Source organism: Aquarana catesbeiana, linkage group LG09 (genome assembly GCF_042186555.1).
Source record: "Aquarana catesbeiana isolate 2022-GZ linkage group LG09, ASM4218655v1, whole genome shotgun sequence".
NCBI lineage: Eukaryota > Metazoa > Chordata > Amphibia > Anura > Ranidae > Aquarana > Aquarana catesbeiana.
This window is the reverse complement of record NC_133332.1, coordinates 83,247,809-83,319,897: the sequence shown is the minus strand read 5'-3', so window position 1 is coordinate 83,319,897 and position 72,089 is coordinate 83,247,809. Positions and strand designations below refer to the sequence as shown.

At 42.0% G+C, this 72,089-nt stretch overlaps 1 long non-coding RNA gene across 1 annotated transcript; it reads right to left on the bottom strand.

Annotated features, from left to right (window-relative positions):
- Positions 1-47,097: 47,097 nt before the first annotated feature.
- Positions 47,098-61,219, bottom strand: LOC141107859 (uncharacterized). The gene is made up of 3 exons (XR_012235977.1): positions 60,725-61,219; positions 48,566-48,640; positions 47,098-47,226 (listed from the first exon to the last, which is right to left on the bottom strand). It is a non-coding gene; the product is annotated as an uncharacterized lncRNA (long non-coding RNA).
- Between the last annotated feature and the right edge of the window lie 10,870 nt (positions 61,220-72,089).

The window sequence follows — 72,089 nt, the reverse complement described above, 5'->3', positions numbered from 1 at the left end:
AGCCATGCAGGCAAAGGCCTCTTCAGGACTGGGGAAGGCTCTGAGGGACGCAGAAGCCTCCTGGATCAGCCTGTACGCTGAATCCTGAACAGGACTGGGAGTCATCTTCCTGGCTCGTTTATGTGGCAGGCGGAGGGGAGGAACCTGAGACTCAGTCAGGCTGCGACTGGTCCTAGGCTTCTCTTGGCTGACACTTAGCCCCGCCTCCTCCTGGCTGCCACATTCCACAACCTCCTCCTGGCTGAGGTCTTCCTGTGTATGAAAAAGGGACATGGTTTTAGTATTTTTTCAATCAATCACACACAATTTTCACCTCCTGACTGCTGCAAATTGAATGTTAACAAATATAACAGACTATCCTTCTGAGCCCAGCATTTTTCATTCTTGTCCCAATTTTGGGTGCCCACTACTGTCTATTGATATGTAAAACACTTTTTTTAATCAGCAATTAGTGATCAATAATAACATCTAATAAACATCATTTATTTATTGACCAGAAATCAGTAGAATAATGCTATACCTGACTCCAGCTGGGCTCCTCCACTTCTTCCTGGCTAGAAGGCCCAGGTTAGACATCGGAAGCCTCAGCTGGGGTGGAGGGAAGAGTGGAAGGAAGAGTGGAGAGGGATTCCCTGACTTCAGTGTGGTCTGACAGAAATCGCAGTCTCTCGTAGTACCACAGCCTGGGGACATAAATGTCATCTGCTGCAGCTCCGGATGTCTGGGAATCTGTGACCTTCTTGCGCTCCCTAAGATAAGTGCTCTTCAGGCCACCAATTTTGGCTTTTAAATAAGGGATGGTTGCCGTGGGGACCACCGGCGTCACCAACTCCAGCAGTTTCTCCAGCGCTGCCTGCCTCTTCTGTTTGTGATTATAGTGGGGGTGTCTCACTGGCCACAGACAGGGCAGCTCCCTGTACTTGTCTATGAACAGGGGCAGGAAATTGTGGTCGTTGAAGCCATCCATTTTCTCTGCAATACACAAGACAAACCCTAATGTCAGGCCAAACTCCCCTAATCTTGTTACAATATAGGCTTCCATTTCGAAGCAGTATAGGCCCAAGTTTAGATCCTACCTTCGTTAGCACGATCGGCGTCTCCGATGCTCCTTCCTCCGCTCACAGATCGTACATAAGACAAATGTGTGTTACGCTTTATACACACTGCGCATGCGTAAAACTCCGCCCGCCCCTGACGTTCTTTCTAGTCTATTCCCCGCCCCTTTTCGTTCGGCGCAGTGGGGGAAGAGCACATGGCGGATAGACAGCAGGTGCGTGCTAATTGTAGCAACGACGAGGAGGAGGAGGAGGAAAGGCCGGAGCCTGAAACGTCCCGATCCAGAAGGAGATTGAAGGACTCAAATATGTCCTTTGGGGAGATGTTGGAGATGGTGGACATCCTGAAGAAGGCCGACTATGATGGAAAGTATGGGCCTTACCCCAACCCCAATGTCCGAAAGGCCAAGATCATGGCGAAAGTGGTCAGGAGTCTGCACGGGAAATTCGGGGTACGAAGATCTAAAGATCAGCTCAGGAAATGGTGGTCGGACCTGAAATTACGAGAACATGAGCAGTACAGAAAGATCCGGAGAGTGCTGCAAAAAAGTAAGTAGTTGTGCTGTGTTCCTATTCTTTATGTTTATTACATTGGTGCTGCTCCATGTGCTTTTAGGAACTGTTGTACAGTTAAAAATGGCAACTTTCATGTTCATGGGCACATTATTCGTTCGGATCACACATTTTTCTTTCGGACTATAAAATAACATTGTTTAGCCCATATGCATTTGGCCAGCATTTTGAGGCCCTATACTTGTTTTCAAAGAATTGGGTTGTGCAGATGGCTTTGTTACTAGAATGAAATGCAAACTAGATTGTGTGTAAGGAGAGGACACTCAGCAGCTGTTTTCACACCTGGACACTGGAGCACTAGTGTGGGACCCCAGAACACCATTTTTATTAGGGGGGCACACAGGTGCTCCAGTGTATACTATAGGGGGGTCTCCATCTGTGAAGCTTGTACCAAACAGGTAAAGTATTGCAGCTTGACAAAGGGCATTTAAAAAATTACATCTTGGAACTCTGCTAAAATAGATAATTTTACCCCACTTCCAAGCAATGTTTCCTATTTATAGTTCTGCCATCAAATATCTGTGTGCTAATTATACCATTTTTGTTTTACATAGGGGAGAAAAGACTCGGAGGACACCCCTCATCCGAGGAGACCAGAGCCCCCCCACCTCTGGAAGAAGGGGAAATCCCCCCAACACAAGCTGAGCAGGAGGAAGAAGACGTGGTGGAACTAGTCACCACAACAGGTGAGTGTCTGCGACCACAGGCTCAGATAAGAGATGGATAGCGGCATTTTTTGGAAACAAAAATTATTTTGGGGTTCCTCTCTTTTTAGGTGATCGTGAGGTTGTGGATGAAGATCCTTTCACATCCGAAAGTGCCCAGATCCTGATCGGGGAGATCATGGGGTGTAATTTACAATTGGAAATCATCAAGCAAAACATCAATGATGTTATTCCAAAATATAAAAACATCATTGATGTTTTGGGGCGAGTTTAAAGCCCCCCCAAATCACTTTCTTCTTTTGTGTGCTACAATGTGCTAAATGTTTTTGTGATTTTTCCCAAAGCCAAATTTGGAGGATGCACACAGTATGTCAACATGTGCTATCTGCCATCACGAGAGATCAATGGACGCGTTTTGGGGGTGCAACCCCTTCCTCAATAATAAAGTAGCGGTGAGGAAGGGGTTTCTCCCCCAAAACACATCCCTTGATCCCCCGTGATGGCAGGTAGCACATGTTGACATTCGTAAATTGGTGTGCATCTTCCAAATTAGGCTTTTCCAGGGGTGATTTCCCCCCATCTGAACGCTATATCAAACACAGTTCATAAATACTCATGTCTGATATATGGTTTGTAGCAAGAGATATACAAATAAACCGCCCCTGAATCTCTCTTACTCTACTGCGCCAAAGAAAAGTGCAAAGCTATATAAAAGATGTGTAAATGAATACAAAATATGTGTACATCCACAGTGTACAGTGAAAAAAAGCTGCCACTTAAATAAATACATAGACTGATCAAAATCCCAAAACTATACATCTCACACGTGTACAGATAGAGATAGCGGCGCTAATATAAATTGTGTAAAATAATGGGTCAGAGCAGTATAATGCCTACGACCCTCTACTTATGCATAAAAATAATAATAATAGTGTCATGAAAAATATTAATTTTATCATGAAAAGAAATTTCCTTAACACCCAGTGAAAAGTGTCACTATAAATAATAAATTACAAGAAATGAATGATCAAGTTCAACAGTTGTTTTTCAATCTTCTTGTGAAAAATCTTCTACTCTTCCACCACACCACCGTGATAGTGACACCACTCCCCCTGAAGAGCGCACTCACCAGATTGTATAGCCTCCCACTCTCGTGTTTGGCAAAACAGCAATTGAACCACACCTGGGTTGCATGTGATGAACCGTGACTCCAATCAAGCCAGCTCCATATGTGAAAAAATGAATAAAGTGCTCCACATAGCGTGATACCATTTTGACAGATTTATTAAAATCACTTCAAACACACTTCAATGGTTACACTCACTTTTAAACTGAAACATAAAGGCCTTTAAAAAGAAATCCACAGCAAGCAACAGGATCAGTGATCCAACGGTGCACCGCGGTCACAGCGGACCTGAAGTGTAAACTGGTGTATCTCTCACCCAACCTTCTAAGGCCCAGCCATCCGATCGGTGTAGTCCTCCTCAGACAGCGGCATCTAATGTCAGTGCGATGGAATGCCGTGTAACCATGCCCAAGACATGTTTCGTCGAATAGACTTTTTCAAATGGGATTGGCTACACGGATGGTTCATCAATCCTTATATACTATCTATAATTAGTCATGTGATCACCATCAGTCATGTGATCACCATCAGTCATGTGACCTCCTGCTCTGCACATGCTCACACTTCATGTCCCCCTGACCGTGAAGCACAGGTACAAAGACTGAATGCATTAGTGGATCCCAAACATTTTTACGGTGTGTAGTTAGAATGCTGCGTCCAGCATTACCATATATGACATATGACATATCCTAACTTATAATCCACCACTGAGGTGATAAGGGCGCTCTGGTGGAGGTGGGTAGCTGGTCAGAGGGATGATAGTGATGAGATGGCACTTCTGGCAGCACTTTGGTTAGAGGAGAAGCAACTCTGAAGATATAAAAAAGGAAAAGAAAGGCGCCTCTAAGTGCAGTATGTAAAATTTAATAGAGTGCACAAAGGGTTAAAAGCACTTACAAGATTGTTGAGTGTTAAAAGACATGATAAAATCAGGAGTCCTCATCTGTGGCATGTGTCCATCCTCAGCACGGTGGTAGAGAGCAGTGTAGAGCCGTCCAGCAGCTGTAAAGCGTTCTCATGCGTGTTGAAAAGAGGAGGCAGCAGGGAAGCCTGTATTCACTGCGGGACACACAAGGCTGATGGTGTCAGTGGAGAGAAGGGGGTGGTAACGCGTTTCGGAGCATGTGCGGCTCCTTCGTCAGACCTACGCCCACACTCCTCAAGCTGGCTTATAAATGGTGAGGGGGAGGAGCAAGGGGAGGAGTGTGGGCAGATACTAAATACACAATGATAAGGGAAGTGACAGATGTATTATGAGGACGGCCAAGACGACCGTGCACTCGCAAAATGGATTATTAACGTCAGTGCTATATACAATGAAGTCCTGAAGGAATTTGAAACAGGGGTACAGGGCACAGATGTCAGTGATTAAATTAACAATAATAAATAAATGAATATACAAACATAAGGTTGACATTGAATTAATATACAGGTGTGTTACATGGTCGGCCGGGTGTCTTTATGAATGTGTTATAAAGGCGGCCGGGCATTTGTACACATGCAAATAAGGTCGTAAGTCTAATGTTGAGTTGACAATGAATAAATCTACAGCCGTGTTACAAGGGCGGCCAGGCGTATATACACATGTGTTACCGGGGCAGCCAGGCATCTATGTGCACGTGTTACAAAGGCAGCCGGGCGTTTGTACACATGCAAATAAGGTCGTAAGTCTAATGTTGAATTAACAATGAATAAATAATAAATAAATATGTAGCCATGTTACAAGGGCAGCTGGGGAGCTATACACCTGTGTTACAGGGGCGGCCAGGTATCTGTTGTAAGGGGATAAAAAAAAAAACAAAAAAAAAAAAACTACAGAAGGATAATAGGAGGTGGTGGATACTTATACAAATAGTGCAGATTATGCCTATAGCAATACTCTGACGATAATAGATAATAATAGATAATAATAGACTGTAAATAAATATGCGAGTGTGTTACAGGGGCGGCCGGGCATTTACACACCCGCAAATAAGGTCACAAATCTACTATAAGGAATTAACTTATAGGAATAGGTAATAAGATGTAATGAATGCTCTACAAATAGTATTTGATTGTGACAGATGGCAGATATGTACATGTATAACAGGCAAACACCATGACGTATGGATATGATAATAAGCAGGGTTGAATGATAAATGAACCATAATATTATTTTCCTTTTTTATAATCCACCACTAGTTACAGTGCTAATGTGGAAAAGTAACCAATAAAAATTAATAATTATAAATTAAAATGAACATTTCAACAGGAGATAATTAATTTGTCTGGTTTAAAATACAAGCTATATAAATTAGTCATAATACTATCATACAGCTGCATAGGACAAACAATGACTGAAACACAATCTGATCCTATTAATAAAAAATCTGGATGACTGCAGACGAGTCTAAAAAAAGGAGAATAAAATGATATATCATCAGTGGTCACTGAATAAAACCACCTCAAACATGAAAACATCCCACCAAGTTTTAACTTGTTTACAATTAATGGCATCTAAGGCTGCAGGTGGTAAATAAATAGACAATGGTTTGTAGCAAGAGATATACAAATAAACCGCCCCTGAATCTCTCTTACTCCACTGCGCCAAAGAAAAGTGCAAAGCTATATAAAAGATGTGTAAATGAATACAAAATATGTGTACATCCACAGTGTACAGTGAAAAAAAGCTGCCACTTAAATAAATACATAGACTGATCAAAATTTATATAGCTTGTATTTTAAACCAGACAAATTCATTATCTCCTGTTGAAATGTTCATTTTAATTTATTAATATTCATTTTTATTGGTTACTTTTCCACATTAGCACTGTAACTAGTGGTGGATTATAAGTTAGGATATGTCATATGTCATATATGGTAATGCTGGACGCAGCATTCTAACTACACACCGTAAAAATGTTTGGGATCCACTAATGCATTCAGTCTTTGTACCTGTGCTTCACGGTCAGGGGGACATGAAGTGTGAGCATGTGCAGAGCAGGAGGTCACATGACTGATGGTGATCACATGACTGATGGTGATCACATGACTAATCATAGATAGTATATAAGGATTGATGAACCATCCGTGTAGCCAATCGCATTTGAAAAAGTCTATTCAACGAAACATGTCTTGGGCATGGTTACACGGCATTCCATCGCATTGACATTAGATGCCGCTGTCTGAGGAGGACTACACAGATCGGATGGCTGGGCCTTAGAAGGTTGGGTGAGAGATACACCAGTTTACACTTCAGGTCCGCTGTGACCGCGGTGCACCGTTGGATCACTGATCCTGTTGCTTGCTGTGCTTGCTGTGGATTTCTTTTTAAAGGCCTTTATGTTTCAGTTTAAAAGTGAGTGTAACCATTGAAGTGTGTTTGAAGTGATTTTAATAAATCTGTCAAAATGGTATCACGCTATGTGGAGCACTTTATTCATTTTTTCACATATGGAGCTGGCTTGATTGGAGTCACGGTTCATCACATGCAACCCAGGTGTGGTTCAATTGCTGTTTTGCCAAACACGAGAGTGGGAGGCTATACAATCTGGTGAGTGCGCTCTTCAGAGGGAGTGGTGTCACTATCACGGTGGTGTGGTGGAAGAGTAGAAGATTTTTCACAAGAAGATTGAAAAACAACTGTTGAACTTGATCATTCATTTCTTGTAATTTATTATTTATAGTGACACTTTTCACTGGGTGTTAAGGAAATTTCTTTTCATGATAAAATTAATATTTTTCATGACACTATTATTATTTTTATGCATAGGTAGAGGGTCGTAGGCATTATACTGCTCTGACCCATTATTTTACACAATTTATATTAGCGCCGCTATTTCTATCTGTACACGTGTGAGAGGTATAGTTTTGGCATTTTGATCATGTCTGATATAGCCTTCAGGTTTTACCTAATGTGAACTTTGTAACATCAAGATTTGTGTCTTTCTTGTTGGTTTTACACAGGCCTGTTTTCTATAAAATGCACATTTTGATTTTGTATAATGCCACCACAAAAATTGGTATACAACAAACATGTTGGTTTGTCAGAAAAACCTTGGGTAAATGGACATGTGATTGTGCTGGTATTAAAAAGATTGTTCATCAAGAATGTGTGGATTATTGTCTCAACGCTACAACGTTTTTGGGGTGATGTAATTGTTGTTTTATGAGAAAATGGGGGTTATTTCCTAAGGGCAAATCCACTTTGCACTACAAGTGCAGTTTAAGTGCAGTTGCAAGTGCACTTGTAGTGAAAAGTGTCTTTGCATTTAGTAAATAACAGCCAACAGTGCTTTGTATAAGGTTACACAATCACGCCATTTTCTGAACTCCACACATTTCTGTCAGGGTCAGCTAAAACAAACACAAGCAGTAAATGTCCACCAAGAATTTTTTTTTTTATTATTATAAAAAGGCTTCACAGATTGTCTGGCATATTGATAGCCCCCCTACCCGCAAAGAACTCCAGGTAGCGTAACCGGACATCACGGGCACTCAGGGAGGGCAAGCCAGGACGGCCACTTTCAAGCGCCGTCAGTGTGGTTTGATGCATCATTCCGGCCTCATGCCCAACTGAGCCAGCATAGTTGGCAGAATGTTTTCTTAAAAAATTATGGAGAACACAGCACGCCAGTATAATATGTTTCAGTTTATACTCCGCCATAAGGATGGGTGTCAGAAATAGTCGGAACCGGCTGGCCAGGATTCCAAATGTGTTCTCCACAACTCTTCGGGCTCTGGCCAGCCGGTAATTAAAAACCCTCTGTTCCGGGGTTAGGGTCCTCATCGGGAATGGCCGCATCAGGTGGTCCCCGCTTCATCAGCAACGAACACAAATGGGAGACCTTCCACATTGTCCTGTGGAGCTGGCAAGTCCAAGCTGCCATTCTGGAGACGCCTGTAGAACTCTGTCTGGGCGATGACTCCACCATCGGACATCCGGCCATTCTTCCCCACGTCCACATACAAGAAGTCGTAATTAGCCGACACCACCGCCAACATCACTATACTATTAAACCCCTTGTAATTATAATAGTATGACCCCGAGTTGGGTGGTGGGACGATGTGGACGTGTTTCCCATCAATTGCCCCTCCGCAGTTAGGAAAGTCCCACTGCTGGGCAAAGTGGGAGGCCACAGTCTGCCATTCCTGTGGCGTAGAAGGAAACTGTTGAGGAAAAAACAATAAACATTACTATTTTTTCAAAGAAACATGGCAAGCAGATTAGACACAAACATTCTGGGGCAACCTCCAGATAGCATTTATTAAGGGGAATTTAACAAGGCCAAAGTATAAGGTACACCTATCATATTCCCCCCCCCCCCCCCCCTCTCATGGGCCATTTCTAACATTATAGGGGGGGGAAACTCTTGGACAGGTAACCCTCTTCACTTCATTGAGAGATGAATGCCTAAATAATGTGTATTACTTGGAACAGCCCCTCCTTAGTTACACTAATGGCAGACCACTGGACAGGTAAGAAGTGTCATAATACAAAGATATAAATACACATTGTACACATTTGAGGACATTTGGACATTCTGCTATTACCTATCAAGATAATAATAGGATATAAGAACTTTAAACAGTACCATTGGAAAGTATACAGGCAGGCCCTTGCACTACATGCTTTGGGGAATTCATCCATAAATCTGACCAGTAAAGAGGTGGGTATAGTGTGTATGGGTTTGGCAAAGTCAGCAGATAGATGATTGAGGATAGAGAATTGGGATCAGCTGACTTAGCAGTTGGGGGGAGGGAGGGTTACTAAAAATTATTTGGGGACACCACAAAAAAAAGCCTCCGCCACTCTGCCTGAATTTAATCAAAAATAACATTTACAAACATTTTAGGGGGTGTTTGGGGTAAAGCACTACTATGGAGCTGATAAAATACATTGTTAAGTGACTACATGAGGTGAATATAGGGCAGGAGACACCATGCTGGGGAGGTTATTGAAGGGCAAATATGTATGAAGGACCTAAAATAATAATTACATAAAAATCCAGCATGCATGAGAACAAAGGGGACATTCACAGCATATTACAATCATGGTCATTAGGGAATGAGGAAAGAAATACAATATATTAGCAAACATTCAATACAATAAAATGTGATATTAAAGGATAAAAATCTTACCTTCATATACTCCTTCTGCAGGACCTGGATGATGGCAGAACAGGTCTCTGGGATAATGATCCCTGGAGCCTGGGGGGAGATGCCTGTCGAGAACTTTAAGTCCTGCAGGCTTCTCCCTGTGGCCAAATACCGCAAGGTAGCGACCAACCTCTGCTCCGGAGTGATGGCTTGCCTCATGCAGGTATCCTGCCTGCTAATATAGGGGGTCAGCTAAGCCAACAAACGGTGAAACACGGGGTCCGTCATCCTGAGAAAGTTCTTGAAATCATCAGGATTATTCTCACGGATCTCACGGAGCAAAGGCATATGACAGAAATGGTTACGCTGAAGCAACCAATTCTTGGTCCATGAACTCCTCCTCACCCTGTTCATGGACTGGACTTGTGTCAAGGTCAGGACCCCAACACCAAGCCCCCGCACAGCACAAACTCTACTAGGAGTACGCATACGAAACATGGCTAGAAAACGGTCGGCTGCTCAGAACGAAGTAACAGAACGCACTGAAGAACAGCAAGGCCTGTAAAGAGCGACCTGAAAAACAGCAATGAGCAGGCAAGATCACACAGAGAACTCCGATAAGAACTGACTGCACGCACTGAAGAGCAGATACTAACCCACAAGCACAAACTGAACGGCAGAAAACGGTCTGAAAGCCACGAGTCTGAAAAAGCGCGAATCGTCTCTCACCAAACTTTTACTAACGCGAGATTAGCAAAAGGAGCCCAAAGGGTGCCGCGCTTGGTTCTGAACTGGCCTTTTCTAGTCTCGTCGTACGTGACCGCGTGGTTGGCGATCGGAAATTCCGACAACTTTGTGCGACCGTGTGTAGGCAAAACAAGTTTGAGCCAACATCCGTCGGAAAAAATCCTAGGATTTTCTTGTCGGAATGTCTGAACAAAGTCCGACCGTGTGTACGCCCTATTAGGATTAAAAATTAAAAATTAAAAATAAAAAATAAAAAATAAAATAAAGAAATAAAAATAAAAAGTAAATATAAAAATAATACTAAATTGGGATAAAAGTTCAAATAGGAAAATAAATAAAATAAAAATAAAATAAATATAAAGAATTTTATACACCAATCTAATAAAAAGAACAGACTTAAAAAATTGTTTCCAATCATATAAAGATGAATTAATACTGATACTTAATATAATATTTCTAATGATGTATATATATATGGTTATGAACCCATAATGACAATCTGGGTAAGAGCAAAAAATATGTACAAGAAAGGATACATTAAAATTATTCCTAACTAATCTCAGGTAGACCTTACACCATTATAGTGGTAGTATAAAAATATATATAGCGGATAGTGGGGATCCTATAAAAGAGGTAGATATCCCTCTGAGTGCCCCATATATACCACCTATGTAGTGCCTTTATATGTAAGCGCCAGGGGGTGAGTGATGAAAGAGAAAACATATACCTAAAGGCTTTTGCACGTGGTGTCATAAAGAGTCATAGTATGTTATACCCCAGATGTTGACCATTGTTAAGGGGCCTGGAATTCCCAATGATTGTTAAATGTATAAAGGGGGTTAAATCTATAAAAAGAAACATATACATGTTAACCTATGTTCCCATATTGATTGCCACCCCTTGTCTTTGAACCAATTTACACTAGTACCCCTGTATATGTGTGCCTACTCATAGACATTAAGCTGATAGGGTCCCTAGGCGTCCATACCATGATATAGTTATTTTTGATAGGTGACTATATATATATATATATATATATATATATATATATATATATATATATATATATGACCCTAATGTGATTGGATAGAGACGGTCCAACCACATAAGGGCCTACAGACAAAGACAGGGAAGAAACTAAAAGCAGGAGCTGGAGGTTTTAATTGGGCTTCCATTGGTTATTGGCAGATTGGTCTTTCCTTACCCCTACATCTAAATATATACATATTTATAGCTGTTTAAGGATTAGCTATGTAACAATTTAGATCTATATCCAGGTTTAATCCTTTAGGGGCAAGAGATCCTAGCCGGTATATCCAGCTGGTTTCATTTCTAGAAATCAGAGTTTCTCTATTCCCTCCACGCCAGTGTTCTTGTACTGAGTCGATGCCGTAGAAAATAAGTCCACTAGGATCTCTATGGTGGACCTCATCAAAATGCCTGGACAAGCTGTGATTGGGGAACCCTTTTCTGATGTTTTTAATATGTTCCCTGATTCGGACAAAGAGGGGGCGGGTGGTTCTCCCCACATATTGGAGATGGCAGGGGCATTCAATGATGTACAGAACATGTGTGCTTCGGCAGGTGATTAATTGGTTGATACGATACTCCTTGTGGTCAGTACATGATTTAAATACAATCTTCTTCCATGGTTGCCGCTTGGCAACTTTACATGGTAGACACCTCTGACGTCTGAAAAATCCTTTCAACTCTGGACAGATTTTAATGGGCTGCGGGGGATCTATGACATTTTTCACTAGGTGGTTTCTTAAATTAGGTGCCTTCCTATATACAAACTTAGGTTTCCCGGGTAAGATTTTTGATAAGGTAAGATCTTCCTTGAGAATTGGCCAATATTTTCTTATTATTTTTTTAAAGTCTCTGAATTGACTATTAAACCTGGTGATAAATGTTATGTCATCTTCCTTATTGTTGTTTCTATTCTTATTCAGGAGAAGGGAGGTTCTATCCATCTTCATGATATTTGTTTTTAATTTTAAAAGTCTATCCTTTTCATATACCTTTTCCTGGAATCTTTTAATTAGGATGTCGGCCTGATTACTAAAATCCTCAACCGTATCACAATTGCGACGTATGCGCAATAATTGTCCTTTAGGGACATTAGATTTCCATCGTGGGTGATGAAAACTGGAAGTAGGGATGTACCCGTTTCGATCCGTCGATTTACAAAATGTACGGGCAAGTAGTGAATCCCTTACTTTGAAAATTTCTAAGTCCAGGTAGTCGATCTTCTCAAAACTCCACTTCCCAGTAAACGTGATACCATATTTATTGTTGTTTAAATTCTCAAGGAATTTAGTAAGGCTCTCCGGTGTTCCATCCCATAGGATGATCAGGTCATCTATATACCTTTTGTACATCCTAATCTGGGGTATGTTCTTGCTGTAGATATACTTGTCTTCCCACATGTCCATGAATAAATTAGCTACGCTGGGAGCGTAGCGTGCTCCCATTGCGAAACCCTTAGTTCGTACATAGTATTTCTTATCGTACCAGAAATAGTTACATTTCATGGCCAACTTTAAACCCTCTAAAATGTAACTGATCTGTTCCTGTTTCATACTTGTATTTGTATGCATGGCTCTTTCAACTCGCCATAGTCCATCCTTTTGTTCGATACTGGTGTACAGGGAATTAACATCTACTGCCACCAACAACCACTGTTCTGCTCCCTTAATCTCTTGGAGCTCTTGTATCAATTGCATACTGTCTCGTAGATGTGATCTCCCCTCCTTGACCAGGGGTTTGAGGAATTTGTCCAGGTACTCTCCAAGTCTGGAAAAGATGGAATTAATCCCACTGACAATGGGCCTCCCTGGTGGTTTTTCCAACCTCTTGTGGATTTTGGGTGTATAGTATATCACCGGTGTTTTTGTTGAGTTGGATATCATATATTCTGCCTCTTTAGAATTAAGAATGCCTTTGGTTTTCCCTTTATCTACATAGGTTTTTAGCTTCTTTTCATATTTCCTCTTGGGGTTCCCTGTGAGCTTTTTATATGTGTTTTCTATGTTCAAAAGGTTGTTCATCTCCTATTGGTAGTCCTTTTTGTTTAAAATAACCAGGCCTCCCCCTTTATCAGCGGGCCTGATTACTACCTCATGTTTTTTACCTATATCTTTGATGGTTTTCCAGATGTTGTTAGATCTTTTATTACTGTTTCCTAATGCTTTGATATCTTCTTCTACCATTTTTTTAAAAGCATTAATGCATTGGTTCCCTGGGGTTTTCGGATTAAATATAGAATTATTTTTGAGTATACTCCGAATCTTCCCTTCTTGTTTCTCCTGGGTTCATAGCAAAATGTTTTTTTATGTTCAGTTTTCTTAAAAACTTTTGAAGATCAATATATGCCTCGAATTTGTCAAAAGGCTTATCAGGGGCATATTTGAGTCCCAATTCCAGCACCCCTAGTTCTTCTTGTGTGAACTGTACATTGCTAAGATTAAATATACCTTGCCCTAGTAATTTCGGGGTCTTTTTCTTCTTCTTGCCTCCTCGTCTTCCTCTTGTCTGTTTTCTCTTTCTGTATATCTGTATATGGGTCCCGTGTTTGTCTCCTGGTGATATTCCCTCCTGTTTGTAGTTCGTGGATTTATTTCGTATCCCTGATGTATATTTTGGCCTTTTGTCCTCCTCGGACTCCAATAGCGATCTTCCTGCCTTGGTCCTCCATCCATATTTCGTCCTCTCCATCCAGAGTTCCAGTAGGGGATACGAGGTCTCCACCTTCCTGGGGGCTTGTCCTGATAGGTGACTCGGGGAAAAACCTTACCACCCCCGTATCCTCTTCCTTGCATAGGATATTGTCTTCTATAGTCATCCCTTAGTGGGGAATACCTATTACGTACGGGTATACTTATCTGTTTGTCGGGGTTCTATAGTTAGGGGGTCCTCGATAGTCCTCTCTCCTATTTTCCCTTCTTCCCAATGGTATGTTAGGGGTGATGGGCCTTGCTGGACTGTAAGGTGGGTTGTCCATTCTTCTAAGTATACCCAAGGATGAAATTGGTATTGCTTCGGATTCTTCCTCCATAGAGGGGTCATCTGATTGATCCTGCTGCTCTTCTCCATGTGTTTGCCATTTATACACATTAGAATTTTTGTAATCCATCACGTCTCTTTTAAATTTTTTCTGTTTTTTCGCTTGTATATTACTGTCATACTTTTTAATAGATTCCTGCAGTTCTTTTTCTCTGTCTTTGTATTCTTTAAGGTAGACAAAAGGTAGGAGTAGGTTTTTTATTTCGGTGATGTTAGTTTCAATCATTCTCATTTTGAACTGTCTTCTTTTGATAATGTTCTGAAGTAATTCCCCCTCGCATTTATTAAAGAGGGAATACCAATCTCTCATAAGATCAGTGTTATTAATCCCATCATTGGGGTGTACATCCCACCTTAGCCTCCTAGGAGTTATTTTCTCTGTGACATACATTTCCAACGTAGAAATGTCCCACCATACCATAAGTTGTTTTTCTAGGGTATGTTTTAATTGTTTAAGCAGCCCATGCATATCATTATTATTATTATTATTATTATGTTTTCTCTTTCATCACTCACCCCCTGGCGCTTATATATAAAGGCACTACATAGGTGGTATATATGGGGCACTCAGAGGGATATCTACCTCTTTTATAGGGTCCCCACTATCCGCTATATATATTTTTATACTACCACTATAACAATGTAAGGTCTACCTGAGATTAGTTAGGAATAATTTTAATGTATCCTTTCTTGCACATATTTTTTACTCTTACCCAGATTGTCATTATGGGTTCATAACCATATATATATATACATCATTAGAAATATTATATTAAGTATCAGTATTAATTCATCTTTATATGATTGGAAACAATTTTTTAAGTCTGTTCTTTTTATTAGATTGGTGGATAAAATTCTTTATATTTATTTTATTTTTATTTTATTTATTTTGCTATTTGAACTTTTATCCCAATTTAGTATTATTTTTATTTTTACTTTTTATTTTTATTTCTTTATTTTATTCTTTTTAATTTTTAACCCTAACTATGTATATACAAAGTTTTTTTAATAATCTCTTTTCTGTATAATGTGTTGGGTATACTAAATGCAATATATTAGACAGTGAATTAGTGGATTAAACATATTGGATAACATAGTTCAAAAGGCCTATGAAAAGATCATCTGCAGAATTTTACACAATAGACTAGGAAAGTCATATGCTGCTTTGTTAATATATAGACCAGCGGCTCTATCACTCCCACACCCCCCGAGCGATATTACCATAATTAGGGGAGGGCATGTGAAGACCGAAGGACTATATTATAGTGTGAAGCGTCGACACCGTCTTTGAGAACGTCCTATGACAAAACGCTTATGGCGGAGTCACGCTCACACGTCATACCCGGAAGAACAGGCTGGAACGCAAGGTGGGACGCATGCTAGGATTAATTTCCTAGTCCCATCCTTGCCTGCAGCCGTATCTGCACTGGATCTACGATTTTTAAATATCTGTACAAATCAAATAAACTGGACATACTACACCACGGAAGCCTCCTGTTTCTTTCTTTCTATATGATGGAGAATTAAACAGATTGATGGTGGGAAGTAGTGGAGGAGCCCAGTCCTGGAACGCATGGTTGGAATTTCAAATCACTGAAGGGATCCCATGGAGCAGAGGAACGCTAGCAAAACTTGGCCGGAACTAACCACCCCAAGACACCCACTCCTTCGCTCGGTACCCCTGTGGGGGTGATTGTTTCTGGTGAGTGGGGGAGCACGGGGGGGAGCACGGGGGGGAGCACTTCAAGTCACCAGCTGATAAGAGCACGGAAGTCACTGTTTACTGTGCCTGGCATCCATGAACTGCACATTTACTGGACTTTGTTCCATATCTCTATTTTCTCATAGAGACTCTCTGGGATTTTTAATTTTTACATTTTTAATATATTTGATTATATATTAGCTTTATTAACAACTGCCTATGCACGTATACTGTTGGCTGTTATAATCCTGTTTTATATCACATGAGCCTCACTGTGATTTATTATATATTAGCACAGAGGTCAGGTGCACTGACCGGTTAAATTAACATTCTTGGGAGGTCACATATATGTTATGGTACTGGCACTTAATATTAATTAAGATTTTTCACTAATATTGCTGCTAGCCCCTAGGGGGCGCTACACTGTCACAAAACTTTAGATCTTTGGGGTTATTATTTTCCATACAAACTTTTACACAATTATTTATAAACCTTTACACATGTATTTATATAATTTTAATTATACACGGCACCTATCTTCATTTTTTTAACACATAAGGATTGTATACATAGCTTTATTTATTTTTAGTGTTTTTGTTTTTATTTTTCTTTACACATATGGCAGGTCTTTTATAGATCATAATTTATTTTCACATGTGGTTTTAGGAGACAGTTTCCTATATGTATATTTCACTGAGATATTGCTTGTTTTACAACGGAATTTAAATCCCTAATTAATTAAATATTGTCAATAGGGCAGCACCAATTTTTCCCAACTATTCCTTATATTTGTCAATTAGCCCCCTTTAGGGAACTAATTAGGGAAAGGCAGCAGCCCTTTCACTGTCCAAAGCGCAGATTTTTTGACCTATTTTCCTTGTCAAAAGAAGTTTATTGAGTATACAATATTATAAAGATACATAAAGTAAGTTTACAATGATCTATAAAGTAAGCTCATTGTTTTACAGTAGGGTTTATATAGGTAAATATCATGAAATTTCAAATATTAAACATTGGGTTCACGTAAACCTAAATTAAAGATATATATCATTTCCTTAGTTACTTTTGTAGGTATTTAAATGATTTATACCTACTATACATATTGTTTACAAGTAGAGTGTATATAGGTCAAATAAATTCTGATAATGAGCTTTAATCGTAAGGTGGAGAAAAGGAAAGAGAAAGAAGAAAAAGGGTTGAAAGGTAGAGGTATGGTCCACAAGGTTGTCCCGCTCGTCAGTTTATTATTCTTTTTAGTTCTCTTTGAAGCCTTAGAATGGGTGTCTCTGTAAGTCATTTAATCTGTTACCATGGCAACAGGACAGAGTCATTGAAGTTTGACAGGAACTGTTGTTTTATCCAAGGGTGCCAAAGTTTTTCAAATTTTGGAATTTGATTTTGATCGATGGCTACCATCTTAGCATGGGACATTGTATTATTCATTCTGTGAATTGTTTCTGCTAGTACCAATGTAGGAGATTTCCATGCCTTGGCCACTGTTTGTTTTGCAGCCGTTATTAGTTGGATCATAAGTTTGAATTGAGAGAGTGTTAACCATTCCGGTTTTAGATTAAGTAAAGTTAAATATGGATCTGGTTGTATTATTTTTTTAAATATTTTAGATGCAATCACGAAGACTTCCTTCCAGAAGGTTTGGATTACTGGGCACGTCCACCATATGTGTAAATATGTGCCTATTTCTGGGCATCCTCGAAAACAAAGAGCTGAGGTATTAGGTGAATATTTTGCCACTCTAGCGGGTACAAGGTACCAGCGAGTTAGGACTTTATAATTTGTCTCCAGTGCTAAGATGTTGGGTGAAGATGACTTAGATGTGAGCCATATGTTAGACCAGTCCGTGTCTTCTAAAGTTCGTCCCAGGTCCTCCTCCCACCTCTGAACATAAGAGGGTCTATTAAGATTTGCTACTCCATATAATTGATTATAAAGTGATGAAATTGTACCTTTAGTAAATGGATCTTTTGTACAGATTGATTCAAAAATGGATAATTGGGATAATGGTGTATAGAAATTTTTGATTTGGAGATATCTAAATATCTCAGAGTTTGGTAGATCATATTTTTCTCTAAGCGATGGGAATGAAAGGAATGATTTAGATGCTATGAAGTCATTTAGTGTCTGAATGCCTGATGTTGTCCAAGCTTTAAAAGAATTTGGGTAGATCCATGCCGGATAAAAGGCCGGATTTCTGATAAAAGAAAGGAGAGGATTGTGTGGAGATTGTAACTGATATTTGGTTTTTAGTTTATCCCAGAGAGATAAGAAGTGTTTAGTTATGGGATTATGAATTTTAAAGCGGTCTTTAGGATCAAGCCATAATAAATTTGATATTAATAGAGGGTCATTTTCTGAAGCCTCTATAAATACCCATAATGGGATTTCCTGTTTTGCATGGTATTTGGACAGACTGGCCAAATGTGCTGCTCTGTAGTAGTTAGTAAAATTAGGGTATCCCAGGCTTCCTTTATTTTTGGGAAGATGTAGTGTGTGTATAGGTATACGTGGTTTAGAAGAGCCCCATATAAACGAAGTTGCTCTTTTTTGTACTATTCTCAAAAAATAGGAAGGAATTGGAATAGGGAGGACTCTGAATAGATAAAGCAATTTGGGTAGAATAGTCATTTTGATTGCATTAATCTTCCCTATCCAGGATAAAGGAAGTTGCGACCATTGTTTTATTAGATTTGTGATCTGTCTTAATACAGGAGGATAATTGGTTGAGAATAAGTCAGAATGAGATGCTGTTAAATGAATTCCAAGATATGGGATTGATTTTTCTGCCCATGTGAATGGGAGTGCAGCCCTAGCCGGGATCAATTCCATGTTTGTGAGTGAAATATTAAGCACTAGGCATTTCTTAGGATTAATCATAAGGCTGGATAGGGCTGCAAATCCATCAAGAGCTGGTATTAAGTTAGGACCAGAGACCTGTGGTGATGATAGAAAAAGTAATATATCATCTGCAAATATACATAATTTGTGTGTAATACCTCCTACTTCAATGCCAGTTATAGTTTGGTTTGTTCTGATGTATTGGGCCATGGGTTCGAGTATAAGGGCAAATAATAAGGGAGATAATGGGCAACCCTGTCGGGTACCTCTTTCGATATTAAAGGCATCAGATTTGTATCCAACATATTTTATATAGGCTTTGGGTTTATTATATAATGCTTTGATCCATGTTAAAAAGTGGGGTTCAAAACCCCATTTTTGTAATGAATACTGCATATATTGCCAGGATACTGTGTCAAATGCCCTCTTAATATCGAGAGATAGAAAACATAAAGGGATTTTCCGTTTTTTAGCAATATGTGCCAATAACACTGCCCTGCGTACATTATCGCCTGCCTGTCTATTTGGCATGAAGCCTACTTGATCTCTATGTATTAATTTTCCTATAATGCTATTGAGGCGTTTTGCTATTATTTTTGCTAATAATTTAATATCGAGGTTTAACAGAGAGATAGGCCGATAATTCACACTGGAAGTATCATCAGAGAGGGGTTTTGGGATCATACAAACAATTGCCATTAGTGTTTCTTGCCGAAAAGAATGTCCATCTAGAAGTTTGTTAAAAGTTTCAGTGAGAATGGGAGAGAGTATTTCTGAGAACGTTTTATAGTATAAAGCCGAGTAGCCGTCTGGGCCTGGTCTTTTGTTAAGTTTTAGGTCTTTTATGGCGTTAGCAACTTCATCTATAGTTATAGGTTCATCCAAACTGCTTTTTTGATTCTGAGATAACTCAGGTAAGGTTATTTTTGAGAAGAAGGATTCAGCCTCTGTAGGATTAAATTCATTGTTTGTCTTGTATAAAGTTGCGAGATGTGAGTGACATTTATGGACTATTTTAACTGGATTACAAGTGTAAACATTTTTTGATAATTTCAAACATATTGGTTTGAAAGATTTGTTAGTTGAATTTAATGCCCGAGCCAAATATGTACCTGGTTTGTTTGTATTCATGTAGAAATTGTGTTTGGAGCGTTTGAGGGATTTATCAACTGACTCAGTGAGAAATAGATCATATTCCAATCTAGATTTTTCCAGATAAGATTTTGTACTCTGAGATGGATTATCTTGAAATGATATGTAGGCTGCATTAAAATTGAGTTCTAGTTTTTTTGCTAGATTTTTGCGTTCCCGTTTATATAGTGCCATTTGTCTTTGTATTGTACCACGCAAGACAGGCTTTTGAGCTTCCCACAGTGTTATTGGGGAGATGTCTGTTATATTATTAATTGATATGTATTCCTTTAAAGCTTGTTCAATGGCCATCTGATGTAGTGGGTGTTTGAGCATTATGTCCGGTAAGTACCACGTTGGGTCATGCGCTTTTGGTATGGCTGAGGCTATAGTAGTGTATACTGCATTATGGTCAGACCACGGAATCGGAATTATATCTGATGCAATAATTTCTGGTATCATTCCTATTGTTAGAAAAATATGATCTATTCTGGTGAAGGTTTGATGAGGGTGCGAGAAATAAGTGAATTTCTTTTTCATTGGGTTACTTTCTCTCCACGAATCTACCAGATTGTATTTGGAAAGAAGTTGAGGAAAAGGTAATCTAGAGGTTATTTTAGATGGTGTAAAAGGTGATTTATCTAGAAATGGGAGGAGGACCTGGTTCGAATCCCCACACATTATCACTGTTCCTATTTTGTGTGTATTAATCACTTGTAATATATGTGAGAGGAATGGTGTAGGTTGTTTGTTAGGAGCGTAGTAGGAAATCAGTGATTGCTGTATCCATTATATAACCCATGAGTATCAGGTATCTACCTTCTGGGTCTTTAATTTCTGATGATAAGGTGAATGGTGTGGATCAGTGAAATGCAATTAGAGTTCCCCTTTGCTTGGTACAGGCAGAAGCCGTGTAAATTTGTTGATAAAAAGGAGAAATATATTTTGGAGTAGAATCTTTGGTGAAGTGTGTTTCTTGGAGGCATACTATGTGAGCCTTCTTGTTATGAAAAGTACGGAAGGCTTTGGTCCTTTTTTGAGGGACATTTATTCCCTGAACATTCAGGGAAAGTATATTCAGTGGTGCCATGGTAACAGATCAAATAGTTTTGACTTACTTTTTGTTATGCAGAGCTGACTGCGCAGATCAACCTGTGTGGACTGAAGAGATGAATAGATAGAAAAGAAACCAGTGAATTCTGGAGTAAAGAGTAAACAAAAAACATATGAGATTAGTTGATACATTGTATAAATTATTTTTTGCAAGTAATCACAATTTACCTGTGAAAGAGAGTAAATATCTCTCTCAGGGGAATAAGTGCCTTCGTCACACTCCCACATAATATGGTTGGGAGAATGAGGAGGGCTAATGGGGGTACACGGATCTTCCGCTTACAGGAGAGAAGTGCTATGTCAAAAGACATCAAAATGATGTTTCATTAATTGGAGTGCAGAATATAGTTTTTGTTGAAATTATTTATTCCAGGGTGGTTGTATATGGTTAGTCTTGCCCTAGGCTAAATAATTCAGTTATAAAGGTACTGTTAATAACTTTGGTATTGATGAAGATAGTTTGAATTATTTTGGGATTTTAACCCTTTTAGAGTAAACAATTACATATTTTATTCATATGTAACTGTTTAGATATGTTAACTCATAAAATTGAGGTTGTATTGCTTCAGATTAGAATAAACAAAAACATAATTCTAGGAACTAGTTAGGAAAAGAAAGAAAAAGCTTCCATTACTTCTGGATTATTGAACATATTTGTCCTAAAAAGTAATAAATCTATTGTTATTACCTGATAATATATAACTGAACAAGAATTTCCTTATTTCAGTTATATATTCTAAGGCTATATGAATCAGAAGTAATAAGAAATATAACTGGAATGTAACATGATCCCACACAGTGTATGACTATCAGAATGCAGTTACATTCAGTTATAAATACAGGTTTTTTATAGAGAACCATCTCTTAGTATAATAAATGAAGAGATATCAGGAATTAGGATGTCAGTCCATTGAATATTCTTGGTCCATGGATGATGTGGCATAACGGCCTCTTTTGTGAGAATGATGATTCCCATTTTGTTCTGAAATTTTCTGAGTGCTGCCTGAAGGTGAAGATGATGTCATTCTTCTGCGTGTGGGAGAGTTGCTGCTTGTGGGTTCTGTCAGATTTAATTTTAAAAGGGTTTGTTGTAGTCTGCTGATCTGCTTCTGTAAATTGTACCTTTGTAGTTAAATCTGACTGAAAAGGGGAAGCCCCATTGATCCATAATGTTGTGGCGTTGCAGTTCCATTAGTTGGGGTTTCATGGATCGTCTTTTAGTAATAGTAAGTTGGGATAGGTCAGCAAAAATTTGATAATTGTGTCCTTGAAAATTAAGTTCCTTTTTTTCTCTTGCAGCAATTAGTATTTGTTCTTTCGTTCTGTAATAATGAAATTTTGTGATTATATCACGTGGGGGTCCATCTTTCTTTTTGGCTGTGAGGGCTCTGTGTACTCTGTCCAGTTCTAAACGTTCAATAGGGATATCTGGCTTTAGTTCTTGTAATAGAGCAGTAATAGTAGATTGCAGGTCTGTCACAGTTTCAGGTATTCCCCTTATGCGCAAGTTTGAACGTCTGGCTCTATTTTCGCAATCTTCGAGCTTAGTTTGAAGTATTAAATTCTCTTCTTTTAATTGTTCCAATTCTGTTATATTTACTTGGGTTGTAATTTCAATTTCATCCATTTTTATTTCTAAGGCTGCGGTGCGGTTTCCCAGCTCTCTTATTTCTTTGGTTAGGCTATTTGTTATTTGGTCTGAGGTTTGTTTTAAAGCCTTATGAAGCATCTTTTCAAATTGTAATAATATTACTGGGGATGCTGAGGAGGCTTGTGGAGAAGTTTGTGAGAGGATTTGTTCTGTATCTGACTCATATGGAGAGTCTTGCTGTGACATTTTCTGTCTGTGAGAGCGCCCTGATGCTGTATCTTGTTAGGTGACTGGAGCTGCTTTAGTTGCAATGAGTGCCTGTGAGCTCTTTGTGAGGTGATTTTTATTTCTGCCACGGTTTCCTCCCAGTACCATATTTCCTGCCCAAACTTTCAAAGTTTGTTCCCTGGGGCAAAAAGGTTCAAATGGATACCTTTTGAGCCTGCAGGCTCCGCTTTGTCCTTCTTTTCTCTCCTCAGCGGTGCAGAGCTCTAACAATGCATGTCTGCTCCGTTAGGCTCCGCCCATCTCCCTCTTTTTGACCTATTTTCATACGATCCCACCATTCCCTCCACGGTTCTCAAGTAAGTCTTTCAGCGTGGCTCTCCTGCAGGCTGGTTTGGAGTGTCCCAGTACAGGGGGTCCCCTAGTTACAAACATCCGACTTACAAACGACTCCTACTTACAAACGGAAGGAGACAACAGGAAGTGAGAGGAAATCTACCCCTAGGAAGGGAAATTCACTCCTGTAAGAGCTATTATGGGGAAAAGGTACCTCCACTGATGCTTTATCACCAAGGCTTGTTTCTACAATAGCCCAAAATTTTCAAAATCCAATTGTCATTGGGACAGAAAGTGAGGTGAAATCTTCTGAGGAGGGACACACACAGCAAAACAAATGTTACAGGGGTGTTAACCTTTCCCTATGTTATCCAAAAAGCTTAAAAATTGATTTTTTGGCTGGAGCTACACTTAAAAAATGTACCCGTTCCGACTTACAAACAGATTCAACTTAAGAACAAACCTACAGTCCCTAACTTGTTTGTAACCCGGGGACCCCCTGTAACTGGAGAGCAAATCCCACGGCTGCCAACCAATGTAACGAGCCCCTTGCTCACTCGGTTCCACTCTCCCGACACTCCTCTGCTGCTATAGAATCAGATGCTCCGGGATTAGAACTACAGCTCTGTGCCCTTCTAACCCAGTTGTGATAGCTCAGAACAAACACCAGGCAGGCTGTATGTAAGTTCAACCAGGAATATCCTTTATTGCAAAATACAGGCTTTTATACACTCAAAGTGGAGGTGCAGACCTCCTGCTCATATTACTCTAACAATACAGCTGTAACCTAATTAACATGAGCTAATTAACTAATCCCTTTAGACAGCCTAGATGACTCAGACATGACCGTTAGGCCAGACTGGCCGCCTTGTAGTTCAGAAAATCCAATCAACATTATCACAATCAACATAGACTCTTCTTCACACAATAGCAGAGTTAATTAACACAAATAACAATGGGGATTCTAATGACTCTTAGATCCCATAGTAGACTTATTTACAATACACATTTTAGCAGACAATAGACAGACAGGTGTTGACATTTACATCAGCATCTCCTAACAGTATCTGTCCCAGCATTATGAATCAGCCACTATTCCAATATGGCAAATCCAGGGTCCCCAGACATACAGCTCACAAAGAGCACCATTCCCCCAAATGCAAGGGCCCCCGATCGATCGACAAGAGGCTAGCATACAGTCCCCTCCAAAAGTCTCTCTCCCGGCTAGGTCTGTCACAGAATGCTATGAACAAGTGCAGCTAGGTGTGCACTTCCAGCATGCAGAATAGCAAATAAGCAGCCTATGGTCTATAAAAATACACAGAAAAGAGTGGGTTAATGATCTCCGTAGGCAACAAGGACCCAAGCCTTTAAGCAGTTGCTGGAGATCAGGCGAAAATGTCTTCAGGTATAGTTTATTCTGGCTTGCACAGACCTTCCTTGGTGTTAAGTCATTACAGAGCCCTCTTGTCAGCTTATGCCTGACAACCTTTTATTTGGAAAATTTACCATCCCCACATGGGTGTGGACCCTTTCACAATACTGAGTTTCAATATGAGAAACATTCTCCAATTTGACCTCAAGATGGCACTATGATATCATACATGTCAAAGGGCATATATGTCAGGTCTTTAAAGGCTACGTTCACCTTTTTTTAAATAAATCCCAGCTCCCCTATATACCAATATAGCATTCATGTACTTTTTTTGCAAAAATATCAAAGCTTTCCATAAAATCTACAGACACATACCTTACTGTCCTTCATCCATGATTCAAAATGTATCTATTGCTTCTGTCTTGCGTCCTCACAGACTGTAGGTCATGACACAGGAAGGAGTTGACCAGCTGATCTCATTAGCACACACCCCCTGCATCATCCGCCCTCCCATTCCCAGGTGCACATTTATTAAATGAAATGCAATCAATCAGTGATCACTCTTCTCCCTAAATACACAATCAGATTGCATAGTGTATGGGCATCTTTATACAAGTACATAGAAGGGAGTGGACAGAAACACTCAGCTGTCAAGCCCCGTTCACATCTCTGTATAGCGGGAACTCACATTCCCACATGCTTTTTTTTTTTAAGCGAGGTGGGGGGGGGGGGTGTTTTGGAGCATTTTCACACATTACACATGGGGCAGCCCACCCACCTGAATGGGTTGTCCTACATGCAGCAATCGCCCCTAAGAAGCTTCAGAACATTTTTTAGAGTGGAGCTTGGTGCGTTTTTTACTGCCATTTTTGGTACATTTCTGAAATGCAATGAAACGCACAGATGTGAACGGAGCCTCATTGTTCTTGTGTTAACGCACCAATTTCACTTTAAGGCCCCATTCACATCTAGCATAGTGGGAGTGCACATTTTGTGTCTCGTTTTTGCTGTGACATGCACAGGGCAGCCTGCCGATTTAAATGGGCCATGCTATATGTGGCTTATGGGACATGTTGGCGTTTTGTGGGTTGTGTGTTTTTTACTGTGCGTGTGTGTTTTTTTAGATCTGCTATCAATTATGCAGTGCAAGGGCCTGCCTGATTGGATACAGAGTGATTGGCTAGATTCCTATTATAAAAATTTGGCAAATCTAAAGGAGATTGTACAATCAGATTGTATAGTGTATGGCCACCTTTATACACCTAAAAGTACTAGTTGCACTTACAGTGCCATTAATTGGTAACGGCACACCAAACACAGAAGCAAACACACATTTTGCCATGTGAAAAAAAGAATGGCAAATGCTGCAAAACGCACAGTAAAAAACACGCAACCCACAAAACGCCAACATGTCCCATAAGTCACATATAGATATATATATAGTGTAGCGCTATGTGTATGGGTAGATCAAGGTGAGATGTTAAAATCGAGCCATCTAGCAATGGCCAGAAAACAAACAAAAAATTAATTTAAAAAGGTGAATTAAAAAAGGAATTTAGTTGCACAAATACAAAATCATATATAGAGCATAATGGAATACACCTGTGAAAAAGTGAAAACACAAACACAATATAAATCAACCTTAAATAAAGTCCATGTAAATAAGATGTGTCCTTGATGGAAATCAAAAAAGCCACCACCAACAGTCTCTGAGGGTAAGTTGATGAGGGCAGCAACAGGGTGTTACTGGTGGGTGAAACAGAGGAACACCAAATCCAATGTGACGTCTATGTATGTGTCAGAACCACCACCATAACATCTGAGGAGGCTTACCGGACGTAGAGGACTTGGAAAGACATACGTCTTGCAAGTCACAAAAAGCTTGTTTAGCCACCGGGGCTAGCAGGGTGAAAACATCAGGTATCCAAAACTTCAAGTATCCAAAACTTCAATAAGTGAGGAGGGAAGATCTGTAGGCAGCTTCAACCGTCCAGAGGTATCAGCAGACCATCCGGATGTATAATTGGAACCATGAGAGAAAAAAGACTCACATGGCGTGATATCGTTTTAAAAGGCATGCATTTATTAAAACATTAAAAGAAAAGCACTCACATGGTATAAGATCATAAACAGCTTAAATGATATCGGACGCGGTGATCATAGGAGGTCCACCCAACATGTTTCGGTTAATCAACCTTCATCTGGGGTGTGGACCCCCCTATTTCACCGCTATTTAAAGTAAAAATGACCCCCACTGGAAGTGTTGCAACCCAGGAAGTGACCTAATGATGTCACTTCCGGTACTCGAATTTGTGTATATAGACTATGTGTGATGTGTTTTTAAACCGAAAATCGTAGTTTATATAGCAATGATCTCAGCATCAGGGTCACAAGTGAGTCCAGACCCAAAGTCCAAAATCTAAAAACTAGCTGAGACTGTGGCCGGGCGATCCGGAAGTGTCCACCATGGAGATCCAAGCCTCCTTCTCAACACAGCCAGATTCGATAGGACGGAGTGTCGTCTTGCTCCGCCCCCACTGATCGGCTGGATATTGGGGATGTGCGCAGTAGCGGAAGAGGAAGTCCGCCGCCACACTAGAGTCCGCCCACCGCCGCCGCACCCAAGGTCCGCCCACATCTATGCTCATATTACTAAAACCAAGGCTCTCATTCACAACGTATGAACTTCCTGTGTAGGGAGCCATATTTGAACGGAGAAAAAACGGAAGTAAATCCCAGCACTCTGGCGGTGAAAGGCAGTGTCAGCAAAGGTGGTAAAAAAGAAGAAAAAGAAACCTATGCCATAAGTCAAAAAATATGTTTGGCGGAAGTCCAAAAAGGGCTGATGCAGTGTCGAGTGGGGACAAAATTTAATAGGGGCTGGTTAATAGGATAGTAACACTACCAATGAAGGGCATCTCATACAAATTAACCATGCATATGAAAAAACCAACAATATAAAAATTAGTAACATTTGTCATATGAGAACTAAATCCACCAATAATGAGATTGGATGTTAGAGTCACAGTAACGGGTAACTATAAAAAATCTTCGAAAAATTACAATATACAAGGTAAAATAAGTAAATGGGTGAAAACACCTAAAAATAAATTATAAAAGCATATTAGAGAAAAAAGAGTCACGATTATAGTGGTTATGCCTGATTAATAAATGAATTGACGTCCCACTCCACGTTAATCCCTTGCGGGAAGTGGGAACCCAACTCATAAATCCAGTAGGTCTCCAACCTAGAGAGCCCCCTAAGTGTAGACCCCCCCCGCCAGGGGGCCACATATTTGTCAATAATAAGGAACTGTGTGCCCTTGGGGTTTCGATCGTGGAACTCCCTATAGTGACGGGGCACGGTGTGTTTCGTACTACCTGCCTTTATTAAATTAATATGTTCAGAAACACGCGTGGTAAAGGACCTGATTGTCCGTCCCACATACTGCTTGCCACAGGGGCAAGTCAGAAGGTAGACTACCCCCGTCGTGGCGCATGTACAAAACTGTTTTATTTTGTGAGTACGACCGTTTACCCTAGAAGAAAAAGTATAACTAGTGCGTCTCCCACTAATATTAAACTGACAAACTAAGCATTTTTTGCAAGGGTGGAAACCAATCAGATTGTGAAAAAAAGAGGGTTTGGTTGGAGAGTTGACCACATTGGGTGCCAACTTGTTGCGGAGGGATGGAGCTCCTCTGAAAACTAGCTTAGGAATGTCGGGCAGTCTGGGGCCCAAAATCTTGTCAGTTTTCAAAACATCCCAATGATGTTCAAAGATCCTTCTGATATATTTATGTTGGATAGAGAAGGATGTCATGAAAGACCATTTAAAGTCCTCGTTGACTTGCTTGGGTTTATCTTCTAAAAGGGATTGACGATCCACTAAACCAGCGCCATCAATTTCCCTATCTAGATCTGAAAGTTTATACCCCTTTTCTAGGAATCTACTCTTCAAAGACGCCGCCTGAGTCCTGAAGGTATTAGGGTCACTACAGTTCCTCCGCAATCGCAGGAACTGACTCTTAGGGACTGATCTGATCCAGGGGGCATGATGACAACTGTCGGTAGGTATATAACCATTCCGGTCGGTGGGCTTAAAGTATGTACTAAACACAAACTGGCCATCCCTTCTGTCTATGACCAAGTCTAAAAAATGGACGGAGGTTGCACTTGCTTCAAAGGATAAAGCAATATTCCTATCATTGGCGTTGAGATTCGTGAAGAAGGTGGCCAGATCATCCTGACTCCCAGTCCATAGGAGGAGGACGTCGTCTATGTACCGCGCCCACAGCAGAAGGTGTGGGCATTGCATGGCATAGACGACATCCTCCTCCCACTTGGCCATAAATAAGTTGGCCAGGCTGGGAGCAAAATTCGCTCCCATCGCGACACCCCTATGTTGGAGGTAGAATCTCCCATCGAACCAAAAATAATTATGTTGAGTTGCAAACTCAATAAGCTCAATGATGTAGTCCGCCTGGGGTGAGGCGAGGGAGACGTCTCTATCAAGAAAACACTTAACTGCTTCTATCCCTCTATCCTGCGGGATGCAAGTGTAGAGAGAGGCAACATCCGCAGTTGCCATAATTAGGTCACCGGAGTGGGAAACCCTGGAAAGTGAATTGATCACGTCCTTAGTATCCTTTAGATAGGATGGCATTTTGACAACTGATGGTTGAAGGAAGTAATCAATGTACCTCCCAATTTTTGAGGTAACAGAATCAATGCCGCTTATTATTGGTCGGCCGGGAGGGTGTAGGGGGTCTTTATGTACTTTAGGCAGATAGTACATAACGGGTATGCGTGGGGCCAATGGAACTAGGAAGGATCTCTTCTTTTTATTTAAAATGTAGGAATCATAACCTTTAGAAACCAAAACCTGTAACTCTTTTTTATATTTATGTGTAGGATTACTGGGAAGTTCAACATATGTTTCATGATCACCCAGAATACGGTGCATTTCTTGGACGTAATCTGTTTTGTTCAACAGAACTATGCCTCCGCCCTTATCGGCGGGGCGGATGACTAAATTTTTGTTGTCACATAGGGTAGTGAGGCCTGCTGAAGGTAAAGGATTGTAGATTTTACGTTTCAGGGGAACATTGTTAAGGTCCTTCAACACAAGTTCCTTGAACAAATTAATGGCAGGTGGAAGCTGTGTTGGGGGACTAAACAAAGAGGGATTGGATAAACCCGAATGGACTGTACCGGACGTTGCCGCTCTGGCCAAATTCCTGGAAGGGTTAGAAATAATATATCTCTGGACATGTATCTTCCTAATAAACTTTTGAACGTCAATAAAAGTATCGAACTTGTTCAATTTACGTGGAGGGGCAAACTTAAGACCTTTGTTTAGGATAGTCTTTTCTTCATTGGTAAGGATCGTGTCACTGAGGTTAAAGACCCCTTGACACACTAGGTCCTTTGCCTCTTTTCGTTTCTGAACCCTCCTCCCTCCTCTGGACCCTCTCTTGTTTCTGGACCCCTTTTTTGTTTAGGTGGTCCTCGTGAAAACCCCGAGAGGTTCGTGGTCCAGAGTAGGGTTGTTTGTAGGGAGATGGACCATATCCGGCATTCGGAAATGGATAAATGTTTTCGTTATGATGTTCCTGTAAAGGGGAATATCTGTTGTATGTAGATACAGGGGGATGCCTATACTGAGGTGGATGTTGGTATGGGGAGTAGTGTGGATAATCATAACTACGACCCGGAGAGTCCCTATAATAGGGGCTGTCCTGCTCATAGTATCGACGTTCCCCTTGACCATGATAATCACCCCTATTTCCACCTCTGCCCCTACTCCTAGAGTAGTGACCTCTGCCTCTTGATTGCTTTCTAGGGGAATGCGTGCTAGGATGCCGGCTCCTACGTGAAGAGGGGCCCGCATCATGAGCCTGATCCCTGTTAGCAGGAAGTTTTGAGCGGACAGAGGGCTCCCTGGGGGGAACCACTATAGTATCACTCAAGGAGTTAGTTTCCATTACAACCTCTGGAGTGGGTATTGTGATTGATTTCTGCCAGCCAAACACTTTACCCGCCTTATAATCGCCAGTATCTCGGGAATACTTTTTATGTTTTTTAACTCTTTGGTCTTTGTCCTCCTTTACAAGATGAGCTTGCAAATTGGATGACAAAGTATTGTATTCCACTGAATTTTTAAACGAGAGTAATTTATCTTTAAGCTCCTTGATTTCTCGATCCAAGACGGAAAGCCGAGTACGCTTCCTCGAGATCAGAAAATCAAGGAACTTAATACCAGCGTCATTAAAATACTTAAACCAGGTATCGAGTTCGGATTCACCCTGTTGAGGGTGGATATCCCATCTGAGACTTCGTGGGATCATGCCTTCTGCCACATATTGTTCTAGGAAGACAAGATCCCACTGGAGGTGGAGTTCAGAGGTCATAACATTTTTTAACCTCAAAAATAGTCCACCAATCTCAGTGTCATTGGAAGTGGCTATAAAAACACCCTCGGTGTTTACAACTCTGGATGCACGGTAATCAAATATATCCATATTTAAATGAATATGAGCTGCAGCTATACTAGGTGTCTAATCAATATTGGAAACAGATAAAGGATAAGTACAGCGCTGCTACAGAGATGCTAAAAAAATATAATACAGTAAGCAGCTAACACACCTCTAAGACAAAGAAGTAAAAAATTCAACAGATATATATATAGTGTAGCGCTATTTGTATGGGTAGATCAAGGTGAGATGTTAAAATCGAGCCATCTAGCAATGGCCAGAAAACAAACAAAAAATTAATTTAAAAAGGTGAATTAAAAAAGGAATTTAGTTGCACAAATACAAAATCATATATAGAGCATAATGGAATACACCTGTGAAAAAGTGAAAACACAAACACAATATAAATCAACCTTAAATAAAGTCCATGTAAATAAGATGTGTCCTTGATGGAAATCAAAAAAGCCACCACCAACAGTCTCTGAGGGTAAGTTGATGAGGGCAGCAACAGGGTGTTACTGGTGGGTGAAACAGAGGAACACCAAATCCAATGTGACGTCTATGTATGTGTCAGAACCACCACCATAACATCTGAGGAGGCTTACCGGACGTAGAGGACTTGGAAAGACATACGTCTTGCAAGTCACAAAAAGCTTGTTTAGCCACCGGGGCTAGCAGGGTGAAAACATCAGGTATCCAAAACTTCAAGTATCCAAAACTTCAATAAGTGAGGAGGGAAGATCTGTAGGCAGCTTCAACCATCCAGAGGTATCAGCAGACCATCCGGATGTATAATTGGAACCATGAGAGAAAGAAGACTCACATGGCGTGATATCGTTTTAAAAGGCATGCATTTATTAAAACATTAAAAGAAAAGCACTCACATGGTATAAGATCATAAACAGCTTAAATGATATCGGACGCGGTGATCATAGGAGGTCCACCCAACATGTTTCGGTTAATCAACCTTCATCTGGGGTGTGGACCCCCCTATTTCACCGCTATTTAAAGTAAAAATGACCCCCACTGGAAGTGTTGCAACCCAGGAAGTGACCTAATGATGTCACTTCCGGTACTCGAATTTGTGTATATAGACTATGTGTGATGTGTTTTTAAACCGAAAATCGTAGTTTATATAGCAATGATCTCAGCATCAGGGTCACAAGTGAGTCCAGACCCAAAGTCCAAAATCTAAAAACTAGCTGAGACTGTGGCCGGGCGATCCGGAAGTGTCCACCATGGAGATCCAAGCCTCCTTCTCAACACAGCCAGATTCGATAGGACGGAGCGTCGTCTTGCTCCGCCCCCACTGATCGGCTGGATATTGGGGATGTGCGCAGTAGCGGAAGAGGAAGTCCGCCGCCACACTAAATTCCTTTTTTAATTCACCTTTTTAAATTAATTTTTTGTTTGTTTTCTGGCCATTGCTAGATGGCTCGATTTTAACATCTCACCTTGATCTACCCATACACATAGCGCTACACTATATATATATCTGTTGAATTTTTTACTTCTTTGTCTTAGAGGTGTGTTAGCTGCTTACTGTATTATATTTTTTTAGCATCTCTGTAGCAGCGCTGTACTTATCCTTTATCTGTTTCCAATATTGATTAGACACCTAGTATAGCTGCAGCTCATATTCATTTAAATATGGATATATTTGATTACCGTGCATCCAGAGTTGTAAACACCGAGGGTGTTTTTATAGCCACTTCCAATGACACTGAGATTGGTGGACTATTTTTGAGGTTAAAAAATGTTATGACCTCTGAACTCCACCTCCAGTGGGATCTTGTCTTCCTAGAACAATATGTGGCAGAAGGCATGATCCCACGAAGTCTCAGATGGGATATCCACCCTCAACAGGGTGAATCCGAACTCGATACCTGGTTTAAGTATTTTAATGACGCTGGTATTAAGTTCCTTGATTTTCTGATCTCGAGGAAGCGTACTCGGCTTTCCGTCTTGGATCGAGAAATCAAGGAGCTTAAAGATAAATTACTCTCGTTTAAAAATTCAGTGGAATATAATACTTTGTCATCCAATTTGCAAGCTCATCTTGTAAAGGAGGACAAAGACCAAAGAGTTAAAAAACATATAAAGTATTCCCGAGATACTGGCGATTATAAGGCGGGTAAAGTGTTTGGCTGGCAGAAATCAATCACAATACCCACTCCAGAGGTTGTAATGGAAACTAACTCCTTGAGTGATACTATAGTGGTTCCCCCCAGGGAGCCCTCTGTCCGCTCAAAACTTCCTGCTAACAGGGATCAGGCTCATGATGCGGGCCCCTCTTCACGTAGGAGCCGGCATCCTAGCACGCATTCCCCTAGAAAGCAATCAAGAGGCAGAGGTCACTACTCTAGGAGTAGGGGCAGAGGTGGAAATAGGGGTGATTATCATGGTCAAGGGGAACGTCGATACTATGAGCAGGACAGCCCCTATTATAGGGACTCTCCGGGTCGTAGTTATGATTATCCACACTACTCCCCATACCAACATCCACCTCAGTATAGGCATCCCCCTGTATCTACATACAACAGATATTCCCCTTTACAGGAACATCATAACGAAAACATTTATCCATTTCCGAATGCCGGATATGGTCCATCTCCCTACAAACAACCCTACTCTGGACCACGAACCTCTCGGGGTTTTCACGAGGACCACCTAAACAAAAAAGGGGTCCAGAAACAAGAGAGGGTCCAGAGGAGGGAGGAGGGTTCAGAAACGAAAAGAGGCAAAGGACCTAGTGTGTCAAGGGGTCTTTAACCTCAGTGACACGATCCTTACCAATGAAGAAAAGACTATCCTAAACAAAGGTCTTAAGTTTGCCCCTCCACGTAAATTGAACAAGTTCGATACTTTTATTGACGTTCAAAAGTTTATTAGGAAGATACATGTCCAGAGATATATTATTTCTAACCCTTCCAGGAATTTGGCCAGAGCGGCAACGTCCAGTACAGTCCATTCGGGTTTATCCAATCCCTCTTTGTTTAGTCCCCCAACACAGCTTCCACCTGCCATTAATTTGTTCAAGGAACTTGTGTTGAAGGACCTTAACAATGTTCCCCTGAAACGTAAAATCTACAATCCTTTACCTTCAGCAGGCCTCACTACCTTATGTGACAACAAAAATTTAGTCATCCGCCCCGCCGATAAGGGCGGAGGCATAGTTCTGTTGAACAAAACAGATTACGTCCAAGAAATGCACTGTATTCTGGGTGATCATGAAACATATGTTGAACTTCCCAGTAATCCTACACATAAATATAAAAAAGAGTTACAGGTTTTGGTTTCTAAAGGTTATGATTCCTACATTTTAAATAAAAAGGAGAGATCCTTCCTAGTTCCATTGGCCCCACGCATACCCGTTATGTACTATCTGCCTAAAGTACATAAAGACCCCCTACACCCTCCCGGCCGACCAATAATAAGCGGCATTGATTCTGTTACCTCAAAAATTGGGAGGTACATTGATTACTTCCTTCAACCATCAGTTGTCAAAATGCCATCCTATCTAAAGGATACTAAGGACGTGATCAATTCACTTTCCAGGGTTTCCCACTCCGGTGACCTAATTATGGCAACTGCGGACGTTGCCTCTCTCTACACTTGCATCCCGCAGGATAGAGGGATAGAAGCAGTTAAGTGTTTTCTTGATAGAGACGTCTCCCTCGCCTCACCCCAGGCGGACTACATCATTGAGCTTATTGAGTTTGCAACTCAACATAATTATTTTTGGTTCGATGGGAGATTCTACCTCCAACATAGGGGTGTCGCGATGGGAGCGAATTTTGCTCCCAGCCTGGCCAACTTATTTATGGCCAAGTGGGAGGAGGATGTCGTCTATGCCATGCAATGCCCACACCTTCTGCTGTGGGCGCGGTACATAGACGACGTCCTCCTCCTATGGACTGGGAGTCAGGATGATCTGGCCACCTTCTTCACGAATCTCAACGCCAATGATAGGAATATTGCTTTATCCTTTGAAGCAAGTGCAACCTCCGTCCATTTTTTAGACTTGGTCATAGACAGAAGGGATGGCCAGTTTGTGTTTAGTACATACTTTAAGCCCACCGACCGGAATGGTTATATAACTACCGACAGTTGTCATCATGCCCCCTGGATCAGATCAGTCCCTAAGAGTCAGTTCCTGCGATTGCGGAGGAACTGTAGTGACCCTAATACCTTCAGGACTCAGGCGGCGTCTTTGAAGAGTAGATTCCTAGAAAAGGGGTATAAACTTTCAGATCTAGATAGGGAAATTGATGGCGCTGGTTTAGTGGATCGTCAATCCCTTTTAGAAGATAAACCCAAGCAAGTCAACGAGGACTTTAAATGGTCTTTCATGACATCCTTCTCTATCCAACATAAATATATCAGAAGGATCTTTGAACATCATTGGGATGTTTTGAAAACTGACAAGATTTTGGGCCCCAGACTGCCCGACATTCCTAAGCTAGTTTTCAGAGGAGCTCCATCCCTCCGCAACAAGTTGGCACCCAATGTGGTCAACTCTCCAACCAAACCCTCTTTTTTTCACAATCTGATTGGTTTCCACCCTTGCAAAAAATGCTTAGTTTGTCAGTTTAATATTAGTGGGAGACGCACTAGTTATACTTTTTCTTCTAGGGTAAACGGTCGTACTCACAAAATAAAACAGTTTTGTACATGCGCCACGACGGGGGTAGTCTACCTTCTGACTTGCCCCTGTGGCAAGCAGTATGTGGGACGGACAATCAGGTCCTTTACCACGCGTGTTTCTGAACATATTAATTTAATAAAGGCAGGTAGTACGAAACACACCGTGCCCCGTCACTATAGGGAGTTCCACGATCGAAACCCCAAGGGCACACAGTTCCTTATTATTGACAAATATGTGGCCCCCTGGCGGGGGGGGTCTACACTTAGGGGGCTCTCTAGGTTGGAGACCTACTGGATTTATGAGTTGGGTTCCCACTTCCCGCAAGGGATTAACGTGGAGTGGGACGTCAATTCATTTATTAATCAGGCATAACCACTATAATCGTGACTCTTTTTTCTCTAATATGCTTTTATAATTTATTTTTAGGTGTTTTCACCCATTTACTTATTTTACCTTGTATATTGTAATTTTTCGAAGATTTTTTATAGTTACCCGTTACTGTGACTCTAACATCCAATCTCATTATTGGTGGATTTAGTTCTCATATGACAAATGTTACTAATTTTTATATTGTTGGTTTTTTCATATGCATGGTTAATTTGTATGAGATGCCCTTCATTGGTAGTGTTACTATCCTATTAACCAGCCCCTATTAAATTTTGTCCCCACTCGACACTGCATCAGCCCTTTTTGGACTTCCGCCAAACATATTTTTTGACTTATGGCATAGGTTTCTTTTTCTTCTTTTTTACCACCTTTGCTGACACTGCCTTTCACCGCCAGAGTGCTGGGATTTACTTCCGTTTTTTCTCCGTTCAAATATGGCTCCCTACACAGGAAGTTCATACGTTGTGAATGAGAGCCTTGGTTTTAGTAATATGAGCATAGATGTGGGCGGACCTTGGGTGCGGCGGCGGTGGGCGGACTCTAGTGTGGCGGCGGACTTCCTCTTCCGCTACTGCGCACATCCCCAATATCCAGCCGATCAGTGGGGGCGGAGCAAGACGACACTCCGTCCTATCGAATCTGGCTGTGTTGAGAAGGAGGCTTGGATCTCCATGGTGGACACTTCCGGATCGCCCGGCCACAGTCTCAGCTAGTTTTTAGATTTTGGACTTTGGGTCTGGACTCACTTGTGACCCTGATGCTGAGATCATTGCTATATAAACTACGATTTTCGGTTTAAAAACACATCACACATAGTCTATATACACAAATTCGAGTACCGGAAGTGACATCATTAGGTCACTTCCTGGGTTGCAACACTTCCAGTGGGGGTCATTTTTACTTTAAATAGCGGTGAAATAGGGGGGTCCACACCCCAGATGAAGGTTGATTAACCGAAACATGTTGGGTGGACCTCCTATGATCACCGCGTCCGATATCATTTAAGCTGTTTATGATCTTATACCATGTGAGTGCTTTTCTTTTAATGTTTTAATAAATGCATGCCTTTTAAAACGATATCACGCCATGTGAGTCTTTTTTCTCTCATGGTTCCAATTATACATCCGGATGGTCTGCTGATACCTCTGGACGGTTGAAGCTGCCTACAGATCTTCCCTCCTCACTTATTGAAGTTTTGGATACTTGAAGTTTTGGATACCTGATGTTTTCACCCTGCTAGCCCCGGCGGCTAAAAAAGCTTTTTGTGACTTGCAAGACGTATGTCTTTCCAAGTCCTCTACGTCCGGTAAGCCTCCTCAGATGTTATGGTGGTGGTTCTGACACATACATAGACGTCACATTGGATTTGGTGTTCCTCTGTTTCACCCACCAGTAACACCCTGTTGCTGCCCTCATCAACTTACCCTCAGAGACTGTTGGTGGTGGCTTTTTTGATTTCCATCAAGGACACATCTTATTTACATGGACTTTATTTAAGGTTGATTTATATTGTGTTTGTGTTTTCACTTTTTCACAGGTGTATTCCATTATGCTCTATATATGATTTTGTATTTGTGCAACTAAATTCCTTTTTTAATTCACCTTTTTAAATTAATTTTTTGTTTGTTTTCTGGCCATTGCTAGATGGCTCGATTTTAACATCTCACCTTGATCTACCCATACACATAGCGCTACACTATATATATATCTGTTGAATTTTTTACTTCTTTGTCTTAGAGGTGTGTTAGCTGCTTACTGTATTATATTTTTTTAGCATCTCTGTAGCAGCGCTGTACTTATCCTTTATCTGTTTCCCATAAGTCACATATAGCACAGCCCATTTAAATCAATGGGCTGCCCTATGCGTGTCACAGGAAAAACGAGCCACAAAACGTTCGCTCCCACTATGCTAGATGTGAATGGGGCCTGAAAGTGAAATTGGTGCATTAACACAAGAACAATGAGGCTCCGTTCACATCTGTGTGTTTCCTTGCATTTCAGAAATTCGCTGCACCAAAAATCGTGGTAAAAAACGCAACCAAGCTCCGCTCTAAAAAAGAGTTCTGAAGCTTCTTTGGGGCGATTTCTGTGTGTAGGGCAGCACATTCAGGTGGATGGGCTGCCCTATGTGTGATGAGTGAAAATACTCCAAAACGCATTAGAGATGTGACAGCTGAGTGTTTCTGTTCCCTCCCTTCTATGTACTTGTATAAAGATGGCCATACACTATGCAATCTGATTGTGTATTTAGTGAGAAGGGTGATCACTGATTGATTGCATTTCATTTAAAAAACGTGCAGCTGGGAGGGTGGATGATGCAGGGTGTGTGCTAATGAGGTCAGCTGGTCAACTCCTTCCTGTGTCATGACCTACAGTCTGTAAGGAAGCAATAGATACTGTACGTTTTGAATCATGGATGTAGGACAGTAAGGTACATGTCTGTAGATTTTATGGAAAGCTTTGATATTTTTGCAAAAAAAGTACATGAAAGTGCACTTGGAAGTGCAGTTGCTGAGGGGAAGATCTGAAATGAGGGGAAGCTCTGCTGATTTTATTATCCAATCATGTGCAAGCTAAAATGCTGTTTTTTTATTTTCCTTGCATGTCCCCTTTGGATCCACAGCGACTGCACTTCCAAGTGCACTTTCAGTGCAATTTCAAGTACACTTTGAACTTGTAGTGCAAAGTGGATTTGCCTTTCGTAAATAAGACCCATTATCTCACAAAAGTGAGTACACCCCTCACATTTTTGTAAATATTTTATTATATATTGTGGCAGAGTGAGGCTCTGTCCCTATGAAAATGGGGTAAAGTGGACACAGAGTCTGCATATCGGTGGATTGCAGAGCTACAGAGCGTAGATTTGAAACAGAGAAAACTGCTCTGGCAGTTTTCTCCGGATCTTGCTATTTCTGGAAGGGGTTCTGTAGTTTGGAGATCCTTCAGAGTCTTGGGTGGGACGGGATCTCCAACCCTGTGTCCGGGTCTTGTGGACAGCCAGCAGGGTGTGTGCCCAGGTACACACAGCCCATAGAACGAGGGGCTGGTGAGAGCAGAAGAAGAAGGAAGGTGGAGTTGGAGCAGTGGCTGCTAGTGAGTGTCTCTGTGTGAGGATAAATACTGTGTGCATTGAAGGGCTTCAAAGCTGTGTGCGTCCAAGGAGAAGCTGTGTGCATTGAGGGGCTTCAAAGCTGTGTGCGTCCAAGGAGCCAGAAGCTGTGTGCATTGAGGGGCTTGAAGCTTTAACCCAGTGGTTCTCAACCCCTCTAGTGCCGTGACCCCTTGATAAAATTTTCCAAGTTGTGGAAACCCCCAACCGTAAAATTATTTTCATAGTGTGGGTTGTCAGCACCCAAAGCAAGACAAGTAATTTGCACCTCTAACACACAGACATTTACCACTCCCTGAGTCCCTAACACTCGTACAGTATTAAACCCCTTATGGTACATTTTAGGATGTACCACTCTTTCTCTTTGTTCTCTTTTTTTCCCTTTTATCTCTCTCTATCCTAATTTCTTGTTTTTTTTCCTCCATCCCTCTTTCTTGCCATCTTTCTCTTATTCTTTCTCTCCCTTTTTCTTTGTTCCTCCCTCTCTTTTCCTCTCCCTTCCATGTATTCTCTATTTTTATTCCTTCTCTTACTTCTTGGTGGGGGGAGGGGGAATGGGATAAGTGGCGGTGTTGGTGGGGAGTTGTGATCAGCCAACTAAGGTGCTCTTGATCAAGGTCATCTGCTGATCTGAGAACTGTAGTGGGGACTATGATCTGTTAATGGCAACTATAATCCCAGGTAGTGTTACTCAATGTGTCCCTGACTTTGTGGGGTCTTGTAGCAGTGACACCTATGCTGAAATCAAGTGATAGGGTCTCCTCCAGCCCCTCCCACTTCACATTCCTCACCAGTCAGCTGACCTCTAGTCTCTGCCCCCCAGTCATGCTGTGAACTGAATGGGCGGCTGCAAAGAGACTGAGATGGCAGCTGCGGGATCCAGAGACAGCCCTGCTGGGTGGCCGCAAAAAGGCTGGGAGAGTGGTGCGGGCTTCAGGAACAGCCAAGGATTTGGTGACCCCTGACAAGTCATCATTTGACCCCCAGGTTGAGAACCACTGCTTTCACCACTTCCTTACTGGGCACTTAAACCCCCCTCCTATCCAGACCAATTTTCAGCTTTCAGCGCTGATGCACTTTGAATGACAATTGCGCGGTCATGCTACACTGTACCCAAATGAAGTTTTTATCATTTCCCCCCCCCCTCAAATAGAGCTTTCTTTTGGTGGTATTTGATCACCTCTGCAGTTTTTATTTTTTGTTAAAAAAATTTAAAAAGCCTGAACTTTCAAAAAAATTTTTTTAAATATTTTGTTATAAAATTTTGCAAACAGGTCATTTTTCTCCTTTGTTGATGTACGCTGATGAGGCGGCAGTGATGGGCACTGATAGGTGGCAGTGATGGGCACTGATGGGTTTCAATAATGGGCTCTGATAGGCAGCACTGCTAGGTGGCACTGATTGGCACCACTGGTGGGCATTGATAGGTGGCACTGGCAGGTGACACTGGCAGGGGGTACTAGTGGGCACAGATGAGGCATAATTGCCTCTTCCTCTTCGGGACCGATGTCCCTTGCAGATAAGCCAGTGATCGGCTTTTTTTTCTCCTCACGTTGTGAGCATGAGGAGAAAAAAAAACGGTTACCGAGCTTTTGTTTACGTCATGAGATCAGCTGTCATTGGCTGACAGCTGATCACATGGTAAGGGGCAGGGACCGGCCCCTTACTCAGATCTGTAATCACACGAGTCTCAGTGACTCGCTGATCACAGCGCGCGCCCTGCAGGGGCACGTGCACAGGGGAGGCCTTCATATGACGGGCTTCCCGGAAATTCAGGTCTACGCTGTGGGCGTCATTCGGCTATAGCGCGGATGCCAAGAGGTTAAAGAGCCCAAAGTTGTGTGCACCCAAGACCGTGGGCCTGGAAGATCTGGTGGTTTGAGTTACCAGTACCTATAACAACAGTGCTGTTAAAGAGTAGCCAGGTGGGCTTGCATTTTCAGTTTCATTTGAACGACATGTAAACCCCTGCGTGGCATTACTTAGTGGATTTATGGACTGTTTTGTTTTTTTGTTCATTTAATAAATGTGGGCTACCAGGTCCTTAACTATAAATGCCTGTCTGATGTGGACTCACTACAGAAAAACGCATCTATCATTGAGCTGAACAATCCCCAATGTCACAATATTTTCATGAAGAAATGACACTTTGCTACAATGTAAAGTAGTGAGTGTACAGCTTGTATAACAGTGTAAATTTGCTGTCCCCTCAAAATAACTCAACACACAGCCATTGATGTCTAAACCGCTGGCAGCAAAAGTGAGTACACCCCTAAGTGAAAATGTCCAAATTGGGCCCAATTAGCCTATTTTCCCTCCCTGGTGTCATGTGACTCGTTAGTGTTACAAGGTCTCAGGTGCGAATGGGGATTAGGTGTGTTCAATTTTGTGTTATCGCTCTCACGCTCTCATACTGGTCATTGGAAGTTCAACATGGCACCTCATGGCAAAGAACCCTCTGAGGATCTGAAAAAAAATAATTGTTGCTCTACATAAACATGGCCTAGGCTATAAGAAGATTGCCAAGACCCTGAAACTGAGCTGCAGCACTGTGGCCAAGTCCAAAGAGCGGTTTAACAGGACAGGTTCCACTCAGAACAGGCCTTGCCATGGTAGACCAAAGAAGTTGAGTGCATGCGCTTAGTGTTATATTCAGAGGTTGTCTTTGGGAAATAGACGTATGAGTGCTGCCAGCATTGCTGCAGAGGTTGATGGAGTGGGGGGTCAGCCTGTCAGTGCTCAGACCATACACCGCACACTGCATCAAATTGGTCTGCATGGTTGTCATCCAGAAGGAAGCCTCTTCTAAAGATGATGCACAAGAAAGCCCCCAAACAGTTTGCTGAAGACAAGCAGATTAAGGACATGTCCTGTGGTCTGATGAGACCAAGATAAACTTATTTGGTTCAGATGGTGTCAAGCGTGTGTGGCGGCAACCAGGTGAGGAGTACAAAGACAAGTGTGTCTTGCCTACAGTTAAGCATGGTGGTGGGAGTGTCATGGTCTGGGGCTGCATGAGTGCTGCCGGCACTGGGAAGCTACAGTTCTTCGAGGGAACCATGAATGCCAACATGTACTGTGACATACTGAAGCAGAGCATGATCCCCTCTCTTCGGAGACTGGGCCGCAGGGCAGTATTCCAGCATGACCACTGCCTTGCTAAAAAAGCTAAAAAAGCTGAGGGTAAAGGTGATGTACTGGCCAAGCATGTCTCCAGACCTAAACCCTATTGAGCATCTGTGGGGCATCCTCAAATGGAAGGTGGAGGAGCGCAAGGTCTCTAACATCCACCAGCTCTGTGATGTCATCATGGGGGAATGGAAGAGGACTCGAGTGGCACCCTTTGAAGCTCTGGTGAACTCCATGCCCAAGAGGGTTAAGGCAGTGCTGGAAAATAATGGTGGCCACACAAAATATTGACACTTTGGGCCCAATTTGGACATTTTCACTTAGGGGTGTACTCACTTCTTTGCCATGAGGTGCCATGTTGAACTTCCAGTGACCAGTATAAGAGCGTGAGAGCGATAACACAAAATTTAACACACCTGCTCTCCATTCTCACCTGAGACCTTGTAACACTAACGAGTCACACTAGGGAGGGAAAATGGCTAATTGGGCCCAATTTGGACATTTTCACTTAGGGGTGTACTCACTTTTCTTGCCAGCAGTTTAGACATTAATGGCTGTGTGTTGAGTTATTTTGAGGGGACAGCAAATTTACACTGTTATACAAGCTGTACACTCACTACTTTACATTCTTCAGTGTTGTCACATGAAAAGATATATTAAAATATCTACAAAAATGTGAGGGGTGTACTCACTTTTGTGTGATACTGTAAATGGGGGGTTTATGTATATTTATATGTGAGTGTTTGTATGTATGTGTGCGTATATATGTTGGTGTGAAATGCCGCATAGGGAGTACTGGTGTGCACTAGGGTGTATATACTCCTGGTCTCTGTACTCTTGACTCCTACACATTATATATTACATACACCTTACATCTGGGATTATTTTTCTCCCCAGGGCTTAATTTGGAATCCAACCTTTATTCTGTCTCATGTGGATTATGATTCCATAAAGTGATTTATATTTAATTGATCTATTGTATAAATGATTAACAAAAGCTATCCTCACAAAAAAGTATTAATTTCAATATCATTGATCCTTATTTCATGCTTTATTCATTTCCAGTTTTTAAACTGTATTGGTGTCTTACGTGGATAAAAGTGAGGTCTGTAAAGTCCTGAAGAAACGCGTTGTTGATCACATCGACCAGAGATATCTCACTCTGTTATATTTCCGATTGATTGATGGTGAAGTTGTGACCCCTTGTGCAATAAATGAATTGTTTTTACTATGCACTTATATCATGTGATTTGTTAATAAAATTTGGATATTTTTTAACTGCTGTCTGTGTACAATTGGAGGGATATATAAAGTCCCACACTTTTTTTCTTTGGATTATAGTAAAAAAGTAAGTAGCCATTTGGCTTTTCATTTTCAATAAATCCTAATTAAATAGTATTACACTATTGGAGCTTTTCATCTATTATGATTATCCCCTGCCCCTGGATGATTGGGGGGTGTGAGGGGTGACTACAGTGAGGAATTCATCAACCACTTCCTTGCCCTTGGAGGTTACATTCTTGCTACCCCACAGAGGTTATTCTGCTTGCCTACTTGACCATCCTAGAGGTAGGTGGTCCCAACCATTTGGTAAGAGTCCCTGATTACTTATGTGGCGTGCCACTGAAAAATCCTGCATCCAGTCACTTGGTGGTGGAATATACACGTATTCTTGGACCATTTTTCTTCCTTTTTCTTTTAATTCCAAAGACTCATGTTTTACTAAGGATTTCATCAACTTCTTTTTGCACATTGTACTTTATTTTTATCCACTTGTTTAGTGTGTCACAGTATTATAAGGAGTGATATATTCACTGACTAGCGCAATTTATTCTTTGTTTATTTTCTTTGGATTATGCCTCCTTTGGTAACCTATATCTGTTTAACATGAATTTCGATACCACATGTTTGTTCCACATTATTGACCCTTGCACTTTGTAATTTATCGAATCCTGACCTCTGCAATTTCTATGTATGTATAATGATCAGGTATGGGTGGGATAACTGGTTATGGGGGGGCAGCTTGGCTTGGCATTAGTCATGGGGCAGCTTGGCATGTTCTCCTTGGGCGCTGGATGACCTTGTCCTGACACTGCACAGGGTTGATACACGAGGTTAATAAATCTTTCATGGTCACCATGTGACAGCACTGGGGGTTTTCGCAGCTATTTGCCAAGCACTGTCACTGTAAATTGGAGAAAGAAGTGCGACTCACATGCTCTCCTATATCTGGAAGAAGTATGTATTTTACTTTGCTTCTGACCACTGAACAGAGCAACATGGATGTGAAACAAAAGCAAATGATGTGCTGCCTCCGTGATACATGGTCTGTTTTAACCCTTGCCAACTGTCTCCTGTAGCTTTACTATTAAAGGGTGGCTCGCCGGTGCAGAATCACGTAAATATATGTGATTTGCATCTCTGGGTAGGGGACACACGTGCGCTGCCCCGGCTGTGCTGTCATGCTGCCAATGATTTATGGCCGGAATTCGCCGATCGGCGGAGCGAATGACAGAAGTGAGCCCTGTGCTGGCAAACAACACAGGGCTCTGTACGGACAGCTGCGATGTGCCATTTTTTCCCCTCCGTTCAAAACAGGGACTAAAAATGGGCACATTGCTGAGTAAAACAGCACACAGTACACACACTAAACATTGTTAGGCACACAGTTAACCCCTTGATTGCCCCTAAATGTTAACCCCTTACCAGCCAGTGTCATTAGTACAGTGACAGTGTATATTATTAGCACTGATCACTATATTAGTGTTACTGGTGATAGTAGAGTCAGTCCCCCCCCACAATGTTAGTTAGTGTCAGATTGTCCGCTGCACTTTTGCAGTCCCATTGTAAGTTGCTGATCACCACCATTATAGTATACAGAAATAAATAAAAACTCCAGTATATATACCATCATTGGTAGACGCTACAACTTTCACGCAAACCAATCAATATAAATTTATTGCAATTTTTTTTTTTTTAATCCAAGACGTAGCAGAATACATTTTGGGCTAAATTTATGAAGAAATTCGATTTATTTATTTATTTTTAATATGTTTTATATCAGAAAGTTAAAAAATTTTGTTTTATTTTCAAATTTTTCAGTCTTTTTTTTATCGATTATATAATAAAGAATAAAAAACTCAATGGTGATCAAAAGCTCAATTTGTGGGGAAAAATTATATAAAATAATTTGGGTACAGCGTTGCATGACGTGTAGTTGCCAGTTAAAGTAATGCAGTGTTGAATAGCAAAATATGACCTGGTCATAAAGGGGGTAAAATCTTCCGGAGCTGAAGTGGTTAAAACAGAACTAAAACCTCCTCCTTTTACAGCCAAGGAAGCTGCCATCTTATCCTCTGTTGAATCTACAGTTTCCATGATGCTGCACATGTGATGAGCTCTGACACCAGCCATATGATGGCTTGACAGTTCATTTGAAAGCTAACATAAGCACACTAACAAGGCATGGCTTGAATGTAACTGTTTTCAAAAACAATTAAATTGGTGGATTTAGTTCCACTTTACATGCAGTAACCAGGGAGCCTATCAGAATCCATTCTAAAAAAGTCAGACCAGTACATAGATTCTGATTGGCTGCCATGGTTTACAGCAGTTAAAGAGGAACTGCAGTCTGCTCACATAATTTTGTAATAAAAACATATTTGCCATTCTAAAGCTTCCCTCCAACCACTTTGCATATTATTTTATATACTGTATACTGTAATTCTGTACTTACCAAATACAGTATGCTGCAGAAATCTCCCTCCACTGAGTCTGGCTGCAACCATTTTAACTGTGGGCTGCTGAAGCTGCTACCTGTTCACTTCCTGGATTTACACAGACACACACCTCCAGCTCTGCAGCTCTCATTGGCCCTCTTATGATTGATCCCCCCCTCCATTCCTGGCAAACGCTCACAAGAGTGAGAGAGAGAGCTGTGCATGATGTCATAAGCCTAGGCTTTTTTACCGGACAAGAAACAGGAAGGTATTTACTGGCAGAAAAAAAAATGTTTTACTCTCCAAAGTTAAAACAACAAGGGCCGAGGATTTAATAGATGGAAAGTTGAAAACATTACTGAAGGTGCGCTTTAAGAATAGGAGCTCTTTATTGAATAAAGAATATATATTTGTCTTATTAATAACTGTGCTTGGGGTTTAAAAGGCAGATTAAACAACTGAAAAAACAAACAAACAAAACAACAATGTGAATGAAAGAGTAAAGCTACTTTATTGTACAGATTGTCATGTAATGAGAAACAATTGGTGTATAAGGGAAAATGGCAGTCAGACTGAATCCCCTGACTTTATGAGCTTAGATATAGGATTTAGGAGGCGGCATTAGTAGGCAAAATGACTGTCATACTTTTATAAAAGCAAAGGATGCAGTAAAGCAGAAGGAAAAAATAAAATCTTTTCATTATTAGCACGTTCCTATTTTAACAAAGTGAATAGGCAAGTTAGCTTTGCAGGTGATACATATGAAGTTGGTTTGATCGCTTTGAGAATATTCGCACTTGATGGTTTTTTTGCAATTAGTTAACGGAAATTTTTGCTTACTGCTTTTATTTACAGGACCAGCGACATTTCTGCAGATCTCCTTGACTGTTCCAGTGGTCGAATGGATGAAGGTATTGCGATCCTTGCACTGCCCATCTGGAGTATATAAAGGATCGTTCATGATTCTGTTGCAGTTTATTGCAGTCACAGTTTGAGAGGTGATATGCTTTGTTTTAAACTTTTCCCATTCCCTGTTTTCTTTTAGTTGGCATTGGGAAAGACCAACGAGAATTCCACTGATAACCAGAAGTGTTGTTACTGAAAACATCTTGCCAGTCATGTTCTGAAAAAAATAAATACAAGCAAAGTAATAAACAGAGAGAAACAGAGATGAAGAGCGCCCCCTTTGTTGGTGTCAGTGAGATGAAAAGTGCCCACTTGGTGTCAGTGTGATGAAGAGTAGCCATGAGTTTGATTTCCATTTTATGAGCAGACTGTGGGCTTTACCTCCAGGATGACCATTGGGTACTACAGAGGAGAAGTCAGATGATCTCTTCTCCATACAGTACAGTGAATCTCTGCTCAGAGCTCTCTTAGATGACAGATCCTTTCCAGCTGGGCCCAGGAGAGGAGCAGATTGAGTTCTTCCTGTACTCGATCTATTTGGCCTCAGTGCAGAGGGGAGAATTAGGAGTCTAAAAGAATTCTGATATTGCCATAAGGATAGGGTTGCCACCTTTTCTTCAAGCCAAACCGGAACATTTTAGTGGCACAGGGCACATTTTCTCCCGTAGTATACGCTATAGGATTATAAAAGACCTGGGACATCTTTGGGTGCCCCAAGGAGAGTAGCAATGGGGTACATTGGTGGGAACGGTGGGTGTGTCCAAATTACTCTTGCTGACATCATCACCCTGCCACCCCCCCCCCAGCGATGCCGAACCTGCCCGCAGACAGCCACCCACAGCTCCCTGATAGCAACAGATTTGTGTGTGACTATCTCAGTTACTTGGGGAGCCACAGCCCTGTCTGACAAAATGTGTCCGGTTTCAGTCTGCCTGAAACTCGGTCACATGATTTAAAACCTGGACTGTCCGGGTGAATCCTGGACAGGTGGCAACCCTACTTAAGGAGGACCTGCCACCTGCACTATGCTATTACATAGGGGTCTTACAAGCTCTTGCTATATTTCAGGCTCACTGAGGTCAATACAAAGCATTCTGTGTAAGGGCAAGGGGAGAGGAAGGGGTGGACAAACAGTGCAAGCTCCATGTATAAGAGATGCAGCTCCCATAGTTGCAGCTCCTGTGCTCCAACTATAGGAGCTACACCATCCAGCCTCAATGAAAGTGTAAATATGAAAGTCGTATTAAACCAAAAAACAAAGTTTTTATATTGCAGCTTACCAGTCCTTAGATGCGGTGGCTGCATTAGTTTTAATTTTTTATGCTTATTGTTCTTTATTTCACCTGGTGATCCTGCCAGTAACACACTTCCTGCCCAAGGGTGTCTGCATTCTGGATGAAATAGTAAAGCAGACACCTTTGGACTGCATCATTGCAAGCCTGGGGTGGAAATAGTGCTAGACTAGAAGATTTAGATATAGTTAGCTAACGCTTTATAACAGTTGCAGCTTTTTTTCTTTTTGGATAAAGGTTTAACATAAATGATTAAAAACTTACCATTGTAAGCACCCCTCTCAGTGGTAAATGGTTTGTCTCGACCCTCTAATCGCTCCTTTATCTGAACAGCTTGGTCTGTTAAAGGAAGTGGAAAAACAATAAACTTAATGACAGATTTTCCACGTGAAAATAAAGGAAAAAGAAGAAAAAATAAAACTAATGCAGCCACCACATCAAAAAATTGGTAAGCTGCAATTTAAAACATTTTTGTTTTAGGGTTTAACACCACTTTAAAAAAAAAGTAAAACACCTCATGAGACTTTACATTTTTCATTTAAAAAATTGCCTGGAGTTTCAATAAATAATTCAAATATATATAAAATAATATCTAATAAAATAAGATTTATCATTAACTCCAATCTAATGAGCTGGGTCTCTGTTTGTGTTGTATGTCTCCACTGCAGTGTTATAAATAACACCTATTACACTTGATTCCCCTCTGTCCGCACGTGTCACATCCCAGGTGGCTTTTACTATTTGAAGAGGGTGGCCGAAGTCATTTCCGTATCCGCTGACGAAGTACCGCCCCCTGGGACGTGACGCGTGTGGACAGAGGGGAATCGTGTGGCATCACACGCGGCTGTTGCTGATTCTTGTCGTGCATGCCTGTGTGCTTGGCACTGGGTTACAGTGCCGTGTTTGTAAGTTTTATTCTCTTTTTATACACAATAAATACCCATTCTGGCAGAGAGTACTATATACTCTTTTTATTCCATGTGTAATCGTGACACACCGGAGAGTTTGTTCTTTGTGCTTGGAGGGATCTGGAGCGTACAGAAAAGGATCTGTTTCTCCTATTAGCCTATCCTGGTGATTCCATTCCTCTACACAGCATTGATTACCCCATTTGGGGAATGCGCTTGTGACCCTATTCCTACAGGGGTCCACTTTGGGAGGAGAGCTGCTAATATTTCCAGTGGTGGAGGCTCTTCACGAAGTCACCTATATGATTTTTCAACATCAGCACGTTATATGGACACTTAAAGTGGTTGTAAACCCTTTTTGCTGACTTATACCTATAGGTAAGCCTAGAATAAGGCTTACCTATAGGTAGTGGAAATATCTCCTAAATGTGCACCGTTTAGGAGATATTTCACTTGTAGTGCATCAATGTCGTCATTGGCGCATGTGCTGTGAAGAAACGGACCACCTTGCCGCTTCTTTCCGCAGCGTGTACCGTGACTGACGGCTCCCGCGAATCCGTCCAGTCGCAGAGCCAGAGTCTGTGGCCCCAGAAGGATCAGGGGCGAAGATGGACGCGGCCTGCTCGGGGGACAGCGCAGGCTTTGTTTGCAGGTAGTATCATATAATGGGCTAGTATGCGATGCATACTAGCCTTTATGCTTTTCATTTGCAGGCCTTGTGGGGAGCAAAAGAGGAAGTAAAACCCATCAGGGTTTACTTCCTCTTTAATATTGGTGCTCGTGATTTGTTATTTGATTATTTTAGTTTTAGCGCTGCACTATTTTATTAATATAGTGCTAACTTGGCTTTGCCAAACAAAAACCCTACATGGGTTTGATTGAGAGAATCTCTTTTCTCTGACTTGCAGCAAGGGAAGCTGAAGTGTAACAGCGTGGTATGTCAATTCCATCTAAGGCAGTGGTTCTCAGCCTGGGGGTCGGGACCCCCTTGGGGGTCAAATGATGATTTGCCAGGGGTCACCAAATCCTTGACTTTTCCTGAAGCCCGCACCACTCTCCCAGCCTTTTTGCGGCGCCCAGCAGGGCTGTTCCTGGAGCCCGCAGCTGCCCACTCAGTCTCTTCGCAGCCGCCCATTAAGTTCACGGCATGACTGGGGGGCAGAGACTAGAGGTCAGCTGACTGGTGAGGAATGTGAAGTGGGAGGGGGTAGAGGAGACCCTATCTCCTGATTTCGGCATAGGTGTCACTGCTACAAGACCCCACAAAGTCGGAGACACATTGAGTAATGCTACCTGGGATTATAGTTGCCATTAAAGGTCCCCACTACAGTTCTCAGATCAGCAGATGACCTTGATCAAGAGCACCTTAATTGGCTGATCAGAACTCCCCGCCAACACTGCCACTTATCCCATCCTCCACCAAGAAGTAAGAGAAGGAATAAAAATAGAGAATTCATGGAAGGGAGAGGAAAAGAGGGGGAGGAACAAAGAAAAGTGGGAGAGAAAGAATAAGAGAAAGAACAAGAAAGATGGCTAGAAAGAGGGATGAGGGGAAAAAAACAAGAAATTAGGATAGAGAGAGATAAAAGGGAAAGAAAGGAGAACAAAGAGAAAGAGTGGTACATCCTAAAATGTACCATAAGGGGTTTTAATACTGTACGAGTGTTAGGGACTCAGGGAGTATACTAAATGTCCATGGGTTAAGGGCGCAAATTACTTGTCTTGCCTTGGGTGCTGACAACCCACGCTATGAAAATAATTTTACGGTTGGGGGTCTCCACAACTTGGGAAATTTTATCAAGGGGTCACGGCACTAGAGAGGTTGAGAACCACTGATCTAAGGCATGTAGAGATTGTTTTCAGGACTCCCAGTTTGAATGTTTGTCTGTTGTAGTGGAGCATCCCAATCTTTAATAGTCTCTGATAGCTGTCTTAACCTGACGGTATAATTATGTCAGATTTTTGCGCCTCAAAGCGGTACATTGTTTTGCATGGAAATTTGGCGTTTTATATTGTAGGCCTGTCATTTAGGAATAACTCACTTAAGTGAGTAGACACTCTAGTAGACATCCCGGGTATGATAAAGTTTGAAACACAAAATCATAAATTATAATAAATAATTATAACAAATAATAATAACATTTATTCAATAATGTAATCAAATCAAAAACACTGAAATTTGCTCAGTTGCAGAATTGTCGCTGCCGTTACTTTCAGTGTTTAATGACGAATTTCCCCACTAATCACTATCATTCAATTCTGAAAGTGTTTCTATTTTACTATCGCTGTGTTCTAGCTGGTCTAAAACGGCTTTTGACATAAAGGGACGCTTTTTGGTTGTCATGGACATTCTCAAGTTCCCAGGCAGAAAGAACAGTGTGTGTGTGTGTGTGTGTGTGTGTATATATATATATGTGTATATATATATATATATATATATATATATATATATATATATATATATATATATATATATATCTGCATGCAGGGCACTGGACAAAGCATTAAGGACAAAAGGGATGTATCAGGGCTGGGCTCAGACCTTCCTTCTCTGAGCTGGCCACTCAGCTGTCAGCTAATTGCCAGCTCCTATCTCTCCACAGTGACTCACCTGTTGATGTTATCCTGCTCGTTAGTCCTGCTTAAGCCATCCAGCCCCTCTGCCTTTGCCTTGGTCAACATCACAGAGACTTTCTTCTGCACTCCTGTTAAAGACTTGCTTGGTGGACATTCCTTCTGGCTCCAGATCCTGCTTGCTGTTTCACTATGCTGATTCCTGGCTTCCTGACTTTCTGGCTTGTCTGACTATCCATTCTGGTTACCGAAATTTGGCTATATTTTGACTAGGTTTGTTCTATTTACTTTTATTATTAAACAAGGGTGATTTAACTGTACTTCTGTCTCGGTCTGATTCATGGTTTCTGACAGGATGTGAAATGATTTGATACACTGTAATCTTACAGATTATATTACTGTATTGTATGTGTTTTGTTTTTTTGCACTTTAAATTGCCCCCGGGCTCCGTCCCCGTGCGTCACGACGCTCGCAGGGAACGGAGCCCGGCACAGTGATGAATCGAGCCGACTACACAGCCCGCGGACACAGCGGGAGGACATGGTAAGTAACTTTCCCAGGATATCCTGTGATCCTGAGTGTGACTCGGGGTTACCGCTTTTGGTCATGAAAATTCACCCCAAGCCACACTCGGGATTACCGCCAGGGAGGTTAATAGGGATTTACCTTGTATGGTAATGGGAGCCACAAATCCTAGTGGATCGTATAGACTGTTCACCATTGAAAGAGCACCATGTTTGGTAAATTGCTTGTCTGCAGAGCTGAATTGAAAGTCGAAGGTGTCTTTTTAAGTTCCACCGTAAGCCCAGACTTCTGTGAACAGGAGGCAAATCTTTAAATCCTGTGGCATGATCGCCAGGCTATAAGGCTTTCATCACAGCAGCACTGTTTGAGGCAATCTTATGGAGTCTGAGGTTGGCCTCAGAAAGCATACCTTGTGTCCTTTGGAGCAGGTCTAGGGCTTCTTCATCTGTGGGTAAGAATTTGAGTCTATCGTCCATATAGAAGTCTCTCTCAATGAAGTGTCCAGCATCTGCATTCTGCGCCATATTCCTTTTCGACATCAAGAGCAGTCCTTTGTAGACTATATGTTGCAACAGCAGGCAAAGGACTGTTTCAGAAGACATGTACCTTTTTATGTAGTATTTAATCACTTTGTTGTTTATGTTGTTGTCACAGTTCCACAGAAACCTTGGGAAGTTCCTATGGTCTTCTCTTACTATAAAGCAATGGAACATTTGTTCATTGTCAACACTTATGGCAATTGGCTCTCTTCTGAACCTCATATGTACTCATGCAAGGTTGTTGGTTAAGTTAGGACCAGTGGGAAGAACATTCAGGGATATGCCTTGATGCTTGGCTCTGGAGTCAAACACTACCCTGATTTCATTTGGTTTATGTGGATGATGCACTCTTAAGAAAGGCAGATACCAGCTCTTGTCATGTTCTAGAAGAGGTGGAGCTAGTTCAGCGTGATCATTGTCAAAGATCCTTTTTATAAACGCAATGAAATGGTCCTTCATTTCAGGCCTGTTCTTTAGAGTTCGCTGAAGTGAGTTGAATCTGGATAAAGCTTGTTCACGATTATTTGGAAGCCTCACTCTTGTAGCATGAGGTAATAGTGCAACACAGCTGTTAGATTCATCTTTGAAAAATTCACTGTCCATTATTGCGATAAACTCTCTATCTTCAACTGACAAGGCTATTCTGTGGTCATTGCGTGTAGTACAAAACACTGTGCTGCCTAAATTGTCATCACAGGGGATGGGAGTAACATCAGATACCTGGATGATGTCAAGAGGCTTCTCCTTTACTTCATAATGATGAGTGCATTGTCTGAAGTGAGATGCATGCCCATTTCTTAAAAAGGGAGTTTTGAAAGAGTTGATCTCAGATTATGTGCACATTCTATTCAAGCATACATTGGCCACTATTACCCAGGCTAGATCAAGTCTTTGTGCATATTGGGCATCTTCAGATCCAACGCTCTGCTGGTGTACTTTATGTACTCTGAGAATGTCTCTTCCCAGCAAGACTAATATTTCAGCATCCTGAGGAATATCAGGTGCCTTAAAGCGGAGTTCCACCCAAAAATGGAACTTCCGCTTTTCCGGTCCGTCCCCCCCCCCCCTCCAGTCTCACATTGGCACCTTTCAGGGGGGAGGGGGGAGCAGATACCTGTCTAATACAGGTATTTTGCTCTAACTTCCGGGCATAGATACCCTAGCCACACGCGGGTATCTACGCCACTTCCCGCCCCCCCGCTGTATTCTGGGAGACACACGGGTCCCAGAAAACAGCAGGGACCAGTGGGATAGCGCAGCATGAGTCGCGCATGTGCAGTAGGGAACCAGGAAGTGAAGCCGCAAGGCTTCACTCCCTAATTTGTTTACTGAGGATGGCGGCGGCAGCACCTGACAGGGAGGGACAGATCGGCTTTGGTTGCCAACATCGCGGGCGCCCTGGACAGGTAGGTGTCCTTATTTTAAAAGTCAGCAGCTGCAGTATTTGTAGCTGCTGACTTTAAAAAAAAATAAAAAATAGGCGGAACTCTGCTTTAAGTGGGGATGGTGATGCGCAGCTTCTGGAGTAGGAATTTCTTCCCTGTTGTCTGGTATTTGGTCGCACCCGACTAATGTTGGCAAGGGTATGCCCTTTCTTGCCTTTGCTTTGATATGGGAGACCATGAACCCGTCAGCCCTTCTGTCGTAGGTTTTTACATGACCAGAACAGGTGTTGAGAGTTTATGGTGTTGCATGTCCCTTTATGCCAAAGATCTCAAAGAATGTAGGTTTAACCAGGGATCTGTTGCTCTGCTCATCTATTATGGCATACATCCTGGTAGCTTTCTCAGGTTGATTCTTCGGATATGTGCGGTGTTCAGAAAGGTTAGCCCAGTTAGACAGGGGTCTGACTTTGCCAACTTTAGCTCCATGAGGAGGTTGCTTAGTTCTTGAAGCTTGTGATGATCTTTGTTTCCTATTATTCAAAAGTTTTGCAGTCTCTTGAATAGAGCACTTCCTATGGCTTCAGAGCTACCATAGGTTTGCTCAAGTCTTGCTGATACAGCAGGAAGACCTGCATCTGGGTAGTCAACTTGTACTGCTTTCATTATTTTAACACGATCTGCAGATTCTGGCCCCAGCCACTTTATGAGCAAATAAAGTTTCTCCTTGACAGGAAGGTTGAGATCAACAATAGCAGCTTTGAAGTTTGATCTCCAAGCCCTATAGTTCTCTGGACAGTTGTCGAACCTTGAGAGGCTAATGTTAATGAGCTTGTGGCGAATCATATCTGGCAAAGTCAGACAGGTCTGATCTCTCACTCTTTGGTGAGAAAGTTACTTGTGGGACACCTTGGGTGTGAAAGTTCTCTGGTGAATAAGGGTGAGGTTTACCAGGATAAAATGACATTGCAAAAGCATTTAGCTTAGGCTCTATTCACACCCAGGCGTTTGGAATTGCGATTCCAAATTGCAGCAAAATGTGGAATGCATTTGCAATGCCATTTGCCATTACTTTTTAATGGCACCCCAATCGTGGGACAATCATGGCAAAACCACGCAAACAAAATGGTGGGATGCGTGTCGCTCAAAAGAAGTGAACTTCTTTTGGGCGACGCGCGTCCCGCCATTTTGTTTGTGTGATTTTTCACGCGACAATCGCGGTAAAATCGCGCAGCAATTGGGGTGCCATTAAAAATTAATGGCATCGCAAACGTGTTCCACGTTTTGCTACGATTTGGAAACGCGGGCAGAATCCTGGCTATTCCACCCGCAATTCCAAATGCCTAGGTGTGAATGAAGTCTTATGCCGCGTACACACGGTCGGACTTTTCATCTACAAAAGTCCAACGGACGCTGACGGACTAAAGCTGGCTGGTAATCCGATCGTGTGTGGGCTTCTCCGGACTTTCAGCAGACTTTTTCAGCCTCAAATCCGACGGACTTTAGATTTGAAACATGCTTCAAATCTTTACGTCGTAACTACGACGGACCCCGAAATCCGCTCGTCTGTGTGCTAGTCCGACGGACAAAAACCCATGCTAGGGCAGCTATTGGCTACTGGCTATGAACTTCCTTATTTTAGTCCGGTGTACGTCATCACGTACGAATCCGTCGGACTTTTGTGTGGTCGTGTGTAGGCAAGTCCGTTCGTTAGAAAGTCTGCTGCAAGTCCGCCGAAAGTCCGCCGGAAGTCCGCCGGAAGTCTGTCGGACAGGCTGTCGGACTTTTGTAGACGAAAAGTCCGACCGTGTGTACGCGGCATAAGAGACTAATGCCGCGTACACACGGTCGGACTTTTCGTCTACAAAAGTCCGACAGCCTGTCCGACAGACTTCCGGCGGACTTCCGGCGGACTTTCGGCGGACTTGCAGCAGACTTTCTAACGAACGGACTTGCCTACACACGACCACACAAAAGTCCGACGGATTCGTACGTGATGACGTACACCGGACTAAAATAAGGAAGTTCATAGCCAGTAGCCAATAGCTGCCCTAGCATGGGTTTTTGTCCGTCGGACTAGCACACAGACGAGCGGATTTCGGGGTCCGTCGTAGTTACGACGTAAAGATTTGAAGCATGTTTCAAATCTAAAGTCCGTCGGATTTGAGGCTGAAAAAGTCTGCTGAAAGTCCGGAGAAGCCCACACACGATCGGATTACCAGCCAGCTTTAGTCCGTCAGCGTCCGTTGGACTTTTGTAGATGAAAAGTCCGACCGTGTGTACGCGGCATAAGGCTTCTGATGGCTGTTGCTTGAACTGTGGCTTGTCGCTGGGAGTCACTTTGTTGTTGGCAGGAGGTAATGTGGTTTGCTGTGTAGAGAACTTTTAACGCAAACCGTTAGACAGGATAATTTGGTTGGTTGCAGATCGACTGATGAGTTGAGCTGGGAATTGTCTTTGGTTTTGTTTTGCACATGTTGCCCTTCGTGCTCCTTGCTGTGAAGGCCAGATATAGGTGGGGACAGTGGCCAGTTGTTTGTTACTGATTGTTACTGATCTAAGCAGAGCAGGCAGGTGACAGGTCCGTGTCCGCTCGGTTTATGTAGAACAGACACAAACACAGCCTGCTCTGCTCTATGAGCGGCTGGGTGTAAATGGACTCCACTGTCTGTTTACACCGACTACCCTCCAATCTGATCCAACTTGACAGAGAAGGATGAATCCCCTTCCGTTTTTTTAGCAGACTAGATTGGAGGTAGGCGGGTGTAATCGGACACAAGTAAAGTAAAGAGGCCTGTTCTCATCTAAAAACAGTATTCCTTTTGGATAATCAAATTTGTAACTGGAGAAAGATATCTATCCCTTGAAGAAAAAGCTGCATTTTTTAGGGGCCCCATCAGATAGGCTGCCCCATGATTTCTGACAGCGGCTCTACTTATAACCACAAGATATACCTGGCACTATGCCCAGACATGTTGGCGGGGAAAAAAGGAAGGAACTTTAACCACTTCAGCCCCGGAAGGATTTTTTTGCGATACGCCACTGACAATTTCGTGGTCGTGCCTGATTAAAATTTATGTCCTTTTTCCCCCCCCCACAAATAGAGCTTTCTTTTGGTGGTATTTGATCACCTCTACGGCTTTTATTTTTTGCGCTATAAACAAAAAAAGAGCGACAATTTTGAAAAAAAGCAATATTTTTTATTTTCTGCTATGATACACATCAAAAAAAAAAAAATTAACTCTAATTTCTTCATCATTTTAGGACAATATGTATTCTTCCACATATTTTTGGTAAAAAAAAATCCCAACAAGCGTATATTGATTCGTTTGCGCAAAAAAATTATAGCGTCTACAAACTAAGGAATAGATTTATGGCATTTAAAATTTTTTTTTTTTATTGTTTTTACAATGTAATGTTTTTACTAGTAATGGCGGCGATCATCGGCGGACAAATCTGACATTCTCATCTCTGTGTACTTCCCTGTCAGATAGGGGATCTGCTTTGTTTACATATCCCCATTATAAAATATAGATTATGATAACACTTATGAATGAACAAATCTTATACTCTATACCAGCCTTTTTTAACCTTTTCAGCACAGAGGAACCCTCGGAATAACTTTCTGGCCTCAGGGAACCCTTGCTTAAATTCCCATATCTCCATCTAATGATACATTAGTGTGATGATCAGTGGGAAGAGTTCTTCTTATAGACTTGTGGTCGCTGGGAAGAATTACCCCCTTCTGGATAGCTAAACAGATCAACGGTGTCAGTAGGAACTTATGTGGGAGGCAGCACTTGGTCATTGCTCAAGGAACCCCTAGCAACCTCTGGAGCAGTGGCGGCCGGTGGTAATTTCCTTTGGGGGGCGACATACAGTCCCCCCCAGTCGGTCGGTATGTCAGTCGGCCGGTATGTCAGAGGGACAGAGGGACAATTAAAATTTCGTCCGTATTTTTACCATGCATATTGTCCCATATGGTACTGTTCCTGTGTGTATCCAGGGTAGCTGGTTGCTCAGATCACCTATTGAATATGAGTCCCCCCCCATAAATTGTAGAAGTCACAGGTTTAATCCAAAATTTGGGCCGGGCTCTTTGCCACCTATATTGTTTCATATGATACCATGCACGCCAAGGTTAGCTGGCCACTCAATCTATCCATTTACTGAATACGAGTCTCTCCTATAGATTGTAGAAGGCATAGGCACTTTATAAAATTTGGGATGTGTGTTTTTACCACCCATATTGTCTCACATGGTACTACTCATGTGTATACCCAGGATAGCTGGTTTCTTAGATCATCTATTGAATATGAGTCTCCCTTATAGATTGCAGAAGACACAGGTTTAATCTAAAATTTGGGCCCTATTTTTTACCGCTTATTTTTTACCACCTATATTTTTTACTGCCCATATTGCTTCATAGGATACTATGCACGCTCAGGATAGTTGGCCACCCAATCCATCTATTTATTTATTAAATACGAGTCTCTCCTATAGACTGCAGAAGGCATAGGGACTATATAAAATTTGGGCTGTGTTTTTACCATCCACATTTTCCCATATGGTACTGTTCCTGTGTATGCCTAGGTTAATGGGTTTCTTAGATCATTTATTGAATATGAGTCTCTTTTATAGATCACAGAAGACATAGGTTTAATCTAAAATTTGAGCTGTGTGTTTTTACCGCCCATATTGTTTCACAGGATACTATGCACGCCCAGGATAATTGGCCATTCAATCCATCTATTTATCTACTAAATACGAGTCTCTCCTATAGATTACAGAAGGCATAGGGAGTATATTAAATTTGGGCCATACTTTTATCGCTCACATTGTTCCATATATATATATACATTTTGAATCTATCTAGTTAGGACCGACCAGGTTACTGAGGTCATACGGAATGGATAACCAATGGTTGTCTTTGCTCTGTATGAACCATATACCGTTGATTGATTTGGTCTTTTTTGTCTCATCCTGTACTTCTCCTTTTTCCATCTCTATACCCAGATAGCTTCCCCATGTTTGTGATCAATGTTTTTATTGTGGGGTTAGTTATATTATTATTATATATGTATTTACATATATATTTACACAGGTCTAATGGAGTACAGGAAACATGCATTTATCTTTAACCATTGGGATATAAATAGGTTATAATGTTTTCAATGCTTAGGTATGCTTTCTCTTGTCTATATACATTTTTATATATATTCCATTTGTATACACTGTTTCCTGTTTTCTCATAGCACATGGACTGTCTATATTGGTATATCTTCATTACTACTGCTAATTTTATCTTTAATAGATATCCAAATATGTGCAAGTTTATATGTCTATGTCTTTCTCTTTCTTATTAATGTTTTATGTGAATCACATGTGGCTAAAAAGAAGTCTGCAATTTAATGATCTGTATCACCTGTTGCTATACTAGATAGGTGTATATAAGGAAAACAATGCTGACTTATCTTTGGAATGAATAAGCGCACTTGTTAGTGTGTGAAATGCATCTACCATTTGAACTGTCTGTAACACTTGGGATGTTCGTTCATTAAATACGAATTTTGATGGATCTTGGAGTGCAGCCATTTCTTCAGTGTCGCCGGTATGTCAGTCGGCCGGCGGGTCTGGTGCACTTACCCCATCAGCGGCGCTTCTCCCGGACACTCGGCGGCGGCGCGGCTCTCCCCTCCCCTGCTCTCCAAAGACGAGACTCTGACTTTTGTTTCCTCCTCCTCAGCGGCCAATCGGGAGTCTTCTCTTTTCGACCAATCAGAAAACTGGTCTCAGATCTGATTGTCCAGATTGAGGATCAGTGTTACAACAGCGAATATCTATTCGCTGTTGTAACACCTGGGTGGGCTCATGGCGCAATGCTCTGCGTCACGAGCCCACATATTTTGAAGCCTATTGGAGCCTATGGCTCTAATCAGCTGCTTCAAAAATACACCCCCGCCACTGTAATTCAGACACTTGGCATCCGAAAAGGGGCCGCACGCCTGCATAGGGGGTGGCAGCGGCGGCCATGGATAGATTAATGCAATGCTTGAATCTATCCATTATTCATAGAGGGGGTGGCGTGGAGAGAGGGGGCGGAGCCCAGGCGCCCCTAATGGACGAGCCGCCACTGCTCTGAAGGAACCCTAGGGTACTATGAAACTCTGCTATATACAATATGCACTTTATCATTCTATCAGCCTTAAAATATACAAAGCAAAGTTAGTACGCCTACCCCCATTACAGCAGCAAGCAACAAACGGGTTAATAATATCCCAGAATTCCCCTGGCACAGAGAGACTCTGTAATCTCCAGTGCTAATAGAACTATGGGTTTCTGCCCCTGGTAACTTAAATCATTGTTTACTACCAAAGCAAACAAAACACATCTCTCTCTGCCCCCACTGCAAAGTTTTCCTCTCCTATTTTTGTTTTTTAACTAAATTACCAGCAAAGGTACATGGCAAGATAAAAGAAAAGAAAAGATGCTTACCGTGATCTTGACGACGGATAATGCCCAAAACTTCTACCACCACGAATGAAAGATCGGGGGAAACCGTCTGTTTATCTTGTCTGTCTGTCTGTGCCAGTGGTAGCTACATGTTAACTACAACTTATTTCTATATACAATATAAATTGAGGGAATCATATACTCTTGTCCAGTAATATGTCAATACGTCACCAATGCATTACCAATACGCATACTTATGGCGTAATTACAGGCTGGTATTAAAACAGTAGATAACAGTGAATAAATGCAAAATTAAGCAATATTAAGATAAAATAATGTTAAAGTTACAGTTAAAGTTACTTCCTCTTTTCCCACCAACACCAGGTACATCTTGTGATTAGAAGTTTCCAAATACTTGCTACATTAATTTCTACAATCAAGCTTGCATATTTAAAACAAGTTACATTGAATCAATATGTTAAGGGTAATTCTAACAAACTCAAGCAAGATAGTATAACAAGGTTAAAGGGGAACGCTAACCATTCCTAACAGGGACAATTGCATATTACCTATTACCCATAGGTCAAAGTGGAAGGTGAGCTGCTATTGATGGCAGTGTGTGTGGCACATTATGTGTGTTCACTTCACAAAGGTTAATCTTTCAAGTGTCTGAGGAGTGTTTTAAAGAGCACAGCACATTGACTTTTTATAAATGTATATTGGCACTGCACATAGACATTTATTGATTGAATATTATTTGAATTTTTATTATTTGAATATTTATGTACACTGAACGTACATGGGGTATTATTATTTAATTTCGACTCATGGCTATATTCTTAAAATTTCTGTGTTAACCAGGGCAGCCAGTCCATTAAGAGTGAACGGGCATCGCCCCCTCTATCCTCGCCACCCCCTATATTGTTAATGGATAAATTCATGCATAGCATGATTCTATCCACGGCTGCCGCGGCCACCCCCTATTCAGGTGTCTATATTACACAGTGGGGCTGTGTTTTTGAAGCACCTGATTAGAGCCATAGGCTCTAATAGGCTACATATATACTAATAGGGTGGACTCGGAGTGTAAAGCATTGCGCTCGGAGCCCACCCAGGTGTGTTAGAAAAGCAAACAAATATTCACTTTTCTAACACTGAATTGCCTCTGCACCAATCAGGAAGCGCGGGTCTGTTACCCATTTCACGATTGGCTGAAAGGTCAGGTAATCCTATTGGATGCCCAGGAGGAGGGGAGGAGACGCACGCTGGAAGCTGTTGTGATCTCAGAAGAGAAAAGACAGGAGATGCTGCCAGATGCCCACCACAGCCTGATTCCCTGCCAGGCAATCACCGCCGCTGTGTGTCCGCCAATCCCCGATGTGCCCGCCGATCTGACGGTTTGAGGTGCTGTGGGGGGGGGGTGGTTGTTTGCCGTCCCCCAAACAAAAAAACACCAGCCGCCACTGGTGTCAACTTTGTTTTTTTTTTTTACTTTGGTGTACTTTGGTTTTTCCCAATCGCTATGTGTGAAGTGCCTTTTTTTTTGCGATTGTTTTTTGGTATGACATTGACATGCATTTATATTTTACGTGTGAAAAACAATAGTGTGGCGCCTTGAACAAAGTAAGTAGATTAGAGTACAATAAATGGTAATAAATGACATGTGAATAAATGGTGCTAAAATATAAAGTCCAATAATCACAGAATAAAGTCCCACAGAGTGTATGATCAGAGAAAACAGATACTGTGTATAACAACTCCAGTGTTCATGTAGATAATCCTCAAAGGTGCTCCAGTGACCAGCCACCAACATTGAGTGAATTAATATCTCACTGGAAAGAATGGCTACCATTACAACAGCATGTGCACCCAAGCAAACATAGAGGTCTCACAGGAACCACTGCAACATGAGAACTTCAATGACATCTCATATGCTTCCAACCGATGCCAGTTCAGCTGAGGAGAGGGTGAGAATTGCGTCTTTTTCTGTTGATGATAAAGCATCTGTTGTTTTAATATATAACAACACAGCGCAGATAATACCATTTACAATATTTTAGGTGAATGGTGGTGCTCCCTGGTGGCTTCCCTTGGTCATCTGCACACTGGCTGGAGTTGTATAGTGGTTGGTCTGGCGCTTTTGTGTTCCCCTCTGCGAGCGGGCGACTCTCCGGTGAATGGGTGGTGCTGGGGATGCTGGTTGTGGTGTCTTGGCCTGCATTTTCCACAGCCTGACTGGCTGTGCCAGCAGGAATTTTGCCCTGAATGAATGTGTAATAAATCCGTGCTACAGATGTGGGATTTAATTAATTTGGGTCAGCAGCAGGTACTATGTCACAAAATATGTGAAAATAAATGTCAATGGGGATACCTCTGGGCTGTCATGGGCAAATTTGGCTTTGGTGAGGGGTTCTTATCCTGGGTGAACCTGTTGTACTGCTCACCTCGGGCGGTCGTTACAGAGGCGGGACACATTTCTTTGCCATTCTACATGCATAGGGGCACTCGTCAGGGGTGCCCACTCTGCCCGCTCCTCTTTGCCATCGCCATTGAGCCCATGGCAGCCTTGATTAGAGCAAATCTGGGTGCGTGCAGATTTCAATATGGAAAGATCCAAGAGAAGCTAATGCTATATGCAGACGACACCATGCTACTTCTGGGAGACACAGCTGACTCCCTGAAGGAAGACATGAAAGTGATCGAACGATTTGGGACCTATTCAGGACTTGTAATTAATAGGACCAAATCCTCACTCCTGCTACTGGATGTAAATCCGGATAGCAGAGGGCAAACGATACACAAGGTACCGGTGACTACCTGCTTCAAGTATCTGGGAGTCCAGATCACTTCAGAACTGCGTGAATTTATCTCCCTCAATCTGACCCCGCTATTAAATAGGATCCGTGATAGAGCCAAAATTTGGTCCCGCCTTAAGATGTCCCTAGTGGGGAGGGTTAATCTCATAAAAATTTATTTTTATGCCCCAACTTTTATATATCCTACACAACACACCAGTGGCGATCCCTCTGAAAATGTTCCAAATCATTTATTCCATCTTTAGGGCCTTTATATGGCTAGACCAACCCCCAAGGATAAAATTAGAACAATTGCAAAAATCCAAGGACACGGGAGGCCTCGCTCTCCCTAATTCTTGGGTTTATTACTTGGCGGCTCAGGCGCAACATATCGCCCGAGCTATGCCAGAGGATCCGGGAATAGAGGACGGGAACTTACATTCCGAACCCATTAGAGCCCTAATGTGCTATGCTACCGGTCTCAAAGACGTACCCACGGGTATGGAGGCCTTGGCATATGCTAAGTCTAATAAACGATTTCCCATATACGTCCTGATGCAAAAAATATGGAACAAGCTTAGACAGCTACAAGAAGTAGAGGGCTTTACCGGGTACATCCCAATATGGGCCAATGGACACTATGAGGAGTTGCAGTCGTTGGATTGTGGGGCTCGGTGGAGAAGACATGGGGTCACGCATTTGCAACCAATATTTGCCGCAGGTAGACTGATTCCCTTCCCTGCGTTGAGGGAGCAATTTCACCTCCCGCAATCAATGCTCTTCTATTATATGCAACTGCAACATGCGATGGTGGCACAGTCCGAGGGGGCCCCGTGGATTCTCTCACCGACCCCTATATTCCAATATATGGCTGAGGTGTCCCAGTATAAGGGCTTCATCTCTAGATCCTATTCCATGATTCTTTTTTTTTTTGTAAATTCTTTTTATTAAAGGGTTTTGAAACATAGAAAAAGATACATACAAACATTGAACATAATAAACATTCAGCACTACAATTCCCAGCACCAGTGTACAATGCAACTCCCATACCAAATAATAACAGACATCAGAAATCCTTCCATATTAAACCCTAGTAAAGGGGAAAAATGGGGAAAGGGGGAGGACATATACAATGTACAATCATTATATGCAGTATGATATCACCAAATAGCAGTAGTAAAAGAGGTTAAAGGTTCCTATCTAGGCTTACACAAGCCTCACTACCCACCACATAGTTCATCTATTCACCAGGAGACAATTAATCTGATGCAGTTGAATTGTCATCTATCCAGCCACCCCACACCTTTTTAAACTTATTTGGTACCCCTCTACTGAGATATGTAGCTTTATACAGAACCTTGTTAATCAATCCCTTCCAGGCCATGAGGGTAGGAGCCAGCGGTTTCGATAAGGTAATCACTTTGCGAGCATAGTACAGGAGCAATGTGAGTAGAGTAAGGATCACATTTTTGGGTGCTAATGTGTCCACCAAGCCCAACAAACAAATTTCAATAGATGGTGCCATAGCAATTGTAGTTACCGACCTAACACAGTCCATCACACCCACCCAGATCCACCGGATGTGCGGGCAGAGCCAAAAAATATGCAAAAAATCTGCTCCAGGTGTATCACACCTCCAGCAGTTCAAGGGGTGCACAGGAAAAATCTTTGCTAATTTAGCGGGGGTGTAGTATATCCTATGAAGAAACTTGAACTGTCTATTCCATGATTCTCAATATTTACCTAGAGGGGTTTCCCCTGGGAACGTCGAGCAAATGGGAGAGAGATGTGGGAACATTTGAGGAGGAACAATGGGAGGAGGCATTACAGACGGTATAACAATGTGGCCCAACAATTGTCCCCAGTTATATATAATACCTATGCCCTGTACACACGGTTGGATTTTCCGGCGGAAAAAGTGGGATCGGATTGTGTTGTCGGAAATTTCGATCGTGTGTGGGCTCCATTGGACTTTTTCCGTCGGTCCGATGCTGCATCTACCTAAGTAAGTATGATGGGGGGGAAAAAAAAGAAAACCATACTTCTCTTTTAATGCATTCTATGCATTAAGACAGGGATCTCTAAACTACGGCCCTCCAGCTGTTGCGGAACTACACATCCCATTAAGCATTGTACAATGCTGACATTCGCATACATGACTAGGCATGATGGGAATTGTAGTTCCTGAACAACTGGAGGACCATAATTTGGAGACCCTTGCATTACCATTGCCAACTGGCCTACCCCCCGGACGAAAACCCAGGTCTTGACATTCCTAGGCACTGCAGGATACTATAGGAGGTTTGTTCCCGACTATAGCACGATAGCTAAACCCTGACTGACTTGACCAGAAAGAATCTTCCCTGTCAGGTCCTGTGGTCCCCAGGGTGAAAATGCTTTCCAGCACCTGAAAAAAGCTTTGGTTTCTGCCCCAGTTTTGGTTACTCCTGACAAACATTTTTGTGTACATACAGATGCTTCTACCTTCGGGTTGGGAGCTGTGCTAAGCCAAGTGGGAGCCGACAGCTCGAATAGCACAGCGGGTGCACAGACCTGGGAACTAAGCACAGGGATGGTTGGAACCCCTCATAATGGCACAGCAGGTGTCCAGACCCTGGAACCAAGCACATGGTGGAAACCCCTCATAATGACACAACAGGTATACAAATCTGGGAACTAAGCACAGGGATGGTGAAAACCCCTCATAATGGCACAGCAGGTGTCCAGATTCTGCCACCTGAGCTGTGGATCTCTGCAGCTGCTCCACAGTTACCATGGGCCTCTTGGCTGCTTCTCTGATTAATGCTCTTTTTGCCCGGCCTGTCATTTTAGGTCGACGGCCATGTCTTGGTAGATTTACAGTTGTGCCATACTCTTTCCATTTTCGGAGGATGGATTGAACAGTCCTTCGTGAGATGTTCAAAGCTTGGGATACGTTTATTATAGCCTAACCCTTCTTTAAACTTCTCCCCAACTTTATCCCTGACTTGTCTGGTGTGTTCTTTGGCCTTCATGATGCTGTTTGTTCACTAAGGTTCTCTAACAAACCTCTGAGGGCTTCACAGAACAGCTGTATTTATACTAAGATTAAATTACACACAGTGTTAAACTCCTGCAAGCAGCATCTTTGGAGCGATGAAGGAGCGGTGTATACACCACTTCTCCACTGCTCCTGCCCATGGAAATTAATGGGCAGCACCGCCGAACTGCCGGAGCGGAGCTCTGCAGGCCGTTTTAACCCTTTTTCGGCTGCTAGCGGGGGTTAAAAGCACCCCGCTAGCGTCTGAAAACCTCCGCAAAAACGACGGTAAAGCATCGCTAAAAATAGCGGCGTTTTACCGTCAATGCCCGCCCGCTCCAGTGTGAAAGCAGCCTTAGGGGTATCAGAACACCTACGACGAGCCGAGAAAAATGAAGTTCAATAGCCAGTGCGGCTCTTCTGCTTGATTCTTCTGCATGCGTGGAATTTTGTGTGTCGGAATTGTCTACACACGATCGGAATTTCCGACAACGAATTTGAGAACCAGCTCTCAAATTTTTCTTGTCGGAAATTCAGACAACAAATGTCTAATGGAGCCTACACATGGTCGGAATTTCGGACAACAAGCTCACATCGAACATTTGTTGTCGGAAATTCCAAACGTGTGTACACGGCATAAGAGTTTAATATTCAACGTAATTGTATTTGATTGTTGTCAATTTCTTTGACCGCGTGTATGAACTACAAATCACCAGTCAATTGGTTTTGTGTGTGTGAGATATATATTCTTTTATATAAATAAATGATCTTTATATATTAATCAGATTTGGAGATAATTGAATATCTGGTAAAAAATCACCTTAGCTTTAAGTGTAAGTTCATCTTTAGAGAAAAATCTGTAAGGTGAACCTACACAGGACGCCCTCCTCACCCAACCCCCCCCCTCAGTCCCGCTGACCTGTTGCGCGGCGAACTCCCGCTCTGAGCCCTGGTAGAGCCGCCTCAGGGGTCCGGGGATTAGAAATCCCCTCTGCCTTCACGTGTCTTCTTCCCCGCTGACAGTACAAAACAGATTACAGCGCACACATACAAAAATGACATTTATCCTGCAAGGCTAGTTAAAAATACCTGAACATATTCAAAAATACGGGGGTTTGGTCACACTATATGGTCATATAGTGCTAAGCCCACTTACTGCGACAAAGTACCCCGAATTAGTGGGTCCTACCCTAGTAATAGAATGAAAGAACCTGTTCTTCCCCGCTGACAGGACAGGCTACACAGGATCTAATTGGTCGGCACCGCCCATGTGATGGCGCCGACCCAATCAGAATGCTCTAAAACATCCCTTCTCTTGCCGTGGTACGTTTTGGAGATTCAGCTGCAGGGATTTCTAAGCCCCAGACCCCTGAAGTGGCTATTCCGGGGCTCAGAACGGGAGATCGCCATGATACCGGTCAGCGGGCCTGGGGGGGGGGGGTTGGGGTGAGGAGGGGGTCCTGTGTAAGTTCACCTTACAGATTTTCCTGTAAAGGTGAACTTACCAGGCAATTTTTTTGTGATACCGCACTGCGTTACTTTAACTGACAATTGCGTGGTCATGCGACACTGTACCCAAACAAAATGTATGTCCTCTTTTTCCCACAAATAGAGCTTTCTTTTGATAGTATTTGAACACCACTGCGCTTTTCATTTATTGCACTATAAACAAAAAAAAAGACCGACACTTTTGAAAAAAAAAAAAAAAAAACTATATTTTTTTACTTTATGCTATAAAAACATATCCAATAAAAAAATGTAAAAAATCTAATTTCTTGATAAATTTAGGCCAATGTGTGTTCTGCTACATATTTTTGGTAAAAAAAATCCCATCAAGCGTATATTGATTGGTTTTCACAAAAGTTATAGCGTCTAGAAACGATGGGATATACAGTATACTGGAATTCGTATTTATTTACTAGTAATGGCGGCGATTAGCGACTTATAGCGGAACTGCGATATATCGGCGAACATTCGGGCACTACCTGACACTTTTTGGGAACCAGTGTCACTAATACAGTGATCAGTGCTAAAAATATGCATTGTCACTGTACTAAAGACAGTGGCTGGGAAGGGGTTAAACATCTAGGGCAATCAAAGGGTTAAATGTGTGCCTAGCCAGTGTTTTGGTTTACTGTGGGAGATGCATTTACTAGGGGAAGTAATCAATTTTATTCCCTGCTTGTGTTTAAAGCGGGGTTCCACCCACATTTTGAACATTATCTCTATGCATTCTCTTCCTTGCCTAGATGCTGACATGCTGTGTAAAAAAATTTAAATCGCCGTAATTACCTTTTTTTTTTTTCTAATCTTCTTAGCACTTCCCGCTTTTCGTCCCATGGGAGTAGGCGTGTTTCTAGCCTCTCCCAGACCTCCCACAGTCCCCTGGGAGCTAGTCTCAGGCTTCCCAGCATGCATTGTGCAACAGCGTCATCACAACATCTCGGTGAATGCTGGGAGCACAGCATTCACCTCATCCAGGAAATACATGCTTGTGGGCTTCAAATGCCCACAATGAAGATGGAAACCGCCTTCAGTGAATTTTATAAGTTATTCTTTACAACAAAATCTGACACAGGCGGACTTATTACACAGAACATGTGAGTAGATAATCATGAGAAGAAAAGTTTGTGAATGAACTCCAAAGAAAAAAAAAGATAGATAGGTGGACCCCCGCTTTAATAACAGCGCGCACGCCCCATAATACCTGAGAGTGTCAGATCACAAACCTAGTACGTGATCTGGCACAGCCGAGCCACTTTGCCACTGTTTATTTATGGTATAGGGTTGGCAAGTGGTTAAAGAATTCAGTAGAGTTATATTGTGGTGGTACATTTTCTCAAGTGTTTGAACTAAATTATATTGTTTAAATATTGCTATTTGCGGTAATATTTGCTGTAATGGCTGGAGGCACTGTTTATAAATTCTAAAAAAGAAGAAAAAAAGAAGGGCAGACTCCACGGACTACTCAGTCTTTTTCTGCCATCACTTTTCTATGTTTCCATGTATAATTCAGGTACCGCCCCTTTTTATAATAATTTTTAATTCACATATCCCTTCCATTAGAATCCATTACATTGTTTTTCACGTGTACACCACAACATTTCAAAATTATTTGGAGGTGCTGCTGAGATCTATAATGAAATCTTACCATAACACAAAACATACTGCTGATTGTATATTCATATACATTGGTATGTATGGCCATGGTGTTGCAGCTAGTAACAAACAATCCACCAAATCACCCCACTGCCAGACTTCATACATCCCTTCCAGAGACAATGAACAGTCTTTTGCGAGTTTTGTTTTTGTTGTTATATTAGGGGGGTACAACTTGGATAGGGATTGGAATATGGGATGCCCATAGGGTTTGTCATTGCCATCATATTTACAATTGAATCGCAAAAGCACAATGTTAGAGCCAGGAGATTATATATGACTGGACATTAAATGTAAATCTCCTCCTGCATCTCCATGCAGACTGTTGCTCCTCCTGCATCTCCATGCAGACCATTGATTCCAAGGATTCCTCATACAATACCGTGTAGAGAATGAGGACATCATCTCTGACCGTGTAGAAACAATGTTCCCTGAAACTCCTTTCCTCCTGTACAAATCTTAGTTCCTTCTATCCACACTGGTTTCCTTCTGCACACTTTGTAGTTACTGTATTGAAGTATGTGACATCTTCTTCTATTGGGTAATAGGGGCCCACTCTCAATAAGTCCCTTTACTGGCTGTGGTTGCTCGCTGCTACTAGGCCTGAGGCCTGCAGAACCTCTCCTTGGAGGCCTAGTAGGTTAAAAGCATATCTTTAGGAAATGGACTACTGTTCCCAGCCAGCCCAACTTGCAAATCGTGTGCCCTCAGGCCACACTGACTTGACACAGATCCCCACAGTCTCTTTTCTGATTCAGGACTCCCCATCATCCACCGTGTGTTTGATGAAGACTCTGCTAATGACCGTAATAATAAAAGCAGAGTTCCCTCACAGACTCCTTGGCACCTCCAGCCCCCCACTGTGGTAACACTCACCGACCTTCCAACAGCCCTGAGTCCTTGATGAGGAACTTTGACTGGACCATGCGTACCGACAGCTTCACTTGCCCTTCTACTCCAGGAGTTCCCTGCCATCTGACCGTGTGGTGGAAGAGACATTGCCAATGACTGTGTAGAGGCAATGTTCCCTCACAGTTCTTCCCGGGCCTCCTCCTGCGATCGGCAAACACCCCCAGATGGGAATGGCCTCCTGCTGCTGTCTAACATGCCATTCCTCACTTCACCCAGCCGACTTCTTTCTCCAGTGGCATATCACCTCAGCTTATATATGAGGCCCACCCCCTGCCAGTGCCAATACCAATTGGGGATTGGTCAGGGCTCACACACAAGCTGCCTGCCACTCCAGTTCCAGGCCCAGCCCCTCTTCTAGAAGATTCTCCTTGAGGCGTCTCAGAACTGAAGTGCAGGTGGTCACACCCACTGCTATTCTGACCACTCCCAGCCCCCAGATCAAAATAGACAGGCCTAGCTTGCAGCATAAGCCTGCCTAAATTTGCCTGTGCTGAAAACCCTAGTAAAATCACCCTTATTAGCACCCACCCACTGGTAGAGGGTGCTACATTCACCCCCTACCAAAAATCACAGCTGTCCTCAGCTGTGGAAAATAAAATATTTTGAGTGTTACCATGGCAGGAAGTAACAGTGGGTCTACCTCTTCCAGACATAGCAGGGAAGTGAATCAGTTCAAGCTGTAGAATCCAAATCCTTTAGGGAGTCTGGAAGACCTCAGGAAACATTGCGTATATTTGAAGAATATGGCATAGTTGAGCATATTTGTAAGAGATTAGATATAGGAAACAGTTTAGAGATCTTTGTCACAGAAGAAAAGAGGCAGGCCCAGAGTTTGAGTGAGGACCTGTTTATTCAAGATGGCCAGGTTTATCAACTTTTAATGACATTTGCTAATGCAAAAGACAATAAGAGTCGTGACCGTCTTAGTTACATAGTAGGTGAGGTTGAAAAAAGACACAAGTCCAACCTATGTGTGTGATTATAGGTCAGTGTTACATTGTATATCCCTGTATGTTGTGGTCGTTCAGGTGCTTATCTAATGCCCTGTACACACGGTCGGATTTTCCGACGGAAAATGTGTGATAGGACCTTGTTGTCGGAAAATCCGACCGTGTGTGGGCTCCATCACACATTTTCCATCGGAATTTCCGACACACAAAGTTTGAGAGCTTGCTATAAAATTTTCCGACAACAAAATCCGTTGTCGGAAATTCCGATCGTGTGTACACAAATCGATGCACAAAGTGCCACGCATGCTCAGAATAATTTAAGAGACGAAAGCTATTGGCTACTGCCCCATTTATAGACCCGACGTACGTGTTTTACGTCACTGCGTTCAGACGATCGGATTTTCCGACAACTTTGTGCGACCGTGTGTATGCATGACAAGTTTGAGCCAACATCCCTCTGAAAAAATCCATGGATTTTTTTGTCAGAATGTCCGATCAATGTCCGACTGTGTGTACGGGGCATAATAGTTTTTTTAAACTATCGATGCCCCCCCCCGCTGAAACCCCCGCCT